Raw genomic sequence first — 72,089 nt, 5'->3', positions numbered from 1 at the left:
CCAAGTAAGATGTTCTTTCTTAGCTTTTGTGTATCAAAATGTTCAATGAAGCATGTTCACTCTTAAGAATGTGTATCTCACATTACTACAGATATCACAAGCCTCTTCTTGTCACAAATGGTCACGGACCTTTGCAACAATTTACCGGCAGATTTAGTGCTGTCATTTAAAAAGGGCCAGTGCAAAGATTAGCGATGACTGCTTTAAAACTGTGCAAAAGGTAAGTGCAGTGTCATGTAATGCAACTCACAGTCATTGCGTACACTTGAAAAACATTTTCATCAATGTCAGGAGTCTGACAGATGTATTTGAAATTTTCCTTTCTCTATTTTCTTCCAAGCAAGTATTTGGTTGCTGGGTGGTGCAGGAGATGTGGAGCTAATGGAACAATGATGTTTAAGTCCCAGCTGATGATATTAGGTAAGCCTGAAAACCCTCTGCTTTGCATCAGGCTTCTGAATTCAGGGCTTTATGGTTACGGATAGAGATCAGCAAGCCAGAATGACTCATGAGGTGATTGTAACATTCAAATATCCTGCATTTGATTCTGAGGCTGACAATTAATCTACCCTCAATGTTCTTGATGGATTAAACCTGGGTATTTTATCAGGAAAAAAGTAAACATATCTGCTGAAAGCTACAGCTGAACCATGGATTTAAAGCATTGTGTAAAATTTCATAGAATCCCGATTGTGAGGAAGCAGGCCATTTGGCCCATCGAGTCTACACTGATCCTTCAAAGAGTATCCGAGCAAGACACAGCGTCCCTCCCCTATCCCTGTAACCCTGCATTTTCCATGACTAATCCACCTAGTCTGAACACTACAGGTAATTTAGCATGGCCAATCCACCTAACTTGCACATTTTTGGATTGTGAGAGGAAACTGGGGCACCCAGAATAAATCCACACAAGCATGGGGAGAATGAGTAAACTCCACACAGAGAGTCACCTGAGGCTGGAATCAAACCCAGGTTCCTGTCACTGTAATGCAACAGTGCTAACTACTGAGCCACTGTGCTATCTCTTGTAAATAAAGCTCCAGCACACATGGAAATTAACATTCTTGCAGCATATATCTATGATGTGTAACATAATTTACATCACACTTGCTATATACATATTTAATGCTGACTGCATAAACTTATGTGTAGAATATTGTCTCAATCCTTCTCATTTTGAATATAGGGGGTGCCATTATTATTAAAAGTACAGTATGGAGTCTCCCATTTGATTCTATTCTTTGAGGTGAAAGCTGTTTGCCACCAGGCAATCTGTTCTGAGGTGTATTTAATGCATTTTGGATTCAACAATGAACCTTATGATTGAGTTTATTAGCTGTTTTCTCAATGCTACAGTTTATTCCTGCTTAGAGCAGTCTCAAGCCAATAAAATGGATAGGATAATGCTCTTTCCAGAGGTGCTAACTACCCATTTGATGAGGAATTGCTTATAAACCCAGTGCTTTCAAGTGGAAAAGCTTGTAAAGCAGAGTACAATTATGTTTCCAAAAAGATAATTGGAATCAATGCTCTTTAAAAGCAGACCTCAATGGTCCAATATCCCTCACAAATGGTCTCAGAAAGGCTTAAAGGGATATGGGCCAAAGTGCTAGCAAATGAGGCTATATCAGTGTAGAATATCTGGTGGGCATCGAGGAGTTGGGCCAAAGGGTCTGTTTCTGTGCTATATAACTCTATGATTCTATAATATTAGAAACTAAACCTTTAGTCTAGGAGTGACCAAAAACAAATGAGTTATTCATGATTATTTCAAGGTGCCCTAAAAAGGGGAGGTGTCAAACAGATTTTGAAAAGTTGCAGTGGGTTCATTGTAACTCAGGAGCGACATCCATGTTACTAGGTTGGGGCTCAAGTTCCATTTCTAGGGCTTAAAAAACAAAATCTAGGCTTGGACACCAGCACCAAAATGATCAAAGTGCTGTATTGTCAAAGGGACAGTTTTTTTCAGATGAATCATTAAATTGAAGCCCTATTTTTCCTCTCAGGTGAATGTAAGAGACATCATGGTACTGATTTGATGAATTTCAGTACAGTCATTCAGTGTCCTGGGGCCAAAATCTATTGCTCAGGCAACATAATGAAAACAAACCATCTGTTCATGTGTCTCAATGCTGTTTGCATGACCACGCTGTGTCCAAATTGGCTGACTAGTTTCCCACTTTGCAACAATGACTACATTTCAAAAGTACTTCACTTGTGGTATTGTACTTTGGGACATCCTGAGGTCATGAAAGATGCTTAAAAACCACAATTTGTTTCTTTCTACATTATGTGACTCCATATTTCCAATGGGACCAGTTGCAATTCCAACTGTTCATCCACACCTATTTGGAGCAAGAATCAGAAGCTGATGTGCAAACTGAGCATCCCTGATTTACATATACAAATGGATAAACGAAACTCAGAAAATGTCAGCTTCTGACAGCTAAAGGAAAGCTTTACTCAAATCTTCAAAGGACTTAATTTTTTCATGTTTTGAATTTCTCCTTACATTGTTGAATGCCTAGGAGAGTCACTGTTGATATTTCTATGGCTTACGGCTATTCAATCTTTTGGTGAGCTTACTAAGTCACAATTCCTTCGTGCTTATATAGCTGTAAGGCCACTGTAAAATGGATTGCAGAGGTAATCTCTGTCAATCTATTAGCACCTTAAGCTCAGTATATTTTCTGTTAGCTTGTGTAAAAAAAATTACATTTTTCCGGCTTATGTGTCCGAATACTTGGTTAAAATAAATAAGTATGGATTAAGAATAGGGGGAAGGGATAGATAATCTGAAACTGGCAATCAAATCCCAAAGGAAAAAGAAAACCCCAAAGAAAAAAAATTAAGAATACAAATTCTTCTTCCTTCTATTTAAACATCTGTAAAATGCCCTTGATAAAATAGAACAAGAACAATGGCAAATATGCTTATTAAAATTACACAACTCTTTTATCTCCACCCCTCCTAAAGCAACTGATTATTTACTGAAAATGGGAATATGGGCACCTGGTGTTTTATGCTACATTGCCAAAATAGGCAGTGTCATCTGGGAGCCACTGCTGTGTGTTGGCAAGCTTTCCAACTGCAAGGCAGGAACAGGTATCTGAGCCTAATTCCTAACACGTACAGTGAAAGATGCTGGAGGGCAATCAGAGCTGGGAATTCTGCCCTAAAATAAAAGCAACATACCGCCAATATTGGAGAACTAAAATAAAAACTGAAACTCCTGCTGAAACTCAACAGGTCTGGTAGCATCTATGGAGAGAAAAAGAGTTACTGTTTGAGTCCAATATAACTGAAAGGAGTTCTAAAGGAGGATCATATTGAAATTAAATCATCAACTGTTTTTTCTCCTTCTACTTACGCTGCATGTTAGGTCTCACGGTCAGTATCTCTTTCAGAGAAATGCTCATTATATTGGCATTGTATCATAGAAAGTGACCTGAGGGTATAAAGATCAATGTTTCCTGAAATCACTTCAAAAGGGCAGTCCACTGGATTCAATTCCACCTCGACTGAATGTCTGTGCAGAGTTTGCACGCTCTCTCCTTGTTGGCATGAGTTTCCTTCAGAAGCTCCAGTTTCCTTCCGCAGTCCAAAGATCAGGTTAGGTGGATTGACCATGCAAAAATGTTCATTGTGCCCAGGGACCCACAGGCTAGATGGATTAACTTTGGGAAATGAAAGGCACAGGGACAGGGTAGGCAGGAAAATGTTTGGAGGGCTGGTGTGTACTTGATGGGCAGAATAGCCTGCTTCCGCACTGTAGGGATTCTATGATTCTATGCTTCTGTTGGAAGCATGCTACTCTTTGTAATCTAATAGTGTGATGTCAGCCCAGTCACTTGTATACCTGTAAAAGTAATGTTTGTACATAATAGAGAGCTGTCATGGCGGTTTGTGGGTTTTTCATTACTACAAAACCCACACCCAGTTTCTAATGTCATGGGAGATAACATAAGTATTTTTGCATCAGATAAAACATCCTGCTGAAGGAAAAATCACTATCACTGCAAGCTTGCTGAGTTTCTCCAGTGCTTTTTGATTTTGTTTGAGCAATTCTGCCTGACCATCCACTCCGAAACTCTCGCCAAAGCTTTAATGAGGCCAGTTGATGTTCCATTCCTTTACAGGTCAATTACTCATTGGTCAAACATGCTGACCCATAGTAGGAGATAAGATGTGGCCTTAACTGGAACTTGCATGCACGTGGTGTGATTTTAAGTGACCCTGCCTTCATTGTATAGAAGGAAGGGATAAAAAACAATTCCCTGTCAGCGGGAACTGCATCATAATGCTCTAAGTCAATACTGTTACCTGCACACTGAGGCATCTGTGTGGAGCATCTTGGGCTGTGAGTATCTACACATTGTCCATGAGGCTGATTGCTTCTTATCACTGAGAAAGCTCTTCAATCCTCTATGTACAGAAACATTCATTTACTTATATCTGCATATAGTATATTATTGGGTACAATCTCAAGTGTAGAGTCTAAGAAGTCTCTCTTCACATGCTCATTCTAGACTGGTACCTCCTCTCCTACTGATGTCACAGTAATGTCATTATGATAAAAATATGATTATATATAGAACATAGAACAATACAGCGCAGAACAGGCCCTTCAGCCCTCGATGTTGCGCCGACCTGTGAATTAATCTAAGCCGATCCCCCTATGCTATCCCATCAGCATCCATATGATTATCCAAGTTCTATTTAAATGCCCCTAATGTGGCTGAGTTAACTACATTGGTAGGCAGGGCATTCCACGCCCTTACCACTCTCGAGTAAAGAACCTGTCTCTGACATCTGTCTTAAATCTATCACCCCTCAATTTGCAACTCTACCCTGATGTCATCATCCTAGGAAAAAGACTCCTACTGTCCACCCTATCTAATCCTCTGATCATCTTGTATCTCATTATACCAGAAGAACCTTTTTGAAATATTTCAATATCCTCGCCAATTGTATTTTTCAAATGACATGGGTGATTTGCACTCGATGGTACACAGCCTGACTAACATATTTGTCAGCCCTGCTATATTGCCAGTCAATATCCTACACCTGGAACACTTCATCTGCTTTGGGATTTGATTGCCAGCTTCAGATTATCTATCCCTTCCCCCTACCGCAGTGCTGTTCACACAGAGAGGAATCTGGGCAGGGCATGTAATGGTGAACTGCGACCACAGCGTGTGTCCAGCAAAATTGGATTCACCCTTCTCTTCCTACAAACAAGGCAGTTGGAGAAGACTAAAGGCTGATCGACTCCACCGCCAGTAAATCATAGAGCAATGTACACCAGCACTGAAATAGTCAGTCGTAGATCTTTATTCCCAAATGGAATTATTTAATACATTTTCTCTCTATCTCTGTATGGCCTACACCTACGCTGTGTTGCTTTCCAGTCTCTCTGTAATGTTCGCTACCTTCATAAACATGCAAAACTGACTCATTACCATAGAAATGATCATTCTGCTTGACATTGCTACAGAGGTTACCCAGCAATTACAATCAAAAAGCCAGAATGTGTTTGGCATAACATTAAACCTGTGAAGAGATCTAAAAGAAAGATGATGATTAACCAATTCATGACTGGAACAAACAGGATATAACTGCTGAAATTCTGGGATTCAAATTTAAAATGTTACAAACTTACAGATGACCTGTCAGCATTTCAAAAGAGACACAGTCTATTAATTTGTGTTGAGATGGTGCATCAGAATCAGCTTCGTAACTGAGTTAATGCAAATATATCTCAGGTTTCTTGAGATGTTATGTTTCCACATGAGAACAATATTTAACTAATACAGAATCTAATTGACTGTAAAATATTTTATGACATCCTCAAGTTGTGAAAGCAATATGTAAGTGCAAGTTCTGTTCTTCTTTAGCTAAAGAGGTCCATATTAAAATGTAGCCTAGTAAATTGGTAATTGGTTGTTGCCTAGAACTGTAAAATGCCTTCATTATCCTTCCTTAAAACATGTGCACTCAGGATGACACATGAGTAATATTTACTTCTGATAACTTAGTCAATTATTCCATTTTAAAATTTTCACAACTTTGAGTTGTACAAGACTTTAAATTAAGAAGCTTAGATAACAGCACAGTATCTTTCTGTGGTTAGCTTGATACCCACAGATCGAACATTTGTCTAAGGTGGCACTTAACAAAAATTGGCAATTCATCAATGTGATTCTAAATGTTTGGAAAAAGCTGCAGAATAATAACTGCTTTGCCAACTTTAAACATCTTGAGTGCAGCAGAAAACACTGCAGGCTGGCAAAATATTCTTTTAATGACTGTGAAACAACATGGCCAGTAAAATTAAACTAAAAACGAAGTAGATTAGCTGTGCTTCTTTCTTTTCTTATAAATAGCCTAGAGAATAGATGTCCGGTGTGCAGATGCCCTATAAAAATGTCTTTGACTTTGTAACTTTTCTTGGAAAGATAAAGGATGAATCTTTGGACATTCCGCTAATATTTTGGTTTGACATGTCATAGGACACTTATTAAATTTCTCCGGATAATCTGCGACATTCAGTTTTTAGAACCTCTAAGCCTTTAGAAAATGCCATCACATGCATATAACATAGCAAATGCACATCTGGAAAAATTGGATATTTGTGCATTATAGTCCTTCATTCTTACAGAGTTGTTGCTTAACTTCTTATTTCCTTATTCCATTTTGTTTTAAAGTATTTGTTTCATGTTCATCTTGGTTACTCATTAACGCAGAAGAAAAGGCGTTGCTGCGTAAAATTAAGTATAGATTATGAGACTGCAATGCTCAGTATTCCCATAAGCCGTGAATATTTACATAGTTATTTCAATGGGAAAAACTAACAAAGCCCTTTCTACACAAACACTAATAAATAATTAATATAAAATTACAGACTTTTGGAGCTGCAGAAAAACAAAGAAGACTATTTAGTTGCATCATTCCAATATTGGCCTCAAAATTGCTATCAAAAAATAACATATCTAACAGCATTCCCATTATTTAAACACAAATGCCACAGTTACAGCAGACATGATTGGCAATTAAATTCTCAGATTGAGACAAAGCTGTTGGTGGTAAACTGCTACTGAAAGTGTCACCTTGTTGTCCAGCTCACCAATCAACTGTAGCGAATGTAGTGCTGTTTTTTCTTCGTAGGGTGAATATGAGCTCAACTCACCACATAAAGTTATGTGATAATAAAGTGTGGAGCTGGATGAACACAGCAGGCCAAGCAGCATCTCAGGAGCACAAAAGCTGACGTTTTGGGCCTAGACCCTTCGTCATGTGCTCCTGAGATGCTGCTTGGCCTGCTGTGTTCATCCAGCCCCACACTTTGCTATCTTGGATTCTCCAGCACCTGCAGTTCCCATTATCAAATAAAGTTATGTGATTCATCTTTTAGGTCTAAATAGTCTTTCAGTAATTTGCTAAGTGATACGGCCCCCCAACTTTCTGGCTCTGAAGATTAAATATTGTAACTATGATGCCTCATTCCTGGAAGACTTTATTTGTTACTGGAGATTTAAATACATAATTAAGTTTAGTGTTTCCTTTCGAACTTACTTTTTTCTCTCTCCTTGTTTTCAATGGTATCTGTCTCATTCTTTATACCTCTCTCTGCACCTGATTTAAAACCAGATTTATTAGTTTGAATTGCACTTCTGAATTTAACTTCTGCAATGTTTATTTCATAATCTTCCAATCTGATTAATTAAAGAGATATATTTCATTCAGGTCCCTTTGCACGTCTCAAGAAAAGTACCTCTAATGGGAATGGCAAGTTTCCTCAATAGTGGGTTGTGTTTGGTTGACCAGTTACAGGAATTTTTTGGCCTATTGCCATTCACAAAACTGTGCTTTTCACATCTTTTTGCATTTTTCAGTCATTTAGAATAAATCTGTTCATTTGTCCTCATTAAAATTTCTCCTTGTTAGTCACTTGTAGCTCTGTGTGACTCAAAAATCAGTCAAAAGTTTTATGCAAGATTTGCCAATGTAAAGCTTACGCAAACTGACACAAAGCAAGGCTCTTATTGTGCAATGATAATGTCACATCAAGCTCCATCTGACCTGGGGGTGTATTCTAAGAGCAGTAAGGGGATGTGTGATTGACCAATGGTCTACTATGTCATGTTCTTACAACCAGAGTATCATAGAGTTTAGAGAATCAAAGAACTTGTTAAGTGGGTACACTGCATTGGTGAAGGTCCACAGCCTTCAATGTTTATGTCATTGGGAATTTCTTGGCACTTATGAAACATTAGAGGTTGGTTATTTATTTTTGTTTTGATCACTGGATCCCTGGGCTCCAATTTTAATAGATGGAGATGCGTACAATCTGTACAAACCCTGGTGCATACGCACATGGGGAGTCCTCATTGTGGGCAGACACTGTCTGGAGTATAAAAGAACAGTTAGGCTGAACAGCCTGTTCTCTGAGGAACCTTGTATAACTCTTCAGAAAATGCAAGGTGTTGTTACTGCTGCGTCTGCAGACAGTGAACTATTTCCTGCAGAATCTTCATTTTTCTTGCAGCAAGACCTGCAATGTATTATTTACTGATCTGAAACTTCATTAGTCGAATTGTGAATGGAATTAAAATAACACAGACATTGTTTCTGTTGATGAGTTATCTCTTACATGGATGGTAGTAAACCATGTAAAATGGACAGTTTAACCAGAGCAGGGCCAAATCAGACTGAGTCACAATGAGCTCAACCAGTGTGCAGACCTCTTAAATCAACGAATTAACTGCCAGAACAATAATAACTCTCTCAGAGGGCCACCAAATGGAGACTAAACTTGTGAGGACTAAATCAAATGAATTCTTGTTACTTCAGATTGGTTAACATTGCAAGTTAATTTAGATAGGCTTTATTGTAACTCTTAATCCCAGGTTTTCTCTAGTGGCTCAGTTTAGCGCAATACCAGAGCCATGAGATTGAAATCCAAGGTTGTTCGGTGTCAACTCAGCTGGGGTCTGCAAATAGTTTGAAGAGTTGAAGTATGACCTCTTCATATAAGGCAGTATGAAGAGTTTCCAATGAACATGAGAAACAGTTGTCTTACATTCAGGATGCTGGGTTGGCCATTTAGGACTGAGCTGAGGAAATATTTGTTCACTCAGAAAGTGGTCAACATATGGAATTCGCTATCATACAAGGCTGTGAACTGTCACTGAGTATATTCAAGAAAGAGATTCGTCTTTTTATTTAGATATTAAAGGTAACAAAAAAGTTGGAATTTAGCCTTAAGCTGGAGGATCATGAAAGAAAGAAGGAAAGGAAGTAAAGAAACTATTTATATGGAATATTTCACAATCTTGTTAACCTTTCAACCATTGAAGAGAATTTTTAAAAACTACTTCTTGTTGTAATGAGGGATAGTGGCAGATATTTGTTCACAGCAGGCTCCATAAATGATGGTCCAATAATGAAAAAACACCTGTTTTCAGTGATATTGACTGAGGGATAAATATTGGCCAGAATACTGGGGGGAACACCATTGATAGCCTTTCAAATTGCATCATAAACTTCTCATGCAGACCCACTTCTAGCAATACTATTTAGTCATAGTCTTTATCACTCTTGACTGTGTGACCAAATTTAGTCCTAACTCCATATTTGGTCAGATCCCAAACAATGACAAGACAGAATACAAGAAGGCGATAGCTTAGTCGCATGGTGTAAAGGCAACAACTGTCCCTTAAAGTTAGTAAAATGAAGGAGCTGGTCATAGGCTTCAGCGAGCACAGTAGAAGACACAATCTTGTCTGTATCAATGGTGCGGAGGGGGAGATGATTGAGAGCTTCAAGTTCCTAGGAGTAAATATCACCAACCATCTACCCTAGTCCATGCACATTGATGTTACAGTCAAAAAAGTACACTGGCACCTCTACTTCCTCAGGAGGCTAAGGAAATTCAGCATGTGCAATGACTCTTACCAATTATATAGATACACCATAGGAGGCATCCTACCTGGATGCATCACAGCTTGGTATGGCAACTACTCTGCCCAAGACTGCAAGTAATCGAAGAAAGTTATGAACATAGCCCATTCTATCATGAAAACCAGCCTTCCATCCATTGACTCTGCATACACTTCCCACTGTCTCAGGAAAGCAGCCAACAAAGTCAAAGACCCCTCTTACTCCAGTTATATTCTCTTCCATCAGGCAGAAGGTACAAAAGTTTGAAAACATTTACCAAACAGATTTAAGAACAGCTTCTTCCCTGCTGTTATCAGGCTTTTGAATGGAACTCTCATTTATTGGAGTTGATCTTGCTCTGCTCCTTCTCTGTAGCTCTAACTCTAAAGTCTGCAACCTGTCCTTATTATGCCAATATACCTATGTAAGATATGATTTGTCTGGTTATCAGGCAAAACAATACTTTTCACTGTATCTCGGTACATGTCACAATAATAAGCATAATCAAAGCAAGTAAAACCAAATCAAATCAAGTCAAAGGGTGTTAGCCAGGCTGCACTCTATTAATTATCTGTGCCGCTCTTCAATGATATCGATGATGATTACCCCAGGGAGCATCTTGTTTCCAATTCAGGATCCCATAATTTACACAATTTCCAGGTACCAATAGGCCATTGTGTACTGGTCACAAAGCAGTAGAAACAATGGAACTGTAGTAGACCATTCCCGAATCAAGCCAACCCTGTCATTCTAGATCATGGTTGATATCTCTTAAGTGCCATTTTCCCACACTATTTCTGTTTCCCTTAATATCATGAGTCTACACAAACCTATTGGATATTGCCTTGAGCCTGTTTAATGATTGTGCTAGGAAGGATACAGCAGAGAGTTACTAGGACAAGAATGCAAATTATGAATAGAAGAAGTCAAGCGGCCCATGATGCGTATTTCACCATTCGATGACATCTTGGTTGATTTGTTTCTGATCTAAATTCCACATTTCTATCTATCCCCAAAGCTTTTGATTTCCTTGCCTGACAAGAACTGATTTACCTAATCTTAAAAATATTCAATGATCCTGCCTGCACTGCTTTCTGATTACGGGAGAAAGAAAGTTCCTCTTATCTCTGTTGCCAAGGGTAACTTCTAATTATAAAACAATGTCATCTAGTTTGGGACCATAAGGAAACCACAATTATATAGAGTGTTCAAGATGTGCCCCACCGCAGTTGTGGTTGTCCTGCTATTGGAAAGATATTATTAAATCAGAAAGGGTGCAGAAAAGATTTATAAGGATGTTAGTGGGACTGGAGGGTTTGAGTTATAAGGAAAGCCTGGATAGACTGGAACTTTTATCCCTGAAGCTTGGGAGGTTGAGAGTTGATCTTATAGAAGTTTACAAAATCATGACAGACACAGGTAAGATGAATAGCAAAGGTCTTTTTCCTAGCATAGGGGAGTTCAAAACTCGAGGACATAATTTTAAGGTGAGAGGAGAAAGATTTAAAAGGGACATAAGGGGCAATTTGTTCACACAGAGCAGGGTATATAAAATGAACCACTACAGGAAATGATAGATGCAGGTTGAGTCACAACATTTAAAATACATTTGATATATGAATAGGAAAGGTTTGGAGGGGTACTGACCAAAAGCAGGCAAATAGGACTAGTTTATATTTGAGAAGCTTAGACAGCATAAGTTAGGCTGAAATGCCTGTTTCCAGGCTGTATGACTATGAAAAAAATGACTCAATATCCTGTGTATCTGAAGCATAACGTCCTTACTTTTACTTTTAGTTCTTCTCATACAAAAGACTAGGATTCCATTAGCCTTCCTGATTTTGAGCTGGACATGCATACTAACATTTTTTTGGCTGATGCACTAGAACACCCAGATCCCTCTGTACCTCAGAATTCTGCAGTCATTCTCCATTTAAGTAGTACTCTGCTTTCTTTATCAATCTTCCTGCCAATATGAGGAATTTTGTAGTTACCCACATTATCAACCATCAGCCAGATTTTTGTCCATTCACTTTACCTATCTAAATGGATCTGCATCTTTGTTTATCTAACTATCTGTAAATTAAACCACTGTGCCTTTGCTCCTCTCATCTAAAGTATAAAATGGATAAGGCCGAGAGCCTGGAACAGGTCCTACAGGACTCCACTTGTCACATTCTGCCAATCTTAAAAAGACCATGCTAGCATGCTATCCTACTCTCTGCCCCCCTCACCACCCCTGCAGGGAAATAGGTCCTATTTTGGGCAATAACCTTCTACACGGAAACTTATTGGATGCCTTCCGGACAATCCATCAATGGGATCCACTTTATCCACAGCACATGTTACAACTTCAAAGAATTCCAATAAAATGCTTAAACAGAGTTCCCCTTTCACAAAACCAAGCTGACTCATCCCAATTACTTTGCTGTTTCCATCTGTCTAGTTATGATCCCCATAATTAGCAATTCTAATCATATACCCATGATAAACATCTATAGTTTCCTGGTTTCTGCCTTAGTTATCTGAGCTGCCACTCTGCTTTATGCATGTTTTTTCCTTTAAGTTGGATACTGTTCTTAGTTCACCTGAGATGTGGGTGTTCCCCATGGGATTTTATTTTATAGTAGGAATGCACAGACTCTGAATATTTTGAAAAATCCATTGAAGTGCCTGTCATTGTTTCTGTACTGAGCTACCTATTAGCCTAACACCTCAGTTCATTTTAACTTCATTTACAGGATGACAATCAACAATGCGTTCATGGTCATCATTAGACTCTCAATTCCAGATGTTTATTGAATTCAATTCCACCATCTGTGAAGGTGGAATTCGAACCTGGGTGCCCAGCACATTACTTGGGTCTCTGGATTAACAGTTCAGTGATAAAACCATTAGGCTATTGCCTCCACTAAACTAGCTCACATATTGTACCCACATAATTACCCTTCTTCTGGTTTATATATCAATCTCAGGCCCACAGTTCTCCCTTTCAAGCTGGATGTAAAATTCAATCATATTGTAACTGCTGCCACCTAGAGGTGCCTTTACTCTGAGATCATTAATTAGTCCTCTTATATTACACAATACCAAATCTAATATAACCAGCTCTCTGGTCAGTTTGAGACCATGTTAAGATACTGTCCCAAGAAAAATTCAATAAACTGCTCATCCAATTCTGCCAATCTGTTTTTTCTTATTTTCAGTTCATAGGTAGATTAGAATAATTATCACTTTTGCTCTATCACAATCATCCAATATTTGGAGTCAAAGTCATAGAGTCATAGCATCATACAACATGGAAACAAACCTTTCAGTCCAACCAGTCCATGCCAAACATAATTCCTAACTAAACTAGTCCCACCTGCCTGCTCCTGGCCCATATCCCTCAAAATATTTCCTAATACTCAAATGTCTTTTAAATATTGCAATTGTACCCATTTTCACCACTTCCTCAGGAAGTTCATTCCACATGCAAACCACCCTCTGTGTAAAATATTTGCCCCTCACAACTTTTTAAAATCTTTCTCCTCTGACCTTAAAAAATACCCTTAGTCTTGAAATCCCCTACCCTAGGGAAAAGACACCTCCTATTCACTGATTTATGCATCTCTATTTTATAAACATCTTTAGTGTCACCCCTCAACATCTTACACTCCAGTGAAAGAAATCCCAGCCTATCCAACCTCTCCTTATAAGTGAAAAGCTGTCTTCCTGGCAACATGTTGGTTAATCTCTTCTGAACCCTCTCCAAGCTAAATAATATCCTTTGTACAACAGGATAACCAGAATTGGGTACAAAACTCCAGAAGTGGCCTCATCAACTTCTTGTAAAACCTCAACATAATGTAACACAGTGAAGTGATAATCAGCAAGTTCACTAAGCTCTATAATGCCCAATGAGCTGTCAGTATCTGGGCAGATAGGGTGTGTAGATACCAACCTTTATGGTACTCCCTTTGAGGCCTCTGAACTCTCCTCCTCTGTGATGCAATAGGGGATGTGTGGTAGTGATTCCCTTTTGCCCGATAAGGCCATGGACATGTTGCTGGTATCTGTAAGACATGAAAGACAGAAAGCATCATGGCCAAAGTTTATAAGTTAGGCAGATGAAAGCTACAGTGGGGTTAATGTGAGAATTGTGCTGCAAAGTCTTGTGGGATATAGCCTGGGGCTCTGAATTTCCAGCCCAGTGATACTACCACAAAGAATGACATTTGGTCAACCCTATTTCTCAAGCGTCAGGAAATCCAACAACTATATCCAAATGAAGGCCAATAAAGCCAGAAAGCAAGTACCTTAATATATTCTATATTGAATATGATTTTACAGTATGGGCAACACCTGGAATCAAGCATGTCAAACCTTTCCCCACCTCAAAAAGGACACCAAACTTGTCCCCAGATGTCTGACTCCTTCTTTGCCTTTGATTCTTCAGCCCAGGCTTTGATTGTCCTCCTGGCCTCCAACCTTTCCATTTGGAGATTAGCTATCACTGACCTCACTGAGATTCTCCTGCCACCCAGCCCATTGACTACTGTTGGGAGGAGGATTGTCAATTAAATCTTCCAGCCCTCCCTCCAGTAGGCTGGAGACAAAGACCTTTATGCCATCAGGTCATGTGCTCTGATAATTGTGTGGGCATGTCTCTTACAGCTATATTGCTTACTAGCTACAAGATATAGAATCATAGAATCCCTGTATTGCAGAAGTAGGCTATTTGGCTGTTCCTCTGAAGAGCAGCCCAACACCACTACACTATCCCTGAAATCTTGCATTTCACAAGGCTAATTAATCTAATCTGCACATCCCTGGACACTGTGAACAATTTAGCATGGCCATTCCACCGAATCCGCACACCTTTGGACTGTGGGAGGAAACTGGAGCTCACATAATTTGCTCATGCAGTTACTGGAAAATTGTGCAAACTTCACATAGACAGTTGCCCGAGGGTGGAATCAAACCTGAATCCCTAGTGCTATGAGCCACAGGTCCACCCTAACACATAACATAACATAACAAATATTGCTGCCTGCTCAATAAGATATGGTTTGAAATATCTTGGGCTGTGGGTGTCTGCACATGGTCCCTGAGACTGTTTGCTCGTTTTCTCAAAATAAGACTTACCTTTACTTACATACAGTAATACATTTATTTACACCAGTACATAGTAGGTTATTGAATATAACTCAAATAAAACGCAAGGAGCTGTGGAGCCTGAAAATCAGAAACAAAAATAGTAATCACTAAAAAACCTCTGCAGGTCTGCCAGCATCAGTGGAAAGAAATTATTGTTAACATTTTGGGTCCAGTGTCCTGTTTCAGAAGTTAGTTCTGTGTATTCAAATACAACTCCCTGCTGTCTAAGACTCTTCCTTCACATACTCATTCTAGATAGGTGCTTTCTCTCTTATTGATGTCAAAGCCAAGTGGTCAGTTGCAATATTATGGATTTACTTGAATCTCATTATACCTGTGATGGTACCACGGCTTTAAGAGCTGTGTTTTGTTCTGGTTTCTTTTAGAAAGAGGCTGGGAGACAGGCGCTGAGCAGTCTATGAGAAGATAACCACCTGTGAAGCCTTGGGTGTTCTTTCAAAAGTTGAAACAATAGAAGCAGCTAAATGGGTGGAGTCAAGCTCCCGCTCACAAAACCAGGGTTTTCAAGGGGTTTTTTTGTGGCAGTATCTACTGAGGTTGTGAAAAGCTGCCATATCTTGCTTTGCTACAGCTAAAACCTGTTTTCTCCCTCTCAGATTTGTTTTTTTAACATTCTTTCCTCTTCAATTGGAGAACTACATGTGAGACAATCTGTTTTCAAAATTTATCTTTCACGAGTGGTGCGTTACAGGATGCTACAATATTGGAACAATTAATTAGTAATAGTTACTATATCTGTTATTTTATTAAGCATTCCAATAGAGTTACAGCTAAAGCAATTATTTTGTTTATTATTTCTTTTGATGTATTTTAACTATAGTGAGTGAATAAATTGTGGTTTGTTTAATGTTTTGTAGTTTGACCAATCAAATTACATCTGAAGCATAACACCTTTAGCATAAGAAAAAAATGTTGAGGTCTAGACCATCTCCTTAGCTATTTTGAGGATGTCTGGTCTGGCCCATAACACTCCACAATAAAGAAAGCAAAGCTTCACTGCATGATGTAACTCTTTTACACCATAAAATTTTCCGACTCTTCAGAATATTCATATCATGGGTTTCCCTTGTCTTTCTTTTGAACAAGAATAGCATCTAATAGAATACATCTTGATGGTTAAATGCACTCAGCTGCAGATTCCCCTGATCAAAATAAATATATTGCAACAACTGATGAAGGTATTTGTCATTATGGAACTGAACTACTCAGAACAATAAGGCCCCAGATCACAAGTTAGTCTGCGTAGGCTGACATCAGTTCTTTCAGTGGTCAGGTCAAACCAGGGAGATAGTTGCAAAGTGTGTGAGTGAAGACAATGAATTCAAGCAGCAACAGTCATGGTGCGATGTTCCTCATGAATAAAAATTGTCTAGATATGATGCAGCCAGCTACTTGGTCGAGATACTGGAGGATGATTTTCTGCCACAACAGTACAATAGAAATGAGCCCTTTAGATTGAGGCAGCAGAGTGAAGTCAATTTTAAAACACATTATTTCTGATCGCCTCCATTTTTGGGAATTATAAACACTGAAAAGTGATTTTTTTTACCACTTCAAAACCTTAAACTGCAGTCAATTTGAGAAAACTATTTGAATACAAGTGTGGGAGGGGTTGCTGTTTGTTAGCTATACATGTTAAAACTTTTGAGGTGTCTATCAGAGAATGGGCAACAGGCTGTTTAGCTGTGATACTTTTGAAATGTAATTCTCATTGAGTTAATAGACATGGAGCTAAATGAGACTTGTTTACATAATTGCTTCAGATTTCATTTTCCATAATAAAATTAGCCTCAAAAATATTTCGAAAAAGAAGGCAAAAAGTCAAGGAGAATTTGGATGAAATTTGATGACAATTCAATCATCATACGTTTATTGTTAACAAGCATCACCATGTCAAAAGAAAAGTCATTTTAATTATCATGAAATAGAACTTGAAAGAGGTATTGTGAAGGTTTTACATGTTTCATTAGCCACAGGCTTACCTTACTAGACATAAAATAATTTTAGCCATTGATGCCATTTACAGGCCCATAATTAATCTGTCAGACTTCTGTCTGTACAGAGTGACTTCTGCATCAATTTTCCAAAAAAACGGACAATTAGCAGGCCAGCCCTAGTTTTGCTACTCAATGAGGGATGGCAGATGGTGTTAGGAGCAGGGAGAGATAATGAACACACCAGCAGTGTTCACTGTGTCGGTGTGTTGCTGAGCTGGGAACTTCAAAGCATAGCAGTGGAAATGTCAGTGACAACATGCTGAAGGACTTAGCATGCCTAGCACTGGCTGTAAGAGCAGCCTCTAGTAGCAGCACTTGCAATGGTGAGCATCTGCCTGAGGATGCTGTCACACTTACTCCTGCATCAATAGAGAAAGCCCGAGTGCGTTTTCTTCCCATGTCACTGTGAGCATGCATTGCCTTGATCCTCTGGGGAACTGTCAAAGATTGATCATCTTCTGCAAGAAGGAATATTTCTTCATCTCGGTGGGTGGATAAATGACCCGCCCTGTATTCTGAGACTGAGATTGAGACCTTTGGTTCTAACATTCACTGGAAGCTCCTAATCTGATACAAATTGGTGCTAGCGAATTTTGAGAAGACTTGTAGCTCAGGTTGAGTTTCTGGATGTGAGTTTGCTCGCTGAGCTAGAAGGTTAGTTTTCAGACGTTTCGTCACCATTCTAGGTAACATCATCAGTGAGCCTCCGATGAAGCACTGGTGTTATGTGGTGGGACGAATTGGTGTCCCATCTATTGATAACTCAACTGATCAAAACTGGTATTATTCTGTTTGTCATTAAGTAAACTGAATTTAGCTGCCAGGGAGAATTTCACTGTGGCAGAATTTTTTCCACACCATTGCCTTAAATTATTCTTTCAAAGCTAACAGAATAAATGTTGCCAATGCTGTTGTTGGGTGGGTTGCTGTTAACACACAGGCAATGACTCCAGGAAATGCAGGAAGCAGATTTGGGAATTAGCATGGCATGTTTTGCTTCAGTTTTGTTCACACTCTTAACTCTAAATCCACTTCCAAGAGTTTCTTAAAGTTCTCCCCCATATTTCTAAAAAATCATTCTAGAATGAAGACTTCAGATTGCAAACTCCACTTCACCATAGGAGCCAAATTTTCTACGTCTACATTGGCAGTGAGATGCCTTATCTACTGTTAGCATATAGCAAGAAATTGTGTGCAAGCTGCCCATGAGTAACCTGATATACTGACAGCAATTATGCTAACCATTACGGCTACAGAACTGAAATATATATACCTGGAACATAAAACTAGTGCCATCCCATGTGGCTTAGTCACTGACTTATTCAATTTGTATTGATCACCAGAGAGATTAATAAAATGATATATCAATCACCATAAGGTGAAATGAGACTTTTAACACGAAGTGGCAGAATTCCCACTTTCTTTGGCCGACAAGGGTTGTTAACAATGTTATAAGAATATGTGCCCTTCCAGTATGTCATTTCTGAGAACAGTTTCACCAGTTACCAACTATAGAGCAAAACTGGTATTATTCTGTTTGTCATTAAGTAAACAGAATTTCACTGCCAAAGAGAATTTCCCTGTGGCAGAATTGTTTCCGCAGTATTGCCTTCAATTATCCTTTCAAAGCTAACTGAATAAGTTGGAAAGTATGGATTGAGAAAAGGCTACTTTATGCAATAGATTTGCTCCTTCTGATGGTCTAATTGTCATTATTAATAGGGATGACTACTGTCAATATGTTTTTTGAATATTCTTACAATATGATTGTTTTTTCTTATTTGTTTGTGGGATGCAGAAATCACTGCCAAGATCAGCATTTATGGCCATTATGGCCTTCAAGAAGGTGATGGTGAGCTGCCTTAGAATAATAGTCATACAGCATGGAAACAGACCCTTTAGTATAACTAATCCATGCCAACTATAACCACAAAATGAACTCGACCCACTTACGTGTGCATGGCCCATTTCCCTCCAAACATTTCTTATTCATGTAATTATTGAAATGTCTTTTAAATGTTGCAACTGTACCACACTCACCATTGCTCTGGAAGTTCATTCCATATATGAACCATATTTTGTGTAAAATAGTTGTCCCTCATGCCTTTTTTAAAATCTTTCTCCTCTTATCTTAAAAATATGCCACCCTAGCCTTGAAATCCCCAAACCCAGGTAAAAAAAACACCTACCATTCACTTTATCGACACCCTTCATGATTTTATAAACGTCTCTAAGGTCACCCCTCAACCTCCCACACCTTCTTGACCAAACTGCATTTACAGGTGGTTCCAATATAGCTGCTTCCCTTGTCTTTCTCAGTGGTGGATGTTGTGGGTCAGAAGAGAGTTGATGAGCTGCTGAAGCACATTTTGTAGATGGTACCCACTGCTACCATTGTGGAGATATTTCAGTCCTGACTTGTGCCCTGCAGATAATGGACAGGCATTGAGAAGACAGGTGGTGAGCCATTCTTCACAGAATAAGCCTCTGGCCAACTCCATTAGCCACAGTAAATATATCACTGATCAATTGTATTTGTTATATTTGCCTCTAGACTTCACTCCATTTTTTTTCTAATCTTCAGTCAATTTCAAAGATACTTATCCAGCTTATTTAAAAATAAATCAGCATTAAACAACTTTAGCAGACATACATCCTGCTATTTGATGCACTTTGCGGTTTTGCATATTCACTCTTGTAACATATAACACAAAGGCCGGGTTGTTGCTGAGTCAGATCACATGAAGTTTAGTTACAGCACCAACCTTTTACAGTATTACTATATCACAGGCTTACAGACACTGGATCTGTGCTTACAAATGCTACCTACTTTACATACCATAGCTGACTGACTACATTGACTCTCCAGAGAAGATGTCCATAGGCAAGGTGGATACCTTTATACAGGACCGTCACATGTCATAGTTTAATATAACTGTCTTAAAAGCACAGGTCTATCTGGCCTTGAACCTATGCCACTATATAACACAATCTAACGTGCTTCATATCTTTACATCGCATACTAGCAAGTTGTTGCCCCAGCAATATTTGTTTGCTCGTAAAGTTTGTAATACTTACACATTTCCAAGGGACGTGAGCATCACTGGAAAAGTCAGCACTTTTGTGCCTTCTTAATTTCCTTTGATAAAGTGATATTGAGCTACCTGCTGTCCATGTTGTGTAGACACACCCAGAGGTGTTAGATTTTGACCAGATGACAGTGAGAGAAACAGGATCCAGAACAATGTCATGATGATTTAGCAGAAACTTTGAGGTATTCCCTTGCATCTGCTGCAGGATAGTTTCTTCCAAATGGTTGAGGTCAGGGATTTGGAAGATGCTGTTGAAGGAAATTTGGAGAGTTGCTGCTGTGTGCCTTGCACACACAGCTGTCCCACAGTAGTGGAGGGAATGAATGTTTAACATGTTGCATCAAATGGACCATGTTGCCTGAGATTGTGCCGAGTTCTTTGAGTGTCTTTGGAGTCGCATTCACCGAAGTTGGTCTGTAGATTTCCATCACATTCCACTATTTTTCAGAGGAAGTGCATCTCTTTCTCTCTGGAAAAGACATGCCGCATCTTTATGGAATGCTGTAAATGTAACAAGTAAGTGATCAGGTTTTAACACTATCCAAAAATACTTCAGATTGAGGTAAAGAACATATGAAGTAAAAAAGAAACTAATTTTTCTGACCTTGTACTAACAAACCAAATTGTAAGGGTGATCAAAAATGAGTAGCCAAGCGCAATTGATATTTCAATTGAAAAGGGAGTAAACTGTAAAGTTATCTAGTTTTGTTTTTGATCAATTAATAGCCCACACAGACTGGGTAGAAAGACCACCTCTGAGTAACTCTGTGTGAGGTTATGGGTGGGGCTGTTTGCAATTTCAAATTATTGTTGATCCTTTACTATGTTCTTTTAATCAGATCAAACTGATGCTGTCAATGTGACCGCCAAGATAAATTCATTTAACGTTGTAAGTTACCATAATTCACCTGATGTTTGTCCAGTGGAAAATGTACCCAGTCCAAATAAGAAACCAATGTGATGAAATGATACATATGAGTGGATAATAGAATCCTTTGTTTCCATCCTACAAAATGCATAATAATCAAAAACACAGAAAACTATTTATTAAAAGCTTTATTTAGAGCTTTGTTTCACCACAAATGATTATCAGAGAAACCATGACAAGTTACAAAATTATCTTCTCCAGTTTTGGCAGTTGACCATTGTATCCAATGTGTTCAATTCTTATTTGGATTTTTAACAAGTGATTTAATATTAGATGCCACAACCAATAAATAGCCAATTAGCACCAAGGTTATGCACTTAATTAGGCTTTATTGAATTAGATTTACTAAAATCAATTTAAAGAAATGTATTGAACAAATTTCATAATACTCTAGACAGTTTTTCAAATTTATCAAGAAATCCAAGCTACCTTTTCCATGCAATATTAATTTTATAGTTCATGCTTATCTATTCTTTTTATTCATTCATGGGATGTGGGCATCATGGGCAAAGCCAGCATTTATTGATTGTCCCTATCTGCCCAGACCACATTGTATATGTAGTCATTTCTGTATCCTTTTAAGAAAGTGACGTAAAAATCTTTGTAAAGCCTCTGTGTGTTTATGTCATAAAACCGTGTGTGTATGTAATGTATGGCTAGAGCCCTGGCCAGTATTTTTAGTTCTGGGAATTGTTATCAACTGTGAGGGTCATCACATCGAGGGTGACATGGTGGCTCAGCGGTTAGCACTGCTACCTCACAACACCAGGGACCTGAGTTTGATTCCACCCTCAGGTGACTGCGTGACGTTATTACATTCTCCCCGTGTCTGTATGAGTTTCCTCTCACAGTCTAAAGATGACAGGCTAGTTGGATTGGCCATGCTAAATTTCCCATAGCATTCAGTGATAGGTAGATGGGTTACAAGGAAAGGTTAATGTGTCTGGCTGGGGAGCTCTGAGGGGCGGTGTGGATTTGCTGGGTCAAAGTGCCTGTACCTACACAATAGGGATTCTATGATCTACTGTTGGTACCTCATGTCTAAGACGATGTCTGGAGGAGGAAATGTTGAGCTAGAGTTGCCAGGATACTGCTCTGACTTCCATGTCAGGAATTACTCCTATCTAGTTTCTATCTGGTGGGTGGGAGAATGAGAAACTGCGCAGCAGTGAGATAAGACTATGTAATAATGAGGATGGCATGTGCACAAATAGATGTCTCACTGCTCACTAGTGAGAATCTTGTGTTGCTGTTTAACACTTAGTTGGAAAACGAGCATTTTGTTCTCGCATCAGGAAGCTCCACACTGCTCATCTTACACAATTCTCCCAAGTTTCTTACCAATGCCCATGCCATTCAAGGGATTAGTCCTTTACTGTCAAAAAGGGCAATTCAGGAAGTGATCATTTTAAAATGTGAATTGATTCAGTTTTGCAGCTGAATGAAACAAGTTGAGAAAACTAAGCACTAATATCAGTATCCAGTAAAGCTGAGTAGAACTGTGTGTTTAGTCTGTGGATCCTGTGGAAGATAAAAAAACAAGACAGGTTCTTTGCAGGTCTGGGAGAGGGAGGCTCTGAGCTGGGGCAGGCTGGATTGCAGTGCCTGGAGATGCCGATGCATGGCTGCTCGTGTGTGTTTCAGGACTTGCAAAGAGAAACTCTTCTGAAGGGTCTCGATGTTCTGGATGTAGAGGTGGTCACAGTTGGGGTGAAATTGGGGAGGCTTGAATGTGGCCTATAGTCCATTGGGGATGATCTAGTTCCGTAGACAGGTGCTGAGGAAGGTGATGTGGCTGTGGTATCTGGTTTGCTTCAGGACATGGTCGAGCAGTTTCAAGGCTGAAGAGATGACAAGAGAGTTGCAGTGGGAGAGAGATCCCCTGAGGTTGGTCCGCAGAGAGGAGGGTAACTTCTTCAGGTTAGGTATCCTGGAAGAGGCTTCGCAGTGAGGTTAAAATTATGATCAGAGATAATGGGAACTGCAGATGCTGGAAAATCCGAGATAACAAAGTGTGGAGCTGGATGAACACAGCAGGCCAAGCAGCATCTCAGGAGCACAAAAGCTGTTGTTTTGGGCCTAGACCCTAATATCAGTATATTCAGTGACAACAAATGTTAAAAAATGCCAAAGGTTTAAATTGGATTAGGCCTTCATTGGTAGAGGGATTGAATTTAAAAGCATGGAGGTTATGTTCTGGCTGTATACGGTGGTGGTAAGGGCACACTAGGAGCACTGCAGGCAGTTTTGGTCTCCTTACTTGAGAAAGGATCTACTGGCGCTGGAGAGAAGATGTGCAGAGAAGATTCACTGAGTTGATTCCAGAGTTGAGAGGTAGGCTTATGAGAACAGGCTAAATGGACTGGAATTATATTCATTGGAATTTAGATGAATGAGGGATGATTCTCATAGATAAATATAAAATTATGAAGGGAATAGATAAGATTGAAGTGGGGAGGTTGTTTCCACTGGCCCGTGAAACTAGAACAAGAGGGCAAGAGAACAAGAGCCTCAAAATTAGGTGGACCAAATTTAGGACTGAATTGAGGAAGAACTTCTTCACCCAAAGGGTAGTGAATCTGTGGAATTCCCTGTCCATTGAAGTGGTTGAGGCTTCCCCTTTGAATGTTTTTAAAACTATGATAGTAAAGGAATTAAGGGTTATCGTGAGAGTGTGGGTAAGTGGAACATGTGGCCATGAAAAAGAAAATCAACAATGATCTTATTGAATGGCAGACCAGCCTTGAAGGGGCAGATGACCTACCCCTGCTCCTGGTTCTTATATTCTCATGTAGGCCTGCTTTACAGCAGTGGGATTCCTGCAGGTTTATTTCCCACCTGTCATGTTAGGCAGGCAGTATGCAAACATTGCGCTGCATCCCAGTATATGTTCATCCACGTTATATATGACACCCACTTGAAGTCCTTGCCTGCAGTAGAACCCCTTTGAGATCCCATCATCTGACCTCACTGTCAAGGAGTATGTGAGTGAAATCAGATTAGAAATATAGGTTTGAGTGAGAAATTAACCGTTAATTTTATTTTGTTGGACTTAAGTAAGCATTAACCATTAAACTCAGCATCACAGCTTGCTTGCAAAGGTCGACATTGAAATTAGGATGTACCTGGAATAAGGCACGGAAATGCCACACGTATGCTTTAATAGACACAGACAACAATAATGCACAAATAATGGTGGAATCACTAAAAGTAAGGCCTGAAAGCCATACAGCAACATTAAGCAAGAATGTATGATGTTAATTGCGGAGAGTCCACTGGAACCATCCAACTGATAAAAGAGTAAGATGCTTATCATACGAATACCATTAGAAACCAGGACAAGACAACAATTGTAAAAATAGAGAAATGAACCATTTTCTTTCCTGATAAATGTTAAATAATTTTTTTTAAGTTCGGAAGTATGCAAGCAAGATGAAAGGAATATACATATTAGAGGACAATGCATCACAAAAATTGATTCAGTCAAAACTCAACTTCATAAAGGAATCTTCACTGGATAATATTGGAATACTGTTAAGTGATGTATAATTACACAAAAGTGGGAAAAGCATTTAGAGAAGGTTATTTGCAAAGCAGGAGGAATCAAAATATTATAAAAGAAGACATGTTTATTGAAATTTCTGATGCATTAAGAACTCTTGAACAATGATTCTCAAAGATATTTTCTAGCACCAGAGATGCTACTCATTCAGGGCTTTAAGGTAAACCTTTCTTTTAAATACTGATGGATATTCTAATGTTCAATATTGTTATATAGTCTAAGGTATTTAGATATTCTTGAATAGTTAAGAATAACATCAAACTGCATTCTGTTGAAATTAGTAGTACAACTTTTGATCAATTTTAGCAAGTTGTTGGGTCAAAATCCTGGAATTTCCTCCTTAATGGCATTGTAGATGAACCTACAGCACGTGGACTGCAAAGGTTCAAGAAGGCACATCGCCATCAATTTCTTAAGGGCAACTAGGAACAAGCATTAAATGCTGGCCAATCAGCGACACCCAGTTACATACTTACCTATTTAAAGTGTATTGCTTGTTCACTTAGAGTCACAGAATCATAGAAATGGACAGCATTTGGTACAACTCGCCTATGCCAACCAGATAATCTAAACAAATCTAGTCCCATTTACCAGCACATGGCCTATATCCCTCTAAACCCTTCCCATTCGTATACCCATCCAGATGCCTCTTAAATGTTGTAATTGTACCAGCCTTCACCACTTTCACTGGCAGCTCATTCCATACACGCCCCGTGCTCTGCATGAAAAGGTTGCCCCTTAGTCCCCTTTTAAATCTTTTCCCTCTCACCTTAAACCTATGCCCTCTAGTTTTAGACTCAACAGATCTGCTGTTGACAGTCAACAGTGTTCCATTAGCCACTGGGATAGCACTGCATAGAAGGAATAGGCTTGGCAAAAGTACCTGGGTGACAGGGACCCCGAGAATGTTCAAGGGTAAGTAGTTCACTTTTATATGTTTTACTGAAAATAAATGAATAAAATTGTTTTGTATTTTTTATTGTTGGTGGTTTTCATATCAAGACTTTGGCCAATATAACTCATTAAAGTCCATAGCAGATGGATTGAATTGAAGGTAAATGAAGAACAGCTGCATTGTGGGGATTGGATATCACTGGAATTGGAGTCTGATCATACTTTTGCTAAGAAGCCAATGAGAACGAAGTGGTCTTGGGTGCCTGGTTCCTGCTTCTCATTCCTTCCATTCCTTCCTTTCCTTCCTCTCTTCCCTCACCTTCTGATACGGAAAGGGTAGGAAGCAACAGTTTGCATCCTTATGAATGCAAGGTTTTGGAAGAGACAGCAGAAAATTGAAAGGTGGATCCAGCAAGTTGCAGAACCTCCCCTCAGTGGCATCATTTAAAGATGACGATGGCTTATTTCATTATATTCCTAATGACTGCAATTCTCTTGTTTTATTTTTGCTGCCTGTCTATGGTAAAACAATGGAAATTACTCAGGATCAATGTGTAAAGTGTGTATCCCTTGTCATCCAGCTTTCTGTATCTGGTTCCTTAAGTTAGCCATCAATAGGGGAGCAACTGGTGGCAGAGCAGGACGTGGGTGTGTTAAGATAGAGGTGTGGGGCAGGCTTGGTTAAGGAAATTACTCTTTAGCCTCTGGAAGCATCTAAATTTTGATTGATACTTATGTTGGCAACTAATGACAGCATCATTTTCATGCACCTCGTAGCTGTAGGTAAGGTTACTTAAGGTGGTGCTGTTAAGTTACCACCTGCAAAATAGACACCTCAGATACAGTTCCTGAGGTAAAAGTTGGAGAAGTGCTCACTAAAGCCTTCAATGTTTAGGGCCTTGTATTGAGAGCCTTTCTCCACATCCCTTGAACATATTTTGTTGCCTTTTTGCTGCCAGCATTCCATTTCAAAATTAAGCTTCAACACAAGAAATTCTGAAACTGTAGCCTTTGTCACTGAAGCAGGACTTTTTCTGACACCCTTTCCAAATCTTTTGACCTCCTTGATAAAATCCAGCACCACTCCCTTGTTAATCCAAATAGTTTGCAAAATCCCTGCAATAGCTCTCAATGTAGTAACTGCACACCGGCAGAACAAGATAAAAAGCATTTCACCAGCAAATTATACTGCTCGTGCTATTAGGGGCGGGTTCTGCTTAGGTAGCTCAATGTATTTTCCACTGTGAGTGATTTAGAAAGGGTGTTAGCCTGGCTTGCATAGTCCAAAATGGCAGATTTTGTACCATTTAAGAATGCTTGCCAACATGACCTGTCTCTCCGCATAACTCCAACACAACCACATGATCCCTGATGCTAATGTCCTTACACGCAATGAGTTCCATGCTAAAAGTGGCTAAAAGCTGCCCAGCCCGACACTTTTTTTCACATGTAGCATAAGCACAAGGAGTATTTCAGAGTTGCATTTTGTCATCGAAGCTGTTAGTTAGAGGAGAGCAAGTGTAATGATGAACATGAGCTACTTTCAAAAAACGCATCGAAAACAGATATTTTTCCAGTGCAATAGTTTTCCATAAATACCAAAATCTATCAAGCCTGCAGGTACCTTTTTAGCCTGCAACCATTTATGGATGTGAACAGAGTTTGGCAATTTATGAGTTCAGAACTTGAGCCAGCCATGTTTGAGGGGTTTGCATTTCTGGTTCACTCAACAGCACACACTTAATGTATGTGTTCCATTTGTCTGGCAAAATGAAGTTTGGCAAGCCTCAGAGCAAAATCTCAGAGGAAATGCACACTGCCAAGAGCCTGAATTGAATCCATTGCTAAATGTTAATCAGTACCACAAGTGCTTACTCGATCCTTGTTTCAAATAATCTGAACAATTAAAACCTAACAGATGGCACTTAGTGCTTGAGCAACATTGCAATTAAAAGAGGTTATGATATAACGCACATTAAACTTTGATTTCTAAATCTTTTATGCGTTTCCTTTTGCTTTTAATTATATTAAAAACAATATTTCATTAACTGATACCATATGATGTGTGCCTATGTATTCAAAACAAAATAATAAACTGTCAGTATATTGCCACACTAATACAGCTGTGGTCAGTCATTCATATATCAGTTAAGTTACTGCTTTAAACAATGTTGACTCTTAAGCAACAGAAAATGTGGATAATCTGAAGCTCACAAACATTTTACATAAAAAGGGAAATTATTTTCATGCAGAGAGAAAGAAAAGGGATATTTCTGCTTCTTGCTCAGTGCAAAATACTGACAAATATGCTCTGTGTTACAGAGTTTAATATTTCAAAAGGAATACAACAAAATGATATTCTTAATCTTCTAAAAAGCATTTGATATAGCACCATATAAGATCATGCAAAATGAATACAGTACAAGAGGTTGAGTTAGTCTCATAGAAGGGAGGTGAAAAATTATTTACCCATAATGCCTAAGTCTTGAGCTTTATATAGCCAGTTTTCTGTTTCTAAAAATATGGATGGGAGAGGATGTGGTGAGGGAATCCAATCAAATTTCCCAGGGATAAGATAGTGGTATGGTTCTGATTGGAGATGTTCAAAACTATGACTCACTAAAGCAGAGAAAACTAAGATGGCATGTAATAAATGAAGTGAATAATATAAAGAACATAAAAGTTGTTTCTGCTGGTGGATGAATCGGTAATACAGGGCCATAAATTCATATCAACATTAGAGGCGTAATGGGGGAGTTTAGAGAACATTTCTGAATCAAATGTGATTAAAAGCTAGGAACGTGTGAACAGGAATAGGTCATTTAATTCTTCAAGTCTGTCATTCAAGAAGTTTCATGGATGACATGTGCCTTAACCCCACACACTCACTTCTTCCCGTAACACCTAATATGTTTGGTGAATGAAAATTGATCAATCTCAGTTTTTTGAATGAATAATTTATCTAGTAACAATTATCATCTGTTGAAAAAAATTTCAAAGTTCTATCAAGTTCTATTGATTTATTAATGTATTTAATTATTGTTCTCTGTATAGCTAATTGCTTCAATTTCACTGTTTTATTACATTTGCCTTTATTCCTTGTGTTATACTTTCCTTTTGTATTTAATAAACAGAGATTTGTTTTCCCTGAAACACCTGTCTACTGCCTTCTTCATTTGACATTCCTAAATAAGCCCGGTATGAGAACCAGGGCCCTGGGGCGGGGTGGGGGGTGTGAGGAGGTGGTGGGATGGGTGGTGATTTCAACCATGTTAAATAAATAAGCTCCCAAACCAGAAACCTAAACACTACACCAACCTTACACCAAGCCTCATACTTTGCCACTCTCAATATTGTATTTAACATATTTTCTTACTCATTCTTCTCAGCCTCCCAAATCATCCTTCAACCCCCATTATACTCACCGTGCTGGCATAGCCTGTGTAACATCTACTCACTCATTTGGGACACCTCACAGCCCACTTGCACCAATACTCACAGCAATGCCACCTACTTTCACCTTCCTTAACCCCCCTCCTGTAATCTAATTACAGGAGAAACAATTGGGGCTGAAAGAGCCAGGGAGGGTGAAGAAGTGCCTAACATTTGGCTCCTCACCCCCAAGCAGGGAGGATCCTAGAGTTGTAGGAGCAAAAGTTGGATTGATAGAGTACAAGCCAAATAACACATCTGGAAGACTCTGGACTGCAGCGCTTAGCTCGCCATGGCAACTGCCAACCAGTCCCTGGAACTAGCCAGATAATCATGTATGTGAGGCAGCTGCATCCCCATAAAGTTTCTGCAGGAATGTAGCAATTGCCTCACTCATACATGCATGGCGTTCTTTTGTCTCATTGTACATGTGCATAGGTCCCTGATTGCTGACAGCCCAGAGCCCTCTCCTGCTTGTGGCTGGCACTTGCTCGGCCTCCAAAGTACATCGAGTGCCAGCAGGGCACTACCAGGCTCTGGGACTGCATTTGTCACTTAGCCAGCTGTGGAGATGTCACTGTACTGTTCTCACCAGCTGGTGTTCCTTACTCCATTCTAGCGAACATTCCTCCAGGGTAACAGCATCTAAGTGGTTGCAGTGTGCGGGAGACAGGCCTTACAGGGTCATGCAGAGATGCTGAGACATTAATGGCCCACCAATAAAGTAAGTACTGTTCTCTATTCTCCATTCAAGTCTAACTCTCATGTGAACCTATTGTCAATGTCGTTCATTGCAATCATACTAAACCTTGTCCATGTTACATTCTCTTTCTTGTGTCTTGCAAGTAACAACAGAACATCCAGACTATCATCGGGCAATAGGCTACCCCAGGAGATGTCCCCAGCATCTCTCAGGAGCAAATTCCTAAGTCACAGCAGATTCCCTGTAAACATTGCTGAGCATTTTATGCAAGCTGAACATCTTTGTCCATTGAGGCCTGTGATGCAGCAGCAATACATGTTCACCTGGAGAAATGCTGCTGAGTTCCCAGAATCCCTCTCAAACGCAATGTATACTTTGACAGTACATCAAACAACAGCTTGTCATATCAGGCATTGGTCCATACTACTTCATGTGTGGAACAGGAAGGCAATTGCACAGAAACTCAAACAAATAAGAGGTGGGTAATGGGATTAGGATTATTGTTACCCTGATGACCAACATGGACACAATGGGCTGAAATGCCTCTTTCCTTGCTGTAATGCTCTATGCCTCTATTTTGTGGGATGGTGCATATATATTTACAAATTTAAGTATTAACATACAGTGAAATTTTACCAGGTGTGATCATAATCATTTTCTATGCCTATATGCACTTGTTTTTTATAGGACGATGAAAGGTGATAGTAAGTGTTCTTGCACAGTGAGTTCCACACTCCATCTCACATATTGGTGACCCCAAATGTCAGCATCCCTCTGTTGGTGTCCCTCCCCATCAACCCCATAGAGTTAATTCCTTCCCAGGTCCTCAACCGACCAATTTGTATGTATCTGCATCTGCCCATATTTCCTTATAGGCCCAGTCCCAGGCAAATGAGGGAACATATTTGGTTGGGCGCAGGGCACGACTCAAAGGAACTCCTACAGCATGTCCAGGAGCTGAAATGACTGACCTTCAACAGCCTCAACTGTCTTCTTATGTGCCAGGGATAACTGCAGAATTTGCTCCCTGATACCTAATGCTCCCAGTTTTGCCAGGGGTCCTTGATGCCATACTCAGTTGAATATGTCTTTGATGTCAAGGGCTGTCACGATCACCTTACCTCTGAAATTCAGCTCTTTTGTCCATGTTTGAACCAATGAAGTCAGGAACTGAGTGGCCCTGGTGGGACCCAAACTGGGCATCATTAAACACATGATTGCTGAGCAGGTGCTGCCTGATGACACTGTTGATGACACATTCCATCACTTTACTGAGGATCAAGAGTAGACTGATGGGGCAATAATTAGTTGGGTTGGATTTGTCCGGCTTTTCATGTAGAGGACACATTTGGGCAATTTTCCTCATTGTCAGGGAGATGACAATATTGTTAATGTATGGAAGAGCTTGGCTGGGCGGGGGCAAGTTCTGGCAGCCAAGTCTTCAGCACTATTGCCAGAATATTGTCAGGGCCCATTGTCTTTACAGAGTCCACTATCTTCCACCATTTCTTGATATCATGTGGAGTTAAACAAATTGGCTGAAGGCTGGTACCTGTAATGCGGGGGACCACTGAAGGAAGGCAAGATGAATCATCAACACGTACTTCGGGCTGAAGATTGCTGCAAAAGCTTCAGGCTTTTCTTTTGCACTAATGTTCTGGGCTCTATCATCATTGAGAGTGGAGGTATTTTTGGAGTCTCCTCCTCCAATGAGTTGTTTAATTGTCCACCACCATTCACTAGAGGATGTGACAGGACTGTAGAGCTTAGATCTGACCCATTGGTTGTGTGATTGCTAAGCTCTTTCTATTATAAGCTGTTCATGCTGTTTGGCGTGCAACAGTCCCATTTGGTAGCTTCACCAGGTTGATGCCTCACTTTCAGGTATTCATGGTACTGCTCCTGGCATGCCCTCCTGTCCACTCTATTGAACTAGTGTTGAACCTCTAGATTGAAGGCAGTCATTCAGTGGGGAATATGTTTATTCACGAGGTTACAGATTGTGCTGGAGCGCAATTCTGCTGCTGTTGATGGCCCACACTGCCCTATGGATGCCCAGTCTTAAGTTGTTAGATCTGTTTGAAGTCTGTCCCATTTATCACGATGATAGTGCCACACAACGTGATGGAGGCTGTTATCAATGTGAAGGCAAGATTTCATCTCCACAAGGATTGTGTGGTGATCACTCCTATTGATATTGTCATAGAGAGATAGATCTGCAGTCGGCAGATTGGTACGGATAACGTCAAGTCCATGTTTCCCTCTTGTTGGTTCCCTCACCACCTGCCGCAGACCCAGTCTAATAGCTATGCCCTTTAGGACCCGACCAGCTCGATAAGCAATGCTGCTGCTGAACCAGTCTTGGTGGTGGACATTGAAATCCTCAACCCTGTACCCTTGCCATCCTCAGTGTTCCTTCCAAGTGTTGTTCAACATGGAGGAGGACTGATTCATTAGCTGAGGGAGAGCAGTATGTTGTAATCAGCAGGTGGTTTCCTTGCCCATGTTAAACCTGAAGCCATAAGCTATTATAAAGTCCAGTGTTGCAAGATGGTGGGTCAGGGGAGCAAGCAGCGATCTGTAGTTGCCAGGTAGATGATCTAATCTTCTACAATTTCATCTTGGCACTTAGTTTCCTCACGTGGGTGGGAGGATTGGGTAACCCATACTAATGAGGTGAGATGTGCAATCAATGAGGACAATAGCCAGAACTAGTCCAGCTGTTGTCCAGCTAGAATCTCCTCTCAACTTCCAGAACTTAGTTGGAAAAATGGAACCTATTGCTCCTGGTGTCAAGAAAGGCCTAGCTGGACATCTTACCCAATTTTCCCAGATTTCTTAGTCCACCCCAAACCATTTAGGGGCCTTTAAGGTTCTGCTCAGATTATCAAATTGGGAAAAGAATAGAAACATAAAAATTATTTCTGTGATTTGTTAACATTTATTTTGTACTGATGCTTTTGTACTGATTCAAAGACATTTTTCTTCTTACAATACATGCAATGGCTATTTGTCCAGATTTCATTAGCGTTAAATGCCACTAGAGAAAATAAAAAGTCTGTGTTGTCATTTGGCAGCTTCCATCCCAACTTCTTCTCCCCAGCCCTCCAGCCAATCTGAACAGTCATTTGTATCTTGTTTGGCCATGGACACCATTACCATCATTCCTTGCCCATTCAGGTCTTTCCAATGCACATTCTCATCTTCTGCAAAATGTTCACCTTCTCCAAGTTGGAGTCCAGTCCGGTACCTTTGGGTGGTCTTGATCTTCTGCATATTGCAACCACCTCACAGCTGTAAGTCCCACTAGTGGATACACCCAACTCTTCCTCATTACCCTACTGTTGACAACTGGTTTCCCATTTGTAACAGGATTTCCACACCCAAACAAGAGAGAGTTAGTTGAATGAAAGTTCCCATAAATTTGTTTTGATAGATTATGAAAGACACATAGTGAAACAATAACAATGACAAAATTATGAAGCAGCAGCACTCCACATGCCTGTGATTTCAAGTAAACCTGTTGGACTATAACTAGGTGTCATGTAGCTTCTGATTTTGTCTACCCAAGTCCAACACCACCACCTTCACAACATCTTACTAACACAAAATACATTCACATCCTTTAGAGGCGGAACTCTGCCATTGTTACCTCCTCTGACCTACATGTGACTCCAGACCTACAGCGATATTGTTGACTCTTAACTGCCATCTGCCTACTTTGGGATGAGTCCTGCCAATGATGCACATATCCCATACAAGAATAAGAACAATTCTTGTGTCTTGTTCTAAATCTTTCCCTGTAAAGAATACTTGCAGTGAATTGTTTCATGGTGCAATGCACTCAGTATTTTAAAATCAACATTTGTCTAAACAGAAGGAAAGGCCAACTGCCTGGATACTGGCTTCTCAAAGCCATTCCTCCCGTATGCAGCAAACAAAATGGCTGTTGAGCCATATTGTTTCCATATGCAGCTGTTAACTCACACAGCAAAGGAAGTAAATTTCCACATGTGTGCTCTTGGCTACGACTTTACATACATAGCTGTGCTTGCATAATGCAGAGAAGATTGGGCTGTTATGTTTCTAATTAAATATAAAAAATAATACTTATAGTAACTCTTTCATGTCAATTGTATTTGTGCATTTAAAAAAAAAACAGAAATATAATTTACTTACTTGAACTGGCTTTTTCATGGCTGCTTACTGATTAGTTTTCCATAATAATAGTTAAACTACTGTTTTATAGGCATCAGTTTTGTTCAGATAAGGCATAGAGATGTCCTGTACAAAATTGACTTGTTTCACTTGTTGCTTTAGACCAGAAAGTAACATAGATCAAGGAAAGGTTGTTTGGGCTGTTGAACCTAGTCCTTTCAATGAGCCATGTACAATTTGCTTTGCCATGGATATGCTGCAGTTTATTTGATCTTCTGAAAGAAATGAACAACTACTAGCAAAAAGTAGAAGACAATACTCTTGAGTTTTCCTCTTGAGTCCCAAAGGAAGTTAATCAAAGGCTCTGGGGCATCCTTCTAACACAATACATTATTCAACCATGACAAATGGCATTCCACAATGACATTCCCATGATCCGATCAGGCCTGAAGTCAAGCCATGGTGTTCTGCAGAGCAAATCATCCTTAGGCTTAATTAATCCCTACAACCTCTAATTCCTTTTACAACTAGATTTCAATTTATTTTGAGAAACCATTTAGCATAACATTAATTACATTTGATGAAAATAGTTCCTCATTTCTAATCCTTTATGAGAGTTAGGAAAATAAGTTTTCTCAAGTCAAGCCTATTTGAATGTCTTCTTGTCCTATTAGTATGGTTTAATTTAAATAGCGTGTCTATCCATATTGTCAAAACATTCAGGATTTAAGGCTTGTGATCAGAGATAATGGGAACTGCAGATGCTGGAGAATCCAAGATAACAAAGTGTGGGGCTGGATGAGTACAGCAGGCCAAGCAGCATCTTATGAGCACAAAAGCTGTGTGCTGCTGTGTTCATCCAGCCCCACACTTTGTTATCTTGGCACCTATCTTCTCCTCTGTACATCTTCAGCCTGCCTCCCCCTCTCTCCCTATTTATTTCAGGATTTAAAGCTTATCGTCTCTCTTCCTCTCAAGATTAGTTTTATTCATTTAGTCCTTAGTCATGGGATCATCTTTGATAATCTTAAGGTGGCTCAGGTTTGATTCCAACCTCAGGAGACTGTCAGCGGGAAATTGAGCATTCTCCCTGTGTCTGTGTGGGTTTCCTTTAGGTGCTCCGGTTTCCTCTCACAGTCCAAAGATGTACAGGTTAGATGGGCTGGCCATGCTAAATTGCCCATTGTGTCCAGGAATGCACTGGCTAAGTGGGTTCACCCTGGAAAATACAGGGATAGGGAAGTAGAGTGGGAGGTTCTTTGGAGGATTGGGGTGGACTCAATGGGCGTGCTTCCACAGTGTAGGGATTCTTTCTTTCTTCGTCAGAGGCTCACTGATGACATTACCTAGAATGGTGACGAAACGTCTGAAAACTAACCTTCCAGCTCGGCAAGCAAACTCACATCCAGAACCTCAATCTGAGCTGCAAATCTTCTCAAAACTTGCTATTCTATCTTTCTTGATGGAGCTATTGCATCTTTGAACCTTTTTGTTGTTACTTTTTAAGGTAAAGTTTCCAAAACTGGATATCGTATTCCACATGTGTGTCTATCACTGAGCTATTAGGGAGGCCCAAAATAAGCTTTGTTGTGTTTCTGGTTGGTTGAAAGCTGTCTTTGCACATTCGACAAACTTAAAACCCAGCAAAAGGCGGAACAAACCCTTAACATGAGAATTTCGAGTACAACGATTGTTGCCTGGTGGGCAGCCTTCTGTCATCTCCAATCCCCAACTTCTCTCTCTCTCTCTCTCTCTCTCTCTCAAGCACAGTCTTCCAGTTTCTAGTTACTTAATTTGCAAGACCTTTCTGGTTCCTCCTGAGCTATGAATAAATCCACGTAAGTGCTCAACATCCTCAATGTCTAACATAAAAACTCACTACATTGTTCTTTAGATGATTCTTCTCGGTTCTTTCATGTGGAACATATTTCATTGCTTAATCTGTGCTTCCTTTCTACAATTTCCAGGCTTTTAATTGAAATACTTGGAGCAATTAATTACTGTTTCTGGATTTACCTCTTTTTCTTCTTCTCCTTTCATCAATTGCATGCCTGTGTTATATATTGATATGTTAAAAGCACTGGCAATCAACAAACTCATTTTCTACATTCATTGCAAAATTTACTTTAAATAAACTTCGATTGAAAATATTTTGGTTTTCAAAGTGAGCAGAGTTGGTGCTTGAGAATGAAACACTTAATCAATTGTCACCTTAAGTTAGCAAGATACATTTGGTCACATCCAGAGCTCCATTGTTTTGACTCTGTTGTAATAAAGCACCCATGTGCGAGATCAAGAACAACACTGAATAGCAAAGGATGTAAATTCCCTTGCTATCCGTACAAGTGTGGTTGCCAGTTTGTTCTGAGCTGTAGACAGTACTGTGTTGTAAGACGTTAAGGACTGAATTGAGATTAGCATCATATGGAACCAATACATACTCAAATTTTCAATGCATCAATGTTACCTGCTATCATATTAAAGCCTCCAGTATGTTCGGTGATCCAATGTTTCATCCAGCCATTAAGGCTATTTCAAATTGATTTCTTGCAATTACCCAAATATAAGGATAGTTTCTTTTTTCTTCCTCAAATATATATTAATTTCTGGTTTTCATTACATTGTCTCCTTTATCAGAGAAGAACATAAAGCATTATGCTTGTTGACTCATACTAAATTTTCCATTCCTTGTAGTGTCACCTTGCTGATGCCTCATCAAATTGGAAGCCAACATGTGAGGATTAATGGGAGAAAACATGCTATCATTTCATAATTTTTAACATGACTAGGCTAATGAGGATTTAGCACTCTGATTTGAAATCCTTCAAGATAAATTTAATTCAATGATTATTGATTCTGATGCTTAATGCAAAAACATATGTGGTTATTAATTTTAACATTCTACATTTTAATTATTTCTAAACATCTTAAACTCCCAACGTGTCTTTTTGAGACAGTAGATGGAATTTTACCAGAAATCAGTAAAGTGTCATTTTGGCAAGTTTCACAGTGGGTTTCTGGCGGTGACCATAATGATCGAAAACATGTCATCTTCCAAACTCCACTCAATGCCTCTGCACCACACCCCATCCAGCAGCCCATTCATTGTATACTTCCACTTGCCACAAGAAGAAGTATTGGCCAGTGCCAGGCCCTAATTCAGATTCCTGGCACAGGATCTACATTTAAAGCCCAACTGTGCACACAGTTAAAAGTTGACACCTGGTAGTTGCCCTGCACAGTTCCTGTCAAAGAGTTGTAGAGTCATACAGCGCAGAAACATACCCTTCAGTCCAATTCACCCATGTTGACCAGGTTTTCCAAATTAAACTAGTCCCATTTGCCCGCATTGGGCCCATATGCCTCCAAACCTCTCCTATCCATGGGCATGTCCAAATGTCTTTTAAATATTGGCGTTGTACCTGCAACTACCACTTCATCTGGCAGTTCATTACGCATATGAACCACCTGCTTTGTGAAAAGGTTGCCCATCAGGTCCTTTTTAAATGTTTCTTCTCTCACCTCAAAATTATGCCCTCTAGTTTTGAACTCACTTGCCCTAGCGAATAGGCTTTTGCTCTTCACCTTACCTAGGCCCCTCATGATTTTGTAAACCTCCATAACGTCACCCCTTAATCTCTTATAGTCCAGGGAAAATTGCCCTAGACATGTCAGACAAAGTGTAATTGACATTTGCAAACATGAACCTGGAAATCCTGGAGGTCAAGGGTTGCATATATTCACTGCTAATGGGGTGGACCGTGCGATGTTAGTGACTGATGGAGGTCCAGAGGACCAAATAGCACAATGGAGTCACCAGTCAATTGCTCTGAATTTCAGCTTGAAAATTGTCACTGTCTAGTTTCTATCCAGTAGGTGGGAAAATGGGGCTCTGCATAACAATGAGGTGAGATTATGTAAAAATGAAGGTGTTAATGAATGCAATGCATTCAAATAAGGCCCTCAAAAAATGAGATTCTCAATCTTGTTGTTCAACACTTAAGTGGAAGATGGGATTCTTTGCTCTTATAGAATTCCTACAGTATGAAAACAGGTCACTCAGCCCATCAAAGCCACAAAGATCCTCTGAAGAGAATTCTTTATTTATTCACGGGATAAGGGCATCACTGGCATTGCTGCCATGGCAGCATTTATTGCCCAGAGGCCAGTTCAGAGCGAACCATATTGCTGTGGGTCTGGAGTCACATGTAGGCCAGGCCAGGTAAAGATGACAGTTTCCTTCCCTAAAGGACATTAGTGAACCAGATGGGTTTTTCCAACAATCGACAATCGATTCACAGTCATCATTAAACTCTTAATTCCAGATATTGAGTTCAAATTCAGCCTTCTGCCGTGGTGGGATTCAAACCTGGGTCAGCAGAACATTATCTGGATCGACCGTCCAGCGATAATACCACTAGGCCATCACTTTCCCCCATCCACCAGACCCTATCACTTGCATTTCCCACAACTAATCCACCCAGGCCCTATCACCTGCATTTCACACAGCTAATCCACCTAGCCTGCACATCCCTGGACAATTTAGCATGGCCAATCCACCTAGCTTGCATGTCTTTGGACTGTGGAAGGAATCCACAGCACCCAGAGGAAACCCACAGGGTTAATCTGCAAACTCCACACAGACAGTCACCTGAGGCTGGAATCAAAACCAGGTTCCTGCCACTATGAGCAAAAGTATCAGCCACTGAGCCACCATGCCACCAAATCTCAACATTGACAAACTCCTCACTGCCACTGTAGGCAATTCTCTCAAATTTGTCCCTGATGCCTCCATCATTCAATGACTGGGAGGATTCCATGCATTAGTCTTATTCAGCATGTATTGCCAATCCCTAAATGCCTAGAGAGTAGTTCAGAGTCAACAACATTGTTGTGGGTCTGGAGTCAATACTGAGTTCAGAAAACATATTTAATTGAGTACTTAAATATTGATCAAATTATTTAAAATCATTTAAAAGCCAATGGATACAAAACCATAGTGTGTTCCCAGGTGAAATTTGTGTCATATGCAAATGTCAAACTGGTTGGTTCAATTAGTGCTCAATGCAAAGGTAGAGAAGGAAACCGAATTGTTGCTAACCAAACAGCCTCTAAACGCAACACATAGCCCTTTCTATTACTGTTTGAACAGAATGTAAAACATCTCACATTGGCAGTCATAGGCTTTAAACAGATTACAAGGTTCTGGCTTATCAAACACTGCAACGCCAGATAAGTCTACGCTTCTTGCTTTGTAATCATTCTTAAATTTGGAATATTCTTTTTTGGCAGCAGTCATTAACAGGCATATGCTGATATCTAGCAGACTTAATAATTCCTGGCTATCAAAACTCCTCTGAAAAATTCATGAAAATAGAATCCTCCCAGCTGCCTATGAAACAGTGACGCTTTAAGTGAGAAGAACATCACCAGAATATTCCACTCAAATCCAAGACTCAAGTTTTCCTAAAATTTCAAACATAAAAAGAATGAGGGATTTTTATTTACTGCCACAACATTTCATATGCTGTTTTCTTATTTTAAAAATATCCTTTCATGTGAGGTGAGTGTTACTCGAAAGACCTGCATTTGTTGACAATCCATAATTGCCTTTGAGAAAATGGCAGTGAGCTGCTTTTACAGACCTCGGTAGTATCTCCGATATAGCAACCATTTCAGTGTTACTGAGCAGTTCCAGGTTTTCAGCCCAGCATCAATGAAGAAATTGTCAGGATTGTGCGTTAGGAGGTAAAATTGAAGATAAGGGCATTCCCATGCGTCGGTTATCCTCGCCTTTCTAGGCTGTAGAGGCAATGGGTTTTATCATGGGCTGCATTATTCCTATATTTTATAATTTTACCCCTACTCTCTCTTTACTCTCTCAATGATATCCATGGCCAATAATGTTGGCCAAATCTCTGATTAAGCTACTCAACAACTTCTCACTAGACGATGTATATGACCCAGGTTTCATTAACCAACAATCACTGATAAGCTATTTAGAGTTTTTACAACATTCATGGTCACAGTGGCTCGTGCTGCTGTCTCACAGTGCCAGGGATATGGTTTGATTCCAGCTTTGGGTGACATTGTGAGTTTGCATGTTATCCCTGTATCTGCATGGGTTTCTGTCTGGCTCTTCAGTTTCCTCCCACAGTCCAAAGATGTACAGGTTAGGTGACCCTTAGGGGATTGGATGGGATACTCGTTAGAGGGTTGGTGTTGACTTGATGGGCAGAATAACCTTTTTAATGCACTGAGGGATTCTATGATTTACCAACACCACATTATTTCTCAAGGTTTTAAACTGATTCAAACTTTCAAGTTGTCATGTGGGCATTAGAACTCATGTTTATAGTTCATGAATTTAACCACTACACTAATGTTTCCTGTTGTTTTTATTAAATTAACAAGGAGAAAAACTGTTATAAAATTGTCACGAGCCTTGTAATCAAATGCAAAGTGTGAGTTGATAATATTGCCGTAATAATGTCTGTGATTTCAAAGATGAAAATTGTATTTTTAAAGAAAAATATGCTTCTTTGAAGTGTGCATTATCACAGATGTAACCAGTTATAATTTTCAGTAAGGTTGAATATAATGGTATCTTCCATTTGTAAATTGTGCAGTTACCATTTAATTTACATGATATTTTCCATCACAAATTGCTTAATGAGTGAGGTGAAAGTTTTTTTTGTGTCAAAACAAGACATCAAGGACCTGGTTCAATCAGGATAGTAACTCTATATCTTCATAACCAATAAAATTATTAAAAAGGTGAAGCTAATGGTATGTAATTGGAAACAATGGTTCACTTAGAATGGGTGAATTTAATAGCAGGTCAGATACAAGAACAAGAATTAGAGAGAAGGAGTATATGTTTGTATAAAGAGAAGGTATCAATTTTTAACATTTTAAAAATATCCAACATTAAATAAAATCTGAAGGAATGAGACTCTAGATTTGAATAGAAATTATTAGCGCCAGTGTTTCATTAGCAGTTGGAGTCTTTTTAAAAGATGACTTATCAAAAGCATAATTAAATATGTGCATACCTAAAATGGTCCCAAAGTGAATCAGACCAGTTCTAACTCCCTATTTTAAGTTTAGTCCATCTTATTATGCAAGTTCAAAATGCTGACATAAATGTCCCGAGAATTATTGCTTTTCTACCACAGATCCCCTACATAAATGATTATATCAGAATAGACCAGCTATCTACTGACAGTGGGTCACTCCAGAAATGCTGAGTTAGAGAAGCTGAATATTTGCATATGAAAGGATTACAGCTGACTGAGCAACATAATGATCAACTGAGTTACAAGGCAATGTGTTACACTTAAATTAGTAGCTGGAAAATAACAGTCACAAACTGGCATTTACAGCTGTGGAGCTGCAGAAACTTGTTCAATGCAGACATCAACACTGCAAAGTCAGCAATGATGTGATCACCCAATCAAGTGAAAGTGATAAATCAATACTGCATGTGTGGGCTGGAATTGTGAACATATTTTTTAGATCTCTGTCCTAACGTCATTATAAAATGTTACTTAAACATATGGTTTAAATGGGATATGACACAACTAGCAACAAAAGATGATAGATATTCCCACTAATGAGGCTAAACATAACTTCTATTTTGTTGACGGAAGGTTATGCAGTCAGTGTCATTACGGTGATATCTGCCTCCTCTCACAGCCGGCCATGGCATAACCACTTTATGGCAGTGCCACAGTATGATTTTGATCTCCCTCAGATTTTAGTGCGACATATTGTACAATTGATTTTGGCAATTTTACTTCAAAATTCAATTCTGCAATCTTTCCCACTCACCTCAATTGTTGCAGAGATAATAGGAACTGCCGATGCTGGAGAACCTGAGAATACAAAGTGTAGGACTGGGTAGATGCAGCAGGCCAAGCAGCATCAAAGGAGCAGGAAAGCTGACGTTTCAGGCCTAGACCCTTCATTAGTTGCACCAACTCACTAAGGCTAAACACACTAACCTAAACATAAAATACACAATCATAAAAAGCTGTATAAATCAGCCAGTTTATGCCAAAGAAACATTACCTTATATAACATAAGGTATGCACATACTCAATGTCTGAAGCTTTACAGGAGACTATCCAGCATGAATGAAGCTGCAGACTGCCATTGCACACAACGGAAAGAAGGGCTGCTGCCATCTTGAAATACTCTGTCTGCAACTTTAAAAGATCAGAGATCCAAAGTGGCTACAGTATTCAGGCCAACATTATAGAGCGAGAACTCCTCTACTGGGCATTCTGTAGCCTCAGTTGTAGCCGGGTAAGTAGTGCAAGTTGCTTCAAAGGTATCTTGCAGTGCCGGGAGGGTAACTCTCGACAGTTGCCATGCTCTCTACACTAGATAACCACTGCATGTTAACAAGAAATTTCTGCTTGTTCTCTGGTCATAAGTCTTAATTGATCCTAAATTCTCAAAACAACCTACCAATTTTTTTGGGGTGGTAACATTCTGTTCTCAAACTGGCCTCCATCAAAAATGGCCTTAAGGCCGATTGATGCCAGACAACCAGCAGATCAAATAATGGCACACAATTACAGGCCTACATGCTTCTCCTCATTTCGGATGAGATTCTTGCCACGACATGTTTGGAACAACAGTCTACCACATTGGCACTTGTGTTTCGTTTAGATTGCTAGTAAAAAATGCTTTCCATATGTTCTTGTAGGAACAGGAATTGCAGCCTCTCAGGTGCTCAATTGGTTGAAGGTTAGTTGCCATGCATCAAACACAATAACTGAGAACACTTCTGCTTTGATCAGCATTTTATATGCATGTGTTGGGCTTGGATCCAAAAACCACATACAGCACGGTTGCTCAGTGGTTAGCAGTGCTGCCCTGGGACCTGGGTTTGATTCTGCCCTTGGGTGACTGTCTGTGTGGAGTTTGCACGTTCTCCTATGTCTGCGTGGGTTTCCTATGGGTGCCCTGGCTTCCTCCCACAGTCCAAAGATGTGCAAGCTAGATGAATCGGCTGTGCTAAATTGCCCACAGTGTTCAGGGATGTGTAGATCAGGTGGGTTGTAAGGGGATGGGTCTGAGTGGGATGCTGTGAGGGTCAGCGTGGACTTGTTGGGCCGAAGGCCCTGTTTCCACACTGTCGGGATTCTATGTAAACAAATTAATATAAAGTGGTTTTATAGGTTAGAATTCTCTGTTTGGGTCAGAACTATTCTCGAATCATATGTGTGTTTATCTGAAAAAAATGTAAAAACACTTTACTAAACTAGAATTTATTGCTTTCATAATTGATTTCCTTTGTTATTGAACTTCAACAGAAGTTTTAATAAAATACATGCACCATATAACATTTCAGTTGCAAGTGAATACTTGTTTTTGTGCTATAAAATATCTGTTCAACTTTAATTTCTAATGCAGGCCTTTCTAAATTCATTGATAAACATATTTAATGGTTGTGATTAGGTAGAATTACTAAATTGGATGGAAATATTACAGTGCTAAAAGAAGGCACGATCTAATTTGATGGTTTTGATCCAATCCTACAACCCTCAGGAATATCTGCACTTTTCCATTCCGGCTCCTTGTTTATATCTTATTTTAGTCATTCCATTGCCATGCCTTCAGCAGGTTAGGCACTGTGCTTTGAAATTACCACAATCTTTCCATTCCTCTACTTCTCTTTCCTCCCCTAAGATGCTCTTTTTGACAAAGCTTCTAATCATCTGTCTTGAAATCTCCCTTTCTCAGTAGTGTACATTGTTTAAAATGTTTGCATAAAGAAATTTCAGACACATTTACGATGTTGAGGGGGCTAAACAAATTCAAGTTGTGGTTGCTGTTGCGTGGTTCTGACCTTACTCAACTAAAATGTGTTCTTTTTGGAATCAATCAGTTAAATTATGCTTTGGCTTACAGATAAGATTGGCACAATTTGATATATATGCAGAAAACCACTCGACTATTGTTCTAGTCATTGAATGAATATTTAACTTAACAGATATGTTGTTTAAGTAATGGTTTAACTCACTGATTTACAGGATACAATGGAATGGAAACCATGGCTTTGAGCTGCAGTTTCTGACAAGCAGAGATCTGAACCCTGGCAGGCTGAACACTGAATTGAGACAAAACAGAGATATCTCTCATCAAAGAGAGAGAGAGATCATACGTCTTATTTCCCCTTTTACTATTATTTAATTATTAACTGGCCTCGGGATAGATTTGGAGCAGTTTGTCTGCCTTTTGGTTGAGAATGCATTCACAGCACAATAAAATCTCAGTGAAAGATTCTAGGATGGTCGAAGATAATCCTTTTTTCCTTCTTCAGTTGGATTTTCCTGTCACAGAAATATAGAAACATAGAAACTAGGAGCATGAAAACGACATTCAACTCTTCATGCTGTTTAGCCATTCTACATGGCTATGGCGAATACTATATCCCAAGACTATCTATCATCTAAGGTGAAAAAGGCCTCTGCCAATGTTCTGAAATAACAAGGTATAGAGCTGGATGAACACAGCAGGCCAAAGCAGCATCAGAGGAGCAGGAAAGCTGACGTTTTGGGCCTAGACCCTTCTTCAGAAATGGGGGGAGGGAAGAAATAAACAGGGAGAAAGGGGGAGGTGGAGAGAAGATAGATAAAGGAGAAGATAGGTGGAGAAGAGACAGACAGGTCAAAGAGGCAGGTGTAGAGCCAGTAAAGGTGAGTGTAGGTGGGCAGTTGGGGGTCGGATAGGTCAGTCCAGGGAGGACAGACAGGTCAAGGGGGTGGGATGAGGCTAGTCATTAGGAGATAGGTGGGAGGAAGGGCAGGTTAGGGAGGTGGGGACAAGCTGGGCTGGTTTTGGGATGCGGTAGGGGGAGTGGAGATTTTGAAGCTTGCAAAGTCCACATTGATACCAATGGGCTGCAGGGTTCTCAAGCAAAATATAAGGTGCTATTCCTGCAACTTTTGGGTAGCATCATTGTGGCACTGCAGGAGGCGCAGGTTCAATTCCCTCTCCCACTCCTCAGACGACATGTCCACCCTGGGCCTCCTGCAGTGCCTCAACGATGCCACCTGAAGGATTGCAGGAACATCAAATCATATTTCACTTGAGAACCCTGTAACCCAATGGTGTCAATGTGGACTTAGCAAGCTTCAAAATCTCCCCTCCCCCTACTGCATCCCAAAACCAGCCCAGCTTGTCCCCGCCTTCCTAACTTGTCCTTCCTCCTACCTATCCCCTCGCCCCACCTCAATCCCCATGCCCACCTCCTACTTACTAACCTCATCCTGTCCCCTTGACCTCTCCATCATCCCTGGACTGACCTATCCCCTCCCTACCTCCCCACCTACATTCACCTTTACTGGCTCCATCTCCGCCTCTTTGACCTGTGGGTTGGACTGTGTATGCTACCATTCACCTTTACTCCCCGACAGAGGCTTCTCTCTTGAGACACCTGTCCTTGTTGAGGCTTGATAATTTATATGGATTTCCAAAGACCAACTGTTTTCAGCAGCTTGAAACAGTGTTTGATATTAAGAGAAAACATTCACTATTGGGAACATTTGGCTTGTCTGAGTGCCGTACAATGCTTTACCATTTATGAAGACATCTTCGGGTTTCTGAGTGACCTGTGTTCAAGCAGTTGCGATCCAATTCCTGGAATTTGGGTGTTCACAGCACACATCATCCTTGAATTTGACCCTCATGTATAACCTGACCTTGCCTAATGCAGGATATTTGGGCAGTAGAGGCAATGTGGAAATAATCCTGAACCTTTCTGGAACTGCAGATGGTAAATGGTAAACCATTGTTCCTACGCTGGTACTTAACAACATAATTGCATCAAACCAAAACAGGATGCAATTTTAGGCCTGAAAGCACTGACTCTTTTCATTTCAAGTTTTCATGATAATCATGTAATACCAAATGATTACAACATCTTCATCAATTGCACAAACAAGTCTATCATTTCTATATTTACAATGTATTCCAAAACTGTTCCACTTATCCAGCGTCAATTCCAAGCAATGCTTGAGTTTCAAACAATTCATTCCCTCACCATCTGCAACATCAGTTTTTGTGTCATACACTTTGCCTGCACATGAAGAGAAAACACACATTCAGAAGATTTTCTTCACTGGCCCAAGCTCAGTCCAGTGCTGGACAAGTGAAATGCTGAGATTTGGATGCCCTTCAATTTCCTGTTCCAGGGAATATTCATGATGGGAAACATGCCAGACATAAGTCCTGGTGAAGCGTCATAATAGACATGAGATATTAATTCTGTTTCTTTATCCCAAGATGCTGCCAAACTTGTTGAGTTTCTCCAGCATTTTCTGCCTTTGTTTCAGATTTCCAGTATTCACTATACTATGTGTTTATTTGAATAACTCTACACCTAATTTGAAACAGAAAAGAATGAATCAAATATGCAAGCACGACCATGTGGCAGCTGTCAGCTTGGGCCTTTCTGGATGTAAGTTTAATATCCAATTTTGACCTTAGATAGAAGTCAGCAAAAATGGTGCCATATTATTTCAGTTTCAGAATAATATCACCCTAGCACTTCCTATTAAAAATATATATTTTTTACATCCTGTTATATATCAAATCATCTGTTGTGGCCCAAGGATTACCATTTGTTTTTATCCTGCAATACCTCAGTGACATCACCCAACCATACCTGTCACAGCTCATCTGCTTATGAAATCCTCACTATATTTGAGGGTGGTGATGGCTGTGTCGTATTAATGTTAGACTGTCAATCCAGGAATCCTGGTAATATTTTAACGACCAACGCTCAACCCCTCTGAGGCAAATGGTGGAACCTGAATTCAATAAAAAATTAGAATTAAGAGTCTAATGGTGACCATGGATCCGTTATCAATGGTTGGAAAAATCCATCTGATTCACTAACGTCTTTTCGGGAAGGAAACCGCCATCCTTACCTGGCCTACCCTACATGTGACTCCAGATGTGCAGTAATATGGTTGACTTTTAACTATGGGCAATAAATGCTGGTCTAGCCAGTGATACCTTTAACTTGTGAATGAATTTTAAAAAAAATGTTTCTTTTGGATATAACTTTTCCAATGCACTCCAGTTAACTGGCCATCCATTTCCTGTCTCTCTCTCTCTCTCTCTCTCTGCCCTCAGGAATCATTGCACTCAGGGCCTGTTGACAACAATGAGCTTTCATTGAATTGGTTCACGATTATGTTTGTCAACTGACTGCGTTTTGCATTGCCATCGGCAGAATGACTGACCAGGAAAATCCCCGATCCTATTGTTGGAAGGATTTACGGTCAATAATCAAACATTTTGGCAATATTATGAGCATAGCATCAGTGCCCACATTGAGTATCATAGGGCAAAATCTCCACTGGTTGGAAAAATCCATGGCACACAGGAAAATGATCATGATTGATTGAGGTCAGTCGTCTCAGGTCAGGGACAGCTCTGCAGGAGTTCCTCAGGATAGTGTCCAAGCCCCAACCATCTTCAGCTGCTTCATCAATGAATTTCCCTCCATTATAAGGTCATGTGTTTGCCGATATTGTACAACGTTCAGCACCATGTGCGACACCTCAGATATTGAAGCAGCCCATATTCAAATGCAACAAGGTCTGATCAATATCCAAGCTTGAACTGACAAGTGGCAAGTGACATTCGTGCCACACAAATGCCACGCTATGACCATCACCAATGAGAAATAATCTATACCACCATCCCTTGATATTCAATAGTGTTACCATCACTTAATACCCTGTTATCAAAATCCTTGGATTACCATTGATCAGACACTCAACTGAACTTGCCAAATAAACACAATGGCTCCAAGAGCAGGTCAGAGGCTAGCAATACTGCAGCAAGTAATTCACCTTCTGACTCCCCAGATCCTGTCTACTATCAATAAGGCACAAGTCAGGAGTGTGATGGAATACTCCCCACTTGCCTGAATGAATGCAACTCCAACAGCACTCAAGAAGCTTGATACCACCCAGGGCAAAGTTACTGCTTGACTGGCACCATATCTACAAGCTTCTATTCCCTCCTCCACTGACGCTCAGTAGCAGCAGTGCGTATTATCCACAAGACACACAGCAGAAATTCACCCAGGCTCCTTACACAGCACTTTCTAAACCCATGACCACTTCCATCTAGAAGGACAGGGCAGCAGATACTTGGGAGGAACACAACCTGCAAGTTCCCCTCAAGTCACTGACCATCCTGACTTGGAAAAATATCTCTGTTTCTTCACTGTTGCTGGGTCAAAATCCTGGAATTCCTTCCCTTAAGGCATTGTAGGTTAACCTGCAGCAGTTCAAGCAAGCAACTCATCACCACCTCCTCAAGGTCAATCAAGCACAGGCAATAAATGCTGGCCAGCCAGTAAGACTGACATCACACGAGTGAATAAAAAAGAAATGAGATCTTGGCGGGACTTATGAGGTGGATTCCTTTTGTGGGAAGATCAAGAACTAGGGTTATAGCTTAAAAGTAAGGAGTCACCCATTTAAGACAGAGATGAGATGAAAAGAGTTCACTCAGAGTTGTGAGTCTCGGGAATCCCCTTCCTTGAAAAGCAGTAGATACAGAATGTTAAAATATTTTTAAAATAGATTTTTGATTTTCAAGGGGATGACAGGTTATCGGGATGTACAGGACTGTAGAGTTGAGGTTAAAATCAGATCAGTCATGATCTTAGTGAATGGTTGAACAGGCTTGTGGGGCAAGGTAGACTATCCTTGTTCTTTGTTGGTAAGATTGGGAAGGTCCTTACCCGGGTATATTCATATACATTCTAACCTCAGGGTTACTGATAACAGCATAAAGCTTGGTTCCTTTCACAAGGAAAAACATCTAACTGTTGGCCCTGCCAGATTGGCAAAGCAGTCAACTTTGGCTGATTCAAAGTATGTTGTATTTAGTAGTTAATGCAGCTCCACTGAAGGTAACACTTTTAAATTGTAAGTTACTGCAACTGAGAGAATTAAACCTCGCTAACTTAGATTGGAACTGAATAGGGTCCATTGTAAAATCACTTAGAGATTTTCAATGTAGCCAACCCTGATGTATATTAATTCCTGATGTTGAACTTTGTCTATTTGTTGTAATTTATTCACAACATGAGCCCACAGTAGTTTTCCCTGTACAGGAAGTTGAGAGAGGACAGTCACAGCATGGCATTGCATAATGGACACAGTAGTTCGTACCATAACAAGCACTAAAAGTATTACAGTCCAAAACTGGTAAAGTTAAACACAATACCACATACAGCTAAGACTGTAAAAAATGTGATTTTCTGGAATACATTTTGATACTCAGTTAAGTTCTATGCAGAATCTATTAAGTAATTTACTGGCCATGAATGAAAATGGCGACAAAAACAGAAACATCATTGAACATCATTATGTTGCTTAATATTTAGATTTTAGGTACAACTAATCGTAACATTTTTCGGATGTATCATACATAGTATACAAATTGATTTATGAATGACTGGTTAATTGGGCTATGTTGGCTGTCCAGAGCAAGATCGTTGACTCGGTCAGACCATTATGTTACATCCAGTAGATTGTGGCATCGCTTAGGGAGTATTTATATTAAAAAGTCTGTAGCAAACACTTCTTGACTCCAAGATCCTTGTATAATTGTAATTTTCTTGTGCTCTTTCCTTGAATGCAGAATTAACACCTCATACTGGACTGTTAAGCAGCATTGGTTACGTTTACTCGAAAATTTCAAATGTTTACATTTAACAGAAAAACTGATAACTTGTAGTCAGACAGGAGCTAATATATACAATCTTAGTCGAGAATGCTGCAGCTTGGGCTTCACATGGCTGCTGATCATGCGGTGTCATCCTGACCCTTGGCTCATTAATGTTCTCGGCTGGAAAGTAATAGCACTGTGCTAACTAAGGTCAGCTTTACATAGTTAAATATTACCTTAATTCACAACCCCTGTTACGGAGGACTTGATAGTTTGGCTTTTATCTTTCCACCTATCTGGTTGGGGTAGGCCTACCATGAGTTGTACTTCAGTCAGCAACACTTTTAGGGTTAGTAGGAACTGCAGATGCAGGAGAATCTGAGATAACAAGGTGTAGAGCTGGATGCACACAGCAGGGCAAGAAGCACCAGAGGAGCAGGAAGTCTGACGTTTCGGCCCTAGAACCTTCTTTAGAAATGGGGGTAACAAGGACTTAGAAGAGGCTTCACAGTGGGGTTAAAATTGTTTCAGAGGACTTAGAGGAGGCCATTTCTGAAGTGTCACTTTTAGTGTCATTAGAACACATGCACATTCTCATTACTCCATGATGAATTCCCCAAGGATGGACTTCCAAGGCATTTATACAATTTTAGTACTGAAAATGTACAAAAATTGTAAACCTGAGGCATTGATTCGAATAAATAGCACTTCATTGCTCTTTCTGCTTTCTCTTTCTAGAACAGATTATCCCAAGATGCAAAGTTGTTTTCTGATGATGACATTTATGAACCAGGAATTTTATTTGTGACAATTATGTCCATCACTTAAAAAGAAATACAAATTGACCAACGAGCTTTTGAAATATATTGTTACAATGATGTTGCTGATCAGCAATGAGTTTGCAATTGTTTGATCAGCTTATAGTTGATTACATTAACAGTAAAATGAAGATAGAGAGTCAATAATAAATTTTACCCTCTCTAGGATTAAAGGTAATGTACTCAAGGATACCTGGAGAATGCTACATTAATATATATTATTTATACATGGGGCCTTTGTGCTAAAACATTGTTGTGAAAAGACAAGAGAAATCAAACATACTTTACAGGAAGCCAAAGATATTGCTTCACACTTACATCATTTAGAAAAATTAGTTCCCAAAATGTCATTTGATTGATTACTTAAAATAAGTAGAACTTGTTGTACTTTATTCTGAATTACGTGAGACCTCATTGTGACAAAATTCTGGCTCTTTCCAGTGAGGTTTAATGGAGGATAAAATAAACTTAAAGCAGATAATTCACAAAGGTGAACTTATAAATTATTCATCATTGTAGCAAACCATGTTCCAGAATAAAACCAATTATTTCAAAAGATTTTTAAAAATGCTTTCAATTCCTGACTCAGTAGTAAGAGGATATTTTGCAACCTTCTTGAAGTGCATGAATATGCTAGAATCACACATCTCACAACAATCCTGGGCCTACTCACCACCAATATTACTTGTTTTATTCCAATGCAGGCACTGACCTCCTTTTCCATTACAAAGTTGGGAAAGATTATCAAAAACAGCTGGATCAAAGAAAAGCAGTTCCTTGAGACTCAGCCTGACACAATAAAAGCATCCACACAACACATAAAATTATATATCAGCCTCAATACTTCCTCAGCATGTTATTTAGTTGAATAAAATAAATATGTCTCTTTCAGAAGCAGGGCTAACTAAAGTCATTATAAATACGTGAATGCATTTACAATAGACAACAGGGCTTAAGGTTGAACCTTCATGCTGCCAGAAAGCACTGGGCAACTAGGAAGAAGAGGATGAACTAAAATTTGAACATTCAGGAGCCTGGCAAATTGGCAATCAAAATATGGACATTTTAACGGAGCGAAGAGAAGGACATTTTCTCTCCAACACTGGCAAAATGAACTGTTAATTGCTTTTTCTACATATCTGATACCTATTAATAACATGATTTAAGTCTTTCTGGGAATGTAAGCTTGCTTAAGAATTTTACCATTTTAACTATCCCAATGCCTCACTCTTCTTTTTAAGATTTTTACAATTACCGAAGAACAGTGGTAATTCATAATTGCTTCATCTGACACATCAGTGCTGTATGGTGCACATTGTCTGATTATGTTGTCATATTGCAGAGCTTCTGTCATCTGAGACTGCTGAGGTGCAGAGAAAAAAATTATACGTTTTAATAATAAATATTAGTAATTTAGCATAATAATCTAGCAACTCCTATCCACTATTCTGTAACTGTTTTGGTGAGATATCATATCAAATTGTTTTTGCTGGATCATTGCAGGAACACCAACACAATGAAGGCTGCAGCAATTCAAAATGTCTAACTGCATCATTTCAACTAAAGATAGCCGACAAATGCAATCTTTCCAGTCTCATAAAGGTCAAAAATTAAAAATCTCAGAATGCTGTCTCAAGTACATAAATCTTAATCAATCTGTGGGCACTAATAGAGTGCTTTACTTATCCCCTTGATAACAAAGCATTTGCTATTTTACACTTTCTATATCCACAGATACAAAAAAAACTTTATTACTATAACTTTTTTAAAAAATAAGGACTAATCATCAAGAAATCACTGGTGCTTTTGGAATTTATAGCACCAACAGGTGATTTTTCCTTACCTATTTCAATCTAATAATTTTGGAAGTAAAGATTCTACTTAAGAATATAAAACCAAGTTTCAATCTATGCAAATTTATCAGAACAAAACAATCCTGGTTTGGTCATTATGGTGTATTCTGAGAGGACAGGTGTACAGGCGAGTCTCACTCTTCATTTATTGCATATGGATATGTTGTCCACACTGTCTTATGACAGGAAATGTTTCATTCCTGACAGATTTATAGTGAGCAAACATTTGTATCCTTTGCATCTCTATTGATTGATGTGATTTCAATCTCTAGAGGTCTAGAAGGGGAACCGAGAAGTCAGCCAAATTTTACAGTGCATTATTTATTCTCACAATTGCCTTGTCAGTTGAACTTCCAATTCAGCATTAAAAATCAAAACCTTGAAATGTACAAAATACTCATTATTTGGGATTTCATTTATAATGTATTTCTAAATGAAAATAGTGCGTAATTTTTTAGATATACTTTGGTACAGTTTGTAATAGGAATGTTTATATGAATACAGAAACTATTGCACTCTAATAAATAATATTTGCTGGAACGGTTCAGCAGGTCTAGCAGCATCTGTGAAGAGAAAGTAGACTTAACCTTTCCAGTACAGGAATGCTTCTTCAGAAGTGATAGTATCTAGGGAAAAGTATCTTTTATGGCTGCTATGAGATAGAAGCGGGCCATGCGGGGGTGGGGAACTTTGAGGTTGGAGGCTGTGGGTGGGAGGTCACCTGAGGTGGTCTAGGCACAAAACGTCAGCTTTTGTGCTGCTGAGATGCTGCTTCGCCTGCTGTGTTCATCCAGCTCCACACTTTGTTATCTTAAAAGTAGCATTTACTTTGGGTGACAGTGGATGGAGAGGTAGAAAGGATTGGGCAAACAGGTGGAAATGGAGCCCAGAGAGATAGGGAGAAGAAAATGCATTAGGCAGGCAAAGGAATTGTTGATAGTAAGCTAGAGGGGAAGAAGAAAGCTAGATAGGTGATAATGGGGATGATGAGTGCATGAAAATGTTTTGGCATATCTAGTTTTTCTTTTTCTCTGGCTTATTATCAACAATCCCTTTGTCTGCCTAGCTTTGGTCTTCACTCTCTGAGTTCTGCCATCATCAGTCCCCTCACTCCTTTCCTTCCACTCTCTTCGGTAAGAAAAATATCATTTCTTCCAGACAATATCAGCTCTGAAGGGTGACTGGGCTCAAAATGTTAACAATGTTTTCTCTCCACAAATGCTACCAGACCTGCTGGATTTCTGTTTTGTTTTTGTTTCAGATTTCCAGCATCTGCAGTTCTATTACGTTCTAATAGGCCTCTGTTGTGAGGCAGATCTACTTCTTCATATCTAAATTTTGGGTCAGAAGCGATGACAATATTTCCTATGCTTAGTTAATAAATTAGGATGCACAATTGGCTAATGCATTAGCCAACATGTGTTCAACATGTTCACAGAGCTATGTGTAACTACACCAAATTCAACAAACTTAGAACTAATTTCCTGCAAAGTCATGAAACAGAAACGAAAGTTGTCAATTGCCCTTGAACATCATTTTCCTAATCTTTAATCTTGCATAGGAAAGATGTTGTGAGAGCCCATTATTGACATTGTTGTTCATGCAATATATGAGGGCAGAAAAACAGACATCTCAGTGATCCTTGCCAGTTTTTTAGGTTCAACGAGTAACTCTTCCTACTCCCCTTCAAATAATCTACTGAACCCCTAACTTCATTACAACAGGGGCAGTTCTCACTTGCCATCCTCCTATTCATAGGTGAACTTCCTGAAGCTCAGTGCATTGCGCTCCTTTCAGGGGAAGGAGTAACTGAACTGGAGAAACACTGTTTAGAATTGACTGTAGAACATTTGAAACAACAATAGAAATTTCTGCAAAAAATTCTGGAAATTGCTAGGTTTTATTTGTTTGGAGTAAAACTTTTGAACTTGCAACAAGGATTCTTTGGATAATGTTATATAAATGATGACTGCAAAAAACAAAATTTGTTTTTGGCCAACCTTAGATTCTAGCAGTTTATGGTCATCTGACCCAATAACTCAAACTCTTCTTGGTGCGCTCATACATGCTGGGACAATACGGCTGCTGCAAAGATTCATACCTCTAACCCAAGTTATAGAGGTGTACAACAGAGTATCAGTTTTGAAAGGCAATCCATTTAGGTAGAAAAAAGTATGTTGTACTTTTAACTGAGCAAATGATCAGGAAACAAAACCCCATGGGATTGTTAAAGTTTAAATGGTTGCTCTCTTAAGCAAAAGTTTAATTAGAAACACAAACCAAGTATTAAAATTAATGATTTTTTCCCAACACCTGACACAATTAAATGAGAAAAACAGCAGCCATTGTCAGGCTGTTGACAGCCACAACTGTTACACACTAATGCACACAGTGTGTGTTTCACAAACTCTGCTATAAAATGCCACTGAGGAAACATTGTTCTAACTGCACCCTACAGGCTAGCAAACTATATGAGTAATACAAGAGATTTGGAAGATGCAAGAGTACTCAAGGACTACCTTGGGAACAATCTGTGATTTTAATAGCTTGGTATCAAAAAACAAGGACAAAAGCCAGATCTTTCTATTTCAGATTCGAAAACTCCGGAGTTTGACATATGGCGTATTGGAAGACTTTTCTATATGCAGGAGATTACAATACGTATTTAAACAGCAATTATAGAAAAATGCACTGGGCTTTGTTATGCCTAAAAGCACTGAAGAAAATCTTTTCTCAGTTACACCACAGTTGAGAAAGGAGTTAACTAGGCAGTGTCAAAACATTCATCGCTTGTGCCCATTCCATTTCTAAAATGAATGAAAATACTGCAGTTATTTTTGAGTAGTCTTAGATTGTAATCAATTTCCAAATGAGTAACTTTAAAGTGTGCAATGATTTCTGGAAAGGATTACGAGCTGCTAATTCATGTCATCTAGTGTGGAAGTTATATTCTCTTAGCTTTGGGGAGATGAGAATGAAACACATTAGGTTGAACTGCAGCCTGGCCATCAAGCCACAAGGGAGAGGTGCAGGCCATTGGACGATCTGTGATGAACTAAAGTGCTGATATTTGGTGTTAAGAGTCCAAATTACATGGATATCAAAGAAATGGGCTTTTCCTCCTGGAAATGAAGTGATTTTATCATGGACGATAAAATACATAAATGAGTCAAAAAGAACAATTTTAATTCAGAGTCCCTACAGTATGGAAGTAGGCCATTCAGTCCATTTGACCCTCTAAAAATCATCCCCTCCCCCCTCAACAGTAATCCAGCATTTCCCATGGCTAATCCATCTATCCTGCTTGTCTTTGGATACTATGGGCAATTTAGCATGGACAATCCTCCCAAACTTCACAGTTTTGCACCGTGGGGAGAAAAACCCACAGAAATACAGGGAGATTGTGCAAAATCCAAAACAGTGGCCCGAGGATGAGATTGATTGATGAGATTCTGGCTCGAAAGGCCGAATGGCCTACTCCAACACCTATTGTCTATTGAACCCGGGTCCCTGGCACTGAGAGGCAGCAGTGCTGACCACTGGACCATTGTGCAACATAACCAGAGATAATGGGAACTGCAGATGCTGGAGAATCCAAGATAACAAAGTGTGAAGCTGGATGAACACAGCAGGCCAAGCAGCATCTCAGGAGCACAAAAGCTGACATTTCGAGCCTAGACTCTCACCTATCCCCTTCTCCCACCTCAAGCCGCACCTCCATTTCCTAGCTTTTCTGATGAAGGGTCTAGGCCCGAAACATCAGTTTTTGTGCTCCTGAGATGCTGCTTGGCCTGCTGTGTTCATCCAGCTCCACACTTTGTTATCTGTGCTACATAACCTTTTTGGTTATTATATTATTCAAACCAATGATACATAAATGAGAGATTGTAATCAGCAAATTATTTACTTAACAAAGAGTGATTGATGTGTGGAATATATTTGCAGGTACAGTAATTCTTTTGTGTTCATATGTCCACACCCAAGGCTTTGAGTATAAAACAGACTGGTCAAAGAGACGATCAAGGTCATGACCTGCCCAAAGGCTTGGAGTTCTTTTTAACAGGGTTTATTATATGTGAAGATGAATACTTTAGCTTATAGTATTCAGAGATTTAGCAGTTATAATCTCACTATTACTTTGTTGAAATACTATACTATCAACTCTACTACCTAATAATAGTCAATTTACACCACATGCTTCTCTGATTTTGCTTCTGTTTTCTTAGCTAAACACACTCACATTGTAATATCTATGTCCAGTGAGGAACTGTTCTATGCTACGACAAGAAGATTGCTCTAGGGTCCTATGTTCCTTGTACAAAAGTAATGTAGGTGAAAACTCTGGAACCTTTGAAGAAGAATTTTTAATACAAAGCATGTCAGGAATAAGGGTGATGAACTTAGAGCATAGATCAGTACCTGCAGCTATGATGATGTGGCCATTATGGAGGCTTGGATAGCACAGGGGCAGGAATGGTTGTTGGATGCTCCGGGGCATAGATGTTTCAAAAGAAATAGGGAAGGAGGTAAAAGAGGTGGCAGAGTGGCATTGCTATTCAGGGATGGTATCACACCTGCAGAAATGTAGGTCATGAAGGAGGGTTTGTCCACTGAGTCAATATGGGTGGAAGTCAGAAACAGGAAAGGAGCAGTCACTTTATTGGGAATTTTCTTTGACCACCACCCCCCCGCCATAGCAACAGAGTCACTGAGATCTGACCCTACTACCAAAGACATTTTTCCCTCCCCACCCTCATGTGCTTTCCGGAAGGATCACTCTCTCCGTGACTCCCTTGTCCGCTCCACACTCCCCTCCAGCCCCACCACCCCTGGCACTTTTCCCTGCAACCAAAGCAAGTAATACACCTCCCCCCTCACCTCGATCCCAGGCCCTAGGAAGACTTTTCACATCAAACAGATGTTCACATCTGTCAATGTTATATATTGTATCCGCTGTTCCTGTTGTGGCCTCCTCTACATTGGGGAAACGAAACAGAGGCTTGTGGACCGCTTTGCAGAACAACTACGCTCTGTTCACAACAAACAACTACACTTCCCAGTCGCGAACCATTACAATTCCACCCCTCACTCCTCGGATGACATGTCCATCCTGGGCCTCCTGCATTCCTACAATGACGCCACCCTTGGGCTGCAGGAACAGCAACTCATATTTGACTTTAGAATCCTGCAGCCCAAGGGTATCAATGTGAATTTCACAAGTTTCAAAATCTTCCAGCCCCCGACCACATGCCAAAACCAGCCCAGCTAGTCCCCACCTCCCTAACCATTCCTCCCACCTTACGCCTCACCCCCATCCCCTACCCACTGACCTCATCCTGCCCCCCCCAACCTGTCTGTCCTCCCTAGACTGACCTATTCTCCCCCCAACTCCCCACCTACATTCACCTTCACTGGCTCTAACCCCGCCTCTTTAACCTGTCTGTCTCCTCTCACCCTATCTTCTCCTTTATCCATCTTCTATCTGCCTCCCCCGTCTCCCTTTTTATTTCAGAATCCCCTTCCCCGCCTCCATTTCTGAAATAGGGTCCCGACCCGAAACGTCAAGCTTCTGATCCTCTGATGCTGCTTGGCATGCTGTGTTCATCCAACTTCACACCGTGTTATCTCAGACTGTCCAGCATCTGCAGTTCCTACTATCTCAGTGTCACTGAGGAACAGATTGGGAGACAGATTCTGGAAAGTTGCAGAAGTAATAGGATTGTTGTCATGGGTGACTTCAAATTCCCTAATATCAACTGGAACCTCCTAAGTGCAAATCGTTTGGATGGAGCAGATTTTTTCTGGTGTATCCAGGAAGGATACAATATGTATCCTGACTCAATATGTAGATAGGCCGACTAGAGGGAAAGCCCTATTGGATTTAGAGCTTGGCAAAGAAACAGGCCAGGTGTTAGATCCCTCAGTGGGAGACTATTTCAGTGATAGTGATCACAATTCCCGGACATTTACTCTAGTCATGGAGAGGGAAAGGAGCAGATGGTATGGGAAAGTATTTAATTCAGGTAGAGGGAGTTACAATGCGATTAAGCAAGAACCGCAGAGCATAAATTGGGATCAGATGTTCTCAGGGAATGGCATGACAGAAATGTGGAGGTTGTTTAGGGAGCAGTTGCTACAAGTACTGGATAGGTTTGTCACATTGAGGCAAGGAAAGGATGGTAAGGTGAAGGAACTTTGAATGACAAGACATGTGGAATAGCTAGTCAAGAGGAAGAAGGAAACTTACTTAAGGTTGAGGACACAAGGATCAGACAGGGATCTACATGTCTACAAGGTAGCCAGGAAGGAGCTGAAGAATGGGTTTATGAGAGCTAGAGGCGGGTATGAAAAAGCCTTGGGGGGGGGTAGGATCAAGGAAAACCCCAAGGCATTCTATGCTCATGTGAGGAACAAAAAATGGCCAGAGTGAGGGCAGGGCCAATCAAGGTTAATGGCAGGATTCTTGGCAGTGTGGAGGAACAGAGGTATCTTTGTGTCCATGTCCATAGATCCCTCAAAGTTGCTATCCAAGTTGAAAGGGCTGTAAAAAAGGCATATGGTGTGTTGACTTTTATTGCCAGGTGAATTGAGTTTTAAGAGCCGTGAGGTTATGCTGTAGCTCCATAAAACCCTGGTTAGACTTCATTTGGAATATTGTGTTCATTTCTGGTCACCCCATTATAGGAAGGATGTGGAAGCTTTAGAGAGGGTGCAGAGGAGATTTACCAGGATGCTGCCTGGACTGGAAGGCAGGTCTTCTGAGGAAAGGTTGAGAGAGCTAGGGCTTTTCTCATTGGAGCGAAGAAGGATGAGAGGTGACTTGATAGAAGTATACAAGATGATGAGAGGCATAAAATGGATAACCAGAGACTTTTTTCCCAGGGCGAAAATGACTATTATGAGGGAGCATGATTTTAAAGTGATTGGAGAAAGGAAAGGGGGAGATGTCAGAGGTAGGTTCTTTACACAGAGAGTGGTGGGCTTGTGGAATGCGCTGCTGGCAGCGGTAGTGGAGTCAGATACTTTAGAGACTTTTAAGTGATTCTTGGATAGGCACATAGAGGATAGTAAAATGTTGAGTGTGCAGGGTAGCTTGATCTTCGTAGGATAATTGTTCAACACAACATCGTGGGCCGAAGGGCCTGTACAGTGTTGTACTGTTCTATGTTCAATGTTCTTAAGAAGGAAGGTGATGACCTAGTAGTATTATCTCTGCATTATTAATCCTGAGACCCAGGTTCGAATCCTGCCATGGCAGATGGTGGAATCTGAGTTCAGCAAAATGTCTGGAATTAAGAATCTACAGATGACTGTGAGCCAGTTGTTGGGGAAAGCCCCATCTGGTTCACTAATGTCCTTTAGGGATGGAAACTGCTATCCTTACTTAGTCTGGCCAACATGTGACTTCAGGCCCATAACAATGTTGACTCTTAACTGCTCCTGTGCAATTAGGGATGGGCAATAAATGTTGCCTAGCCAGTGATGCTGTCACCCTGTGAACGAATAAAGGGAAAAACAAAGAATTGCTGAAATGGTGTGTCATTAGGTCTTTCTGAAGGGACAAATATGGATTTCCCTCATTTTTCACAGGGTTGTCACTAATTAAAGATTTGGGATACTCAACTTGGAAAATGCACACTTCAGAAGACTGACACCTTTGGATTGAGAAAAGATTTAATGTTGCAGCAGTTTTAATGCAGCACGTGGTGAACGAATGGAAGAGACAGCAAAGAGAGGAAGTGAGCAGTGATTATAAAAGCAAATCCTAGAGAAACTTGTAAGGGCATCAATAGAATCAAAATTGGGAGTACCAGAGCTATTGTGACCCAAATGACGATTTCTCAATACTGAGTTGGGCAATTGTTTTCTGCTGCTTTCCTCTATTTATAAGGAGTATTTCTCAAATAAAAACAAAATATTGTAAACACTCAGCAAGTCTGGCAGCAACAGTTGAGAAAGAAACTGAGTTAATATTTGAAGTCATTCAACTTTCAGCAGAAATAATCTAACCTCACTCTTTTTCAAGGACATACCATAATTCACAGTAAAACACTGCTCTGTCTAAAAAAGTCATTTGTGTCCTTTAGGCTTGAGATATTCTGATAAATAATGTAAATGAAGGATGCCATGGATTTTGATTATTGATAGCTGTACTGCTTCTCTACTACTTGTTACATTGCAGTGGATGCATAGAAGCATAGTAGGCTATTTGGCCCATCATGCCTGCTCTACCATTTGATATGATCATGAATAATCATGTACTTCAGTTCTTTGTTTCCTCTTTTACCCCAAACCCTTTGGTCCCTTTAGCCTAGGAACTAGAGGAATGCACTCTGTTACGAGGAGAGTTCAAAATTGTTTCAGAAAAGTGCTGGATAGACCATTGACAAGGCGCCTAGACCAAATGAGGTGTATTGAAGGATATCGAAGGAAATGAAAGGGGAAATTTTAGGGGCACTAATCATAATCTTTCAGACTTCCCCAGACTCAGCAGAGGTGCCAGAAGGCTGGAGAATTGAAAGCACCATGCCTTCTTCCAAAAAACATTGTTAGGATAACCTCACAATTACAAACCAATCAGTTTAACCGCAATTAGTAATTCAGAAAAGAATTAGGAGTCGCACAGAAACGGTGGGTTGATTAGAAAGAACAAGCATGAATTTTTAAAGAGGAAAATGTGTTTAACCGTTGCAGTCTGGTAAAACAAACAAGGGCAGAACTTCTACAATTAAGAGTAGGACCTTGGGTAATGGTGTAGAACAGATAGACCCAGGGATTCGGGTGTATAATATTTGAAATTTGCATCATAACTAGATGCGGTGGTTAAGAAGGCATTAGAATGCTTGCCTTCATTGCTCAGATCATTCAATATAGACATTTAGGCATTATATTGAGGTTGTGCAGCACTTCGATGAGGCCTCTTCTGGAGTACTGTGTCCAGTTCTGGTCACCCTGTTATAGGGAGGATATTAGTAAGTTGGTAAGTTATGAAGAGATTTACCAGGATGTTGCCAAGAATAAAGGATTTGAGTAATAAGGAGAGGCTGAGACTTCTTTCACTGGAATGTAGGAGGTTGAGGGTGATCTCGTTGAGGTTTATAGAATCATGAGGGGCATAGATAAGATTAATGGTGGTTATCTTTCCCCTAGGGCGGGGGATTTAAAGACTAGAGGGACATATTTTTAACATGAGAGTAAAAAATTTATAAAGGACATGAAACGCAACATTTTTACAAGGAGAATGGTTCATGTGTGGAATGAAATTCCAAAGAAAGTGGTGGATGCTGATACAGTTACAATGTTGAAAAGACATTTGGATAAGTACATGAATAAGAAATGTTTGGAGGGATATGGGACAAGCGCAAGCAGGTGGGACTAGTTTAGTTTGAGATTATGGTCAACATGGATTGGTTGGACTAATGGGTCTGTTTCTATGCTGTATGGCTCTATGGCTCAATAACCATATCTAACTCTTTCTTGAAAACTAGAAAATTAGATGTGTTAAGTTGTCCATGGTTCAGAAAGTTTTCCAATTGAGTAACTAATACTACCACATCACAATAACGTCAAAATGAAATCAAGTCAGTGCTATCTGGCAGTCAGTTCAATTTACCTGATATCAGCCAGGTGATGTTAGGTGTGTTGAAACTGGCTACACTATTTCCCTTGTGGGTCACAGCAAGCAATCAGCAGTTCCTAATTTGTTTTTCTACCCAGTAGAAATGTGCCCGTGTGGATGTGGGGTAAGGAGTTGGGTGTGATTATAATTTACACAGTTCAATATCCACATGCCATTCAACGTGATGTTCCATAATGAATAATAGTTGCATGTGTGAGATAACAAAGGCACCTGTGAGGCTTAAAGAAAGCAAGGAGTGGGTAGCATCTTGCAGAACTTTCTGAAATACTTCACCAAACAATACAGTGTTGAAAGGTCCACTTTTCTGCCGGAGGCACCGTATGTGAGAATTATTTGAAAAACAATTGTTCTATTGTTGAGTATGGCAATATAAGAAGTGTTCAGCAACAGAACATTCGCACACCGTGAGATTAGTTTTGGCATAAAGTTGAAACCCATCACAGGAACAACATTTATTGGATTGTAAATCAAATATAATGGCTAAGCCAATTTTGAAAGAAAGTTGAATGGAATGCTCTTCAGCAAGCAGTCTCACTTTATGTCATTCTAGTGTCACATTAGGCCATGGCATTTAATTGAATTAATGCTCATGCGAGAAATGAAGAATCAAATGAGGCCCAGCCATCTCACAGTAACACCAAGGGTATAGTGTGAGTTCATCTTAAGTTACTTACTTGTAGCTCTTACCAATGATTTATCACTTTAAGTTGAAGTTTTTACCCTATCTCTAACTAAAAGTGATAATGTGTTCAGAGCTAAAATTTGGACAATTTTACTAATTATTCAGTAAAATTTTCCTACCTTTGCAAAGTTTACATTTAATTGACTACAATATGAAATTTGACAACATAATAACAGCATGTAGTTACAGATATATTTAATCAATCTAATCAGACACATTGCAAAGTGTCTGGGGCAGGTGTCATTCTAGCCCAGAGGTAGAGACGCCACCATGCACCATGACAGAACTTTAGCATAAATATTTATATAATTGTCTAAAATAATTTAGTGGAATACAACTGCTTGCCTTTGATGGTGCATTATTCAAATCTTTTAGCATTATCGGCTCTTATACACTGTTGCTCTTGACCAGTTTGCTTCAAACCGTTTGGGATCAAACCAGATTCATCTACTTTTAGATGTCGAAATGTTTGGGATTGAAATTCAAGCAGTGAACTTGAACTGTAAACAAAGGCACAGCTTTGAGGAGAGAACTGAATTAGCATTCACATTAGGGAAGTAAAAACAGGTGCTCAAGAGCAGACAGGAAAAATAAGGCACAAGAAATGGAATGTATGGAAGCCACAGTTAAAATTGATTAAGGATGAGGATATGTAATGACAGATTCAGACAGAGGTGGAGAGAGAGAGAGAGAGAGATATTGGCCAAGATAATTCATTGTTGAATTCCCTGTGGATATATTCTCTACTGGGCAAGTGAATGGGAACTATGAAATTCACAGTTAAAAGACAGTTTTCAAATCTGAGTCGGTATCTGTATTCTAATTAACTAAAGTTATCCACAGTGCTAACAGACTTGTTGTTTTGTTCAGTCAACTAACGTGTCTGATGTATTTAGCAATGGTCAATGTGGAACCTGTTGTGAGACTGAACATTGTTATCTCTTCAGTGATCTGAATCTTTGAGCAACTTGACCCTGCTCCAAAGGAACGTTGGAATATTTGATATGTTTACAGATTGTTGCACATTTAGAAGATCTGTTTGAAAATTTTGCGAGCCATCCACCTATCATTTAATGTCAGACAGACGTGCAAAAAGAGAAAAACTCTTTTAGAACGAACTTGCAGAGTCTGTGCAACAAAGAATTATTTCATTTGAATAGCCACACAGAGAATGTAGTTTTCCTCAAAGTGGGAGACTTTTGTGTTCAAAATAAATATGCAGTAGAGAAAGTGGGCTGATGTTTGTTTGCTAATGTCAATACAAAACACAACTCTTTTTTTTCTCTTTCTGCTCAGAGTGAATAATTGTTCTGATGTTTACATATATTGCCAAATGGAATATTATGGATGAGCCAACAGTTCAAAGTATACAAGGTACACATGAATGTATTCATGGAATAAATTCTCATTGTGGAGCTTGCTCTGGAAAGCAAAGAAATGTTGCTTGAGCAAACTCCCACACTTCTAGTGTTGGATATTTTAATGGATGAACTTTGAGAAATATTCAGTTTGCATCAGATGAAAGAAGGGAATTTCTCCATGCTACCAAAGATGATTGAGCCTGGCATCTTCAGATGTTTAATACCTCGAATCCACTACAGTACCAAGGGAAGATCAACGATGTTAGCCTTGTCTAGGAAGTAAAAGTCTGGTTCCCAGGATTGTTGTTGCCAGTATAGCCCTCCATCAATTTATTGCAACTGCATCACTGCAAATGCTAACCTTCTCCATTTCTCATTTCTTTCTATCAATTATTGCAACTTCCTTCAAATAGTTCTTCTTCGCCTATTGAACTGAAACTGCTGATAATCTCAAATGCAATGGCTGTTGTTTAATGTTTCTTCTCAACACTAGAAAACATTTATATTGTCAGAATATTATTCAGAAGTCTTCACTTTAACCTGTCTTGAATCTTGTAGGACAACCCAATGAATGAGAGAGATGATTCTCTTTTCACATGTCAATTTGTGACGCGGCTGCAATGAGTATATTAAGCAGAGGAAGAGCCAAATCATTGAAAACTGGTTGTAATGAATTAAAGCAGGGTAAGATTCCTCATGACAAGTTAAAAGTAATTGTAATTTACCTGCATCCATCACTTCCACTGGGAGTTTATTCCAACAACAAACCACCCTCAGTGTTAAAAATTGCCTCTCATGTCTTTTCTAACTCTCTCTCCTCTCACTTTACAATATGCCCCCTAGTCTTGAAATCCCACATCCTGGGGAAAAGGCACTCCTATTAATTCAGTCAATACCTCTTATTATTTTATAAACTCTTATCAGGGTGTGTCTCAACCTCCTACACTCCAGTAAAAAACGCCCCAGCCTACCCAGCCTTTCTTTACAACTCTAACCTTCCACAGGGAGTTATTTTCCATCATCTCCCAGAGGTCCAGATATTCTTTTGTAACATGAGTTCTATACATGTTCTTTAAAAATTAGGAAAATAACTGCACCCTTTAGCTTTTTGTAATAGTTGCCAAATGTCATTTGTCACCACAAGTGAAAGGTCTCCTTGATGAGTGACAATTTGATAAATGAGTCTCCTGGGTGAACAAATATCTTCACATCTTTCAATTTTAGTCAATACAATCAAACAGCATGATAGAAAAAATGTCTCTGAGGTTTTTCAATGTACTGTTTAGTGTAAAACAGAACCACATAGGTCTGGGGAATCCCAGGTTCAATTCCTTGTTGGTGATCACCATTTGTAGAAGATGGTCATTTGATTGTTGATAACTTTGAACCAAATAGAGCTAATTCTTAACCCACTTTGCCTTTGCTAACAATACATCTGGAAGCTGCTTGTGGTTAATTAGCGCATGGTGGAATTTAATTATACATTTTGGTAATGATAAGTTTGTGAAATATCTCCTATTTCCTCGAGTCTTCACATAGTTTTCTTTTTAAAAGTGCTTGGCAAAACTTTAGTCAGGTTCTACATAATGGCCTAGTAGCTGCTGCACAAAGGCACAATTTTCCAATGTTAGAAGCAAATTTGAGATCCCTCCAGACACTACGAACAGCAAATTATATCTATCTGCTTCCAAAGAATGGCTGTGATTGGAAACAGAAGAAAAGAATGAGAACAATCCTCTCATAAAATAAACTGAAGGGAATGAGGTTGACTAGAATTTTTAGATTTGGATGTATCTGCTAGATTAGTGTAAGATTTGAGGCAATATCATATAATCAAAAGAAAACGCAGGTGTGTCAAGACCAGCAAATACCAGCTTTTGGTGTGGATCAGCTATAATCTAACTGAATGAACGATTCAGCTGGAGATGTTAACAACCTACTCTAGTTTCTTTTTCAGATTCAAGAGTCACAGAGTATATGAAGTCCAAAGTTTTGCATAGAGAAGTCCTACAATAAAAAGAATTGTCAAAAATTTCTGGACAAATGCAAAACTAAGCCATCTTCTAATTAAACAAAAATCAGGCATGAAACAAAGTAGATAGGCACGACTGTTTCCATGTCTTGTTAGTTAATTCATCACAGCTGATGATGAGACAAGGTTTAGTCAGTTGAACTGAGTTGCTTGAGAATATTTGATCTGTATCTCTGCCCATTGATCAAGTTTCTGGAGTCTATAAAATACCCAGAGTTTCTATTAGAAATCCTCATTTCTTTACAAGTGAATAAGTTTCCCTGAGTAATAAACTCTGATCAGTACGCCAGCATCTATGATACACATCCTGCAGGTATTTTTGGAAGCAGGGAGGTATGAAATGTGCAGACAAATCAGTGGGCGGAGCTGGAACTAATCTGATGATGGTTTAAAAACCGACTGTAGGTATATTACGTAAATCTTTTTTATCATGCAATATGAAAACGCTTACTTTAAAGTAGATTTTGAGCAGAACCTTGCATGTTTCTGGCTAAGTGTGTGTGGGTCATTTCAAGTTTGGTGGAGTGAAGTGCCTATGAGGCAGGTGGGACTTCTTGCCATATCTTACCAAACTTGTCATTTCAATTTCTGTTGCCAACTCAATGGCAGGTGTCACATCATTGTCCCTTCCCATTTAATCACGCACAGTCCTGGAAGAACATGTCACCACTGAATGTCCACCAGAAGACAAGCTTCCCTTGCAATCATGCCATGTTCAAGAGCCTGCAGTACATGTGGATGAACAGTGGCATCCGTCCTGCTCGTGACTGGACAGAGGTGGTAGACAAGGGTATGTTGGCACATAGATGCTGTGAGGCCCTAGTTGATGGGGTGGTTTACAGAAGGACCATCCTCTCCCTAGAGGATAAAAAAAGGATGCCTGGTCGGAAATTGCTACTAGGCCAGTGTTCTCTCCAGGGTTTGGAAGACCAGGGAGCAGTGTCCACTGTCTGGATGGCTGTTTGCATGTGAGTGCCCATCTTAGGCTGTTCCCCAGCAGTGATAGTGTCATGAAGGAGTAACATACAATGACAGTCAATGCTGCACAATGGCCATGGAGTAGACTGCCTGAATATCTGTGCCATTAACATGTCATGTGTGCAATGTCAATGCTCTTGCCCTGTGAATACCCAGTTACCAGTGGGAGATGCAGCCTCTCCTCCCTCATAGCTCAGTTTATTTACACCTCCCATTGCATGTGTGTACATGATAATTCACCTGGACACTGTGCAATGTCAACATGTTTCAAGGTGGAAACAACTCAGTGATCCACTAGCACTAGCTTTCAGCATTAACATCTCCCTGAGACTTCAAACATCACCCTCTGCTGCCTACAGGTGTCCTGCCTGTCAACCTCACAGGCTTCACAATTCCTCAGTTCATCAACTGCCATACAGATCAGTCATTGGTGAAAATTGCCATAGAAATCAAAGCATAAAACTGGTGAATTAACTTTGCCAATACTACAAATAATTGGGTATATGTTCCAACACATGCTTCACTCACCCTACTCCAGCCCCCACCTTCCCTACCTGCTTCCACAGCTTCTGTGCTCACCTTTTGGATGATTTAACTGGCCATCTCAGCCAATATCTGACTAGTGATCAGACATATCCCTGACTGCAGCTGATCCCCTGTGACCACCTTTCCTCTGGTCTAACCCCTACAGAGACAAGAGTCAATTGCTCCCTGAAGCATCAAGCTGCAAACCTGCTGTGGTTGATGCCCAGATCTGGGATGGGAGGTTGCCCTGGACTGACTGCATGGACCTGCCCTGACTGAGACATGGCCTCATGGAGTTGGCTGCGGGACACTCTCTGAAAACTTGCAGGCATGTAACACTGCTTGTGAAGCAGTGTAAAGCTTGCATGCTGCAGGCCTGCCAGTGAGCATGCACTCAGGGAGCAAGGGAGCAGCCTTTGTGGGCAGCCCGATCCATCACTGGGTAGACTATGTCCTTCTCCCCGTGTAGTCCTGTGTCCCATGTAGACATGACAGTCAAGTAGACACAATGTCTCTTCTTCGTCAGGTGGCTCAGGAAGTTTGGTATGTCCATAAGGTCCCTCATCAGCCTGTACAAATGTACTATTGAATATCTTACTGTCCAGTACATAATGACTTGGTATGGCAACTGCCCAGGGCAGTAAGAAAATACAGAAGGTGGTGTGCATAGCCCAGACTATCATGGAAGCCAAACTTCCATCCATGGACTCTGCTTACACACTCATTGCCATGGAAAGGCTGGCAACATCATTAAAAGCCCATTGCACCCTGGTAATGACCTCCTACAATCTCTTCCATCAGGCAGACGATATAGAAGCCTGAACACCAACACAAGCGGGTTCAGGAATAGCTTCTTCCCAGCCATTATTAGACTGATGTATGGACTCTCTAACTTCAAATAATGCTGATCTTGCTCACGTTGATCTTACCTAGAACACGCCCTGTGCTATGTAACTTGTACACCTCTGTCTAAGTCTATTTGATCTGTACATCCTTGCTTACGATGATCTGTCTGTCCTTCTGATAAACAAAGCTTTTCACAGTACTTTGGTACACATGACAATAAATCAAGCAGTCAATCAATCAATCAATACAACCATCTGCTGTTGCTTGTCAGTGTGCCTGGTTTCATAATTGTGGGATTGCAGAGAGCAATGCCAGAATATTGCATTGATGTCACAATGGTGGAGATAGCTCCCTGAAATTCGGGTGTCAATGTCTGACATGGAAGGACGCATATAGCTGGTGTAAATGGGTCATGCCCTGCTCTGAAGTTTGGCCATGGGTAACATGGAAGCTATTTGCAAAATGCAGTGAGCTGAACCCACCAGGTACCCACTCTGATTTCTATGGTGAGTTTCACCAATGATTACTTTGAATGATACATGTGATAAGATTGTAACCCATTTAACAAGGAAGAGCAAGCATCAATTGGGAACTGCCCACTCTCTAGTGAGGATCTCACCAAGCACCTTGAGGGAAATTTGTGACAAAATGGTCTTGACATCAAAATGACCAGTTCACCTGATTCTACCACACATCACAACATAGTTCATTCAGAGAGAGTAAGAACTGCCAATGCTGGAATCTGAGATAACACAGTATGGAGTTGGAGGAACACAGCAGGCCAAGCAGCATTGGAGGAGCAGGAAAGCTGACATTTTGGATCGGGACCCTGGATCCAAGCCCGAAACGTCAGCTTACTGGCTCTTCTGATGTTGTTTGGCCTGCTGTGTTCCTCCAGTACAACATAGCCCATGTTGCTCAGTTACTTATATGATTCTGCCCTTCGTCTTTTATTTTAGTGCTATTTTTATCAATTATAGAGACAAAGTACAGCTTTGTTTAAACCGGTTAACTGTAAGATAGGCAAATATATAAACAAAGTTAAAGCATTTAATAATACAAATTTTTCCATTGGAACATCTGCATAATGTCTTGTCTTTGTCTCCACTGCTTTCTATCATTCTGTCTTTACCATATCAAGGAAAATGAGCTGCTGAATGTCTTCCATTGTGCATTCTAGAACAATTCTGTCTATACATTTATGCACATGGTTAACTTCAGCAGAATAGAACTTGAGATGACCAAAATAACTAACTCAACTAGTTCATGGAGGAAAAGGAGTTTACATTTTTTTTATCACTTATCAACTCTTTGGAACATCTTGAAGTGTTTCACAGCTAACAAAGTGCAGCCACAGTTATATTGTTTGTAAACAGCAACAAATTAATTGATTAGACAATTTGTTCAAAACGTATTGGTTCAGGGAAAAATGCAAAGCCCTCTACTCTTCTTCAAATAATACAATTCGATATTTTACACCAGCTTGTTAGGACAAAGTGAATGTCAGTTTGAGGTCTCGACTGAATTAATAATGTAAAATAAAACTCTATGATTTTATGCTTGCAGGCTGTCCTCCACATGATTTATTTTTATATGTCAAAGAATATCCAAAAGATGGTTGTGCACAGTTTGTGTGTGTGATGGGCTGCACTCTTTTTGGTGTGTATGTGAGGAGGAAGTTGGGGTGTAGAAATCAATATGTTTCATTGGAGTGATGATTGTTCAAGTGATATGTTTCTTATGCAGTAGCGATGATGGTGCAGCTCTCCTTCAACTTGAATTGTATGCCCAAACCTCTGCTTTGTGTTCGAAAAAGCACTGGCTCTATTGTAGAAACAAGGCTACTCCTTAGCTAAGCATAACTCAACATATTATTCAGATACATATTATGACTTTGGTAGATGCCAGTAAAATGTTTTATTTTTAAACAATATAAAATTCTAAGTATTTGCTAAAATGACTAAGGCATAATACTCAGCATTTAAAGCAAAATAATTTTATTACACAAAAATCAAACAGCATGAATACTAACAACAGCATAACAGTATTTTTGGTAGTCAGTTACACTGAAAATATTAGCAGTACAATGATTACAGTTATTCTCTGAATTGAACTCAACTGGTCAAATTAACTTCAACACCCATTTGCCTTACAGTTAAAAGTCTCGAGTCAAATGCTCAACTGGGAATTGGAAGAATAATTACTTTGTTCGCCTTTTCAAAGATTTGTATTTAAGTCAAGGTTTCTTGAATGTTTGCTTCCTTCTGGCAGCGTTGTACCATTTAGCCTCCTCCAACAGTTTCACAGTCTAGACTCCCAGTTCAACACAGGCAATGCTAATAGCTTAAGTTTAGCCACCTCTGAGAAAGCATGTCACTTAAAGGACCATCAATTCAGCATGACATCTTGATCTCTTCACCCTAATTTTCTCCACACATACACTAAAGAGATCATGCTCCATCACACACACAAACTGGATATTCTTGGATATATGAAGGGAATCATGTGGAGGACGATCAGCAAGAGTAAAATAGTACAGATATGAGTGGGAATTAATATTCTGTAATTTGTCATGAGTACTGAGGTGGATGACTAAGAAAGTCGTTATATTTTTGTTTAGCAGATTACATTGGTGGGATCAAATCCATGATGGATTAGGTTACACATGGTGTATCACAGCAACAGATTCGATGTCCTCCAAGTGTATTTTATCTCTTTGGGAATATCCTGTTTACGTGAGACAGTTGAAAACATACAGAAACCACTGACATAATCATTGGAAAGTCCTTCAACAAATTTGATCTAAAGTGCTCTCCAGTGGCATTAATCTTTTGTTTTAAATCAGTTCAGTGTTCAGACAATCAGACTGTTGACTGTTAATTCCAGGCTTAAATAAAAACACCTTTCATTTCATTTCCTCATGCTTAATGGCATTATAAGTGATAATTCACAGAAAGCATTAGAAATACTCAACAGATCTGGCAACATTTATGGAAAGAGAAACAGAGTAAATGTTTCAAACAGCATATTACCTTTCTTCAGATTTCAGCATTCATGGTATGTTGCTTTAAATTAATTGATAACGCAAATTAAATGTGATAGGGAACTGAGTCAGCATCTCCTTAACTTGCATTGTTAGATCAATGCAATCCCTCAGAAATAAGAAATTCAGACAAGATCTGCAATATCAGCAATTAGTTTCCACAAGTAAACTGATATTCAAGAAAGTGCTCAGAAGAAAGACATTATTAATAACTAGTGGAAATTATGGAAAGAACAACATTTCTAAATTTAAGCAAAATTCTCATCAAACAGCTAAATTAAGAAATTTGATCACGTTTGGATGTTAATTCAGGAAATCTTGAAGAAGTAATATAATTTTATTCACCATAATACTAAAGTAATGGGTGTTTAAAATTATTGAATTTGTAATATAAATAAAAGGTATGGTCTATTCCACTTTGTCGTTATTTCTTTTGTTAATAAACTTCTGTTTTGTAGGCAAAATAAAATTTGACGCATTGAGACCAACAAGAGACTGCTTCATGAAAAACAAAATTGAAATATGATTGATCAAGGCAGGCTCTTATCTGGGATGATGAGAACTGCAGATGCTGGAGAATCCAAGATAACAAAGTGTCAAGCAGGATGATCACTGCAGGCCAAGCAGCATCTTAGGAGCACAAAAGCTGACATTTTGGGCCTCTGATGAAGGGTCTAGGCCCGAAACATCAGCTTTTGTGCTCCTAAGAGCCTGCTTGGCCTGCTGTGT

Source organism: Stegostoma tigrinum, chromosome 32, assembly GCF_030684315.1.
Source record: "Stegostoma tigrinum isolate sSteTig4 chromosome 32, sSteTig4.hap1, whole genome shotgun sequence".
NCBI classification, from domain to species: Eukaryota; Metazoa; Chordata; class Chondrichthyes; order Orectolobiformes; family Stegostomatidae; genus Stegostoma; species Stegostoma tigrinum.
This window is presented reverse-complemented; position numbering follows the sequence as displayed.